The sequence below is a fragment of the Magnolia sinica genome, chromosome 3 (genome assembly GCF_029962835.1).
Source record: "Magnolia sinica isolate HGM2019 chromosome 3, MsV1, whole genome shotgun sequence".
NCBI lineage: Eukaryota > Viridiplantae > Streptophyta > Magnoliopsida > Magnoliales > Magnoliaceae > Magnolia > Magnolia sinica.
In genome coordinates this window covers 109,436,691-109,508,779 of record NC_080575.1, presented here as the reverse complement: position 1 = coordinate 109,508,779, position 72,089 = coordinate 109,436,691, and the positions used below count along the sequence as shown (strand labels likewise).

The following is a 72,089-nucleotide window of genomic DNA, read 5'->3' as shown; positions in this document are numbered from 1 at the left end:
AAGCGTGTAAAACACCCAAGCTCTTGTTGGCGTGAGCTGTAAACAACTCTATTGGTTGTTTACAGCTCACGCCAACACTCCCCCTTAAGTTGATGCAAGACCTCTATGCATCAACTAGAGGGGGAGTGTTGGCGTGAGTTGTTTACAATACTAAAATCTCTCTTGGTTGTTTAGCTCACGCCAACAACCAATATGGTTGTTTACAGCTCACGCCAACACTCCCCCTCAAGTTGATGCATAGAGGTCTTGCTTGCCCAACTTGTCAAGTGAGTTGTAGAAGTCCTTGCTAGATACAGCTTTTGTAAGGATGTCCGTCAACTGATCTTTAGATTTCACAAACGGAAACCTAATTATTTTTGCTTCAAGATTCTTTTTGATGAAATGTCGATCTACCTCCACATGTTTAGTACGATCATGTTGAATAAGATTGTGAGAAATGGCAATTGCACCTTTATTGCTACACAAGAGATCCATCTCAGAAGTGGGGGCAAACCCAATTTTAGTGAGTAGCTTTCTTAGCCACAGGAGTTCATAAAGACCCTTAGCCATTCCCCTAAACTGAACTTCAACACTTGACAAAGCTACCACTTTTTTGTTACTTGCTTCTCCAGGTTACAAGATTTCCCCCAACAAATGTAAAATATCCTGAGGTGGACTTTCTGTCAGTGATATTACCTCCCCAATCTGCATCCGTGTATCCATAAACTATCGACTGACTGTTATGTTTTAAGAACATAAGCCCCTTGCCCGGGGATGACTTCAAGTATCGAAGTATTTGAATCACTGCTTCCATATGACTCTTACTTGAATTATTCGAACTTAAGCCCCTTGTTGGCGTGAGCTAAACAACGAAGAGAGATTTTAGTATTGTAAACAACCAAGAGAGTTATTGGTGTGAGCTAAACAACCAAGAGAGATTTTAGGCATTTGAAATTTGTAACATCCCGTAAATAAAGAAGGTTAGCATGAATGTAGAAGACGAAATTGTATAGCAAAGAGGTTTTATTTCTTTTCTTTTTTAAAATGTATATAACCTATGATTGAATGAAAAAAAAAAGATATGAAAAACAGAATTTCTAACAGCTCCTTGGGGCCTGCCATTTTCTATATATGAAATTCACTCCATCCATTAAGTGCAAAATCACATAAAAATATCTGATAAATAAATAAATAAAACTCATATGAATCACACTAATAGCAATAATGTAAATTTGTGCCCCAAACCATTCAGTGCACTCACATTGTGTGGCCCACCTTATTTTTGGATGAGGCTGGGAGCCACAACTAATGAATGGGTTTGATGAGAAATATACTCCATTGTAGCCCCACATACAAACACATGATTAGGGTATGTCAACATTGTTTCCTTTGGTGTGGCTCATCTAAGGTTTTTTTTTTTTAAATTTATTTATTTATCAAGTTGCTTAAGGCCAAGGCTTGAGATTAAGGACACATCTAATAAATGGAGTTAATATTACGTAGACGACATGGCAGATTCTGTAAGGGCAGTGCTAGGCCGACATGTCCTAATCAACTTGACCTAGGTTTGAATAAGTCAATTTGAGTCACCAAGTCTTTTAGGAATGGTTGGGTCCCACTATAATGTATCTATTCTATCCATGTCATTCATCCATTTTCCAGTTCATTTTTGGGCTAAGGCATATCGAAGTCTCAACTGAACCACACTACAAGAAATTGTGGTGATTGAACGCCTGCCACTTTAATATTTACCTACCATCCAACCTCTTGATTTGGTCTCATAGACTTGAATGAAAGGAAAATATAAATATCGACTTAACCAAAATTGTATAAGCTGATATTTATATATATTTTCCTTTCATTGCAAGCATATGTGACGATGTCAATAGGTTAGATGGTAAGTAAACATTATAATTGGCTCTAGGTAGTTTTTAATTGTGGGTGTCCAATCACTACTATTTCCTAAGTATGGTATACTTGAAATTCAGATCTATCTCATTTTTAAGCCATGCCCTAAAAAAATACATATATCATGGGAGGCTCACAGAACTTTGCCAACAACAACAGTACCAACATAGGTGTTGTGTGCAAGGTTTTAAATATGGTCCAAATTGGTGTCTTTCTTAATATGTACCTAGAGGTGTACACCAGTCCAACCGAGTCGAGTTGAGCACAGCTTGACTCGGCTCAGCCACTTGCTAATCCCAGCTCGAACTTGGCTCGGCTTGGTCCTCGAGCTTGATTAACCGGCTCGGCTCGATTCGATCAGTAACTCCGGCCAATTCGAACCAAGATCGAGCCAAGTTCGGCCATGCAACATTCTCATAAACGCATGGAATGCACCTTCAAAATCTCTGTAACGCCTTGAAAATTGGGGGTCGTGCATACACTCGACTCCCAAGTTCCTGGGTATCACTTATAATCAATTTATTATTTTATGATTAATCAGGTTTAAATGCGCAACATGGAATTACTTGAAACATGAATCACAATTCACAGCTAGTTTACTATAATGGAAAAGGCTAAATGTTTACAAGTCCAAAAATTATAACTATAGGTCGTACAAGGCGTTGCCCAACAAAAGTACAAAAAATGGTATGTCCAAAAGAATGATTCGTCAAGTCCCCTACGTAGCGATCCAAGTCCGCCCACAAAACTAGGGCGAGCCGCCTATCAACTGGAAATAGGACAACTCGTCCTCCTTATTCAGCTTAAGCCGCCATGCTCCTCGTACTCTGCGTCACCTGCAACTACTGGAGAGTCTTGTTGGTGTTTTAAAACACCGTTCCAAAGTGGGAGTGAGTGATCAACTCAGTGTGTGTTATTAGTCTTAAGCTACACAAACACTAATTATATTATGAATTTAATGAAAGGCAATACATTCATAAAATCCTAACTAATCTTGTTAATGCATGTGCATGTATTATGATATGATGCATGCCCTCGCAACAACACTCCCTCGAGCGACTCTATCTGACGATCGTATATAACCAACCACCCTCATTGCGACCTCAACTGCTGAGTCGCCAACCTAACCAATGCGATGTGGTCATGATCGTGTTAGCCGAGTTTTTAATTAAGTCCATTCAAATAGCAGATTAGGAAAACTAGTACACCCCACAATGTAAATGCCCTAAACTGGTTGCTAGGCCAAGGCCCCCCAATATGTGAGGCCAAGACCCCGCGATCCTTGATCCCATCGGGTTCCCCATTCCCGACTTCAAGCACATGGGGAGTGTTGAGCAGAGGGATCACTCGCGGTCACTACGGGGAGGCTCGTCACCCCAGCGTAGGCCGACAGCTCGGACACAGTATCTCATTACACCATGCCCAGCTCTCGAGTCAGTGGCTCAGTTTCAATTGGTTATCAATGGACTTCAATGGTTGAAAGGTGTTCCAGGTTCCATACAGGCGTGAGCAGATAGGGTTAACATACATGGTTGGTCAATGAGTAGACTAGACCGCATGAGTTCAGGCAAGTACGTGACAGATGACATCGGGTACAAGTGACCCATGTAGTTCAACTACTGTCGCCCATGCGCACCCGCCCAATTCCACGGGTTTAGCCTCAAGATAGTCCTACAAATGGGACCACCGTCTCTCACCTCAGATTCCTGACCAACCTAGGGGTTTGATAATATTCAATAACACTTCAACAATCAAGGTTTACCTACTAACGCAAGCGATATCATGCATTCATATTTCCAAACATAAAAATTTAGATTTTTCTATAATGCAAATGCTAACAATATTATGAAATAAAGGTGCATGTGTGTTGTGTGAGTTAATGAGGTAGCCAAGCATTCATATATCTCATAATTCAAAAAAAAACACAACGGTTAATGCATCCAACATGTTATGAGGAAAACATCATACAAGAATCGAGCAATGAATGTACAAGCAATCAGCAAATGCATACCCAATCATGTTGAGAAATATCAAACAATTCATAATCATTCCATATTAATTTGAGGAGGACCTAAAGTATAAAGTCTTGTATAGGTTTTTCTAGATTACCCAAATATATCACCCAACAAGCAAAATCATTAGATTCATAAAAAAATTGGTGCTCAACCATCTAAAAATAATAGTCCATACCTATGGATCGTTGAGTTCTTGAGAGACGACCTAGGAGTGATCGGATTTGGGGTCGATTGGCCGGAATCCCTAAGGCAAAACATTTGCATGTTAGAATTCCATGCAAATCCCTTTTCAACACAAGGGGGTTTCAAGAAAAATGAGGGATTACCTATCCAATTGGTGGAGAGGAGTTCTTCCGGTTGTGGGTGATGGATTCTTTGAGGAAAAGGTGAGGAGTTGCAAGAATTGGACTCATTTGGCCCCACTTGAGCTATGGCCCACCGTGACTCTCCTTCACACTCTCTTTCTCTCTCTTCTCTCTTTACTCTCTTCTTTCTCTCTTGTTTGTTGGAGTAATGGTGGGAGCATGAAAGAAAGAGCCATAGTGCTTTATTTTCTAGGCTTGGGCCAATTGGCCTTAAGTTTCAACAATTGCCCTCAATGACCCTCTAGGACCCTTTTTGGCTTTGGGGCAGCCCTATTGCCCCTCTGGCCCCCACATTTGTTGTGTAATTGTCTCAGGGCTCAATGAGGGGCCGTGCAAAATTTAGGAGCGATCGGATGTGGGGTTTGATCGTAGGGTTCTGATCTATAAATGGCACTGTGGGGTTCATTTGGCTGTTGGGGCGGTTCTAATGGCCCCATGGCTATGAAATTTATAGGATAGGTACTCCATGGCCCGATGAAGGGCCATGTAAAATTTGAAGGCAAACGGACGCGGGATTTTACAATACGTGCCCGATTTGAGATCAACGATCACTGTTTCACGATCGGGTTCCAGATTTTGTGGACGGGCGTAGAAAAATACGTTAGGCCTTCACCGTAAATGTAAAAGAGATCTGACAGCTGTAAAGCTTAGAATCTCAATTTTATTTACAAGTGCAAATTTCAATTCTGGACATTGGGTGAGTTGCGTTTGGCAAGTGCCGTCGGGACGACGTGGATAATTAATTTATGGGTGTCTACTGAGTCCATTGTCCATGATAGACCACAAGCCTAGTGAGATCTGTGGTTCCTCAAGTTTTTAGATTTTTTTAACTTCCCTGGGCCGCTGCATGGCCTGCACGGGCTGTTGCTAAGTGCAAACGGGCTATCTGGCTTGACAGCCCGCACTTGGTCCAATCATAACCAGACTGGTCCAATCTAATAGGCTAATCCTGAGTTAATTTATTTGTAGTACCCACCCGTGAATGGTTTAGGTGAATGGTCCTGCAGCAAATCATACGTGGACGCCTCGGGACACTGTTTTGGTTGGATAGGACATTACAATATCACTGTATATAAAACAACAGCAATGGTTTTACAGGTATTTCTTCAGGTACCTTTTAAGCAACATAAAAATCAAGAAAAAAAAAAGTATTTGTTTCATATACATACCTTCCTCTCCACCAGCTACATTTCGTTGAGTCATTTCATCAAACAATTGGTGATCAACATCAATATCAAAGTAATCGAGCCACTGAACTAGTATGATTCAAGTTGGGTTCGATCCAAGTCGAGTCGAACTCGGGCAAGCTTGAACTCAGTTTGAATTTTTTTTCAGCTCAAAAACTCAGCCCAACTCGGCTCGTACTCAGAGCTAACTCAGTTTGTACAGCCCTATACATACCAGTGTCAATGGGTACCAAAACGATACCCAAAATATTACGAGTCAGACACAGTCGAATCAATGCAATGGCCCTCGGACTTGTTAGTTTAAACATGTGGACCGTTGAGTGGGGCCGTCCATGGTATTTATTCGAGATCCACTCTGTACATAGGGTGCTTTGATAATTATTGGCTCCTAGGTTGAATTAGAGGCCAAAACTAAAGTCAGGTGGGCCACAACAATGAAAACAATAGGGGAGAAGGCCTACCATTAAACAATATCCAATTATGTTTTGGCCCAGCTTTGTGTTTTGCTTATCTACCTATCCAAATTGTTTATAATGTGTCCTATTGGGATTAAGGGGCACATGAAATGTAAGGTGATCCAAAAATTAGATGGGCCACACCACTTGAATTTATACATTTGAGGGGAGTTTTACACCGTTTCCTTTAGTGTAGTCACTGCATATTTTTATCAGCCTGATATTTAGTTTTATTTTTTCATTTTTAGATCCCACTTTGAAATTAAAGGCCCGGATTAGGTGAGTCCGGTGTAATAGATTAGTGGGTGAGTCCCTGACTGTGGGGCCACACCATCCATCCGTCCACACTGTTTCCTGTGGTGTGGTCCACCCGATATTTGGATCTTCTTCATTTTTGGGCCAATGCCCTAAAATGAGTTGGGAAAATGTATGAACGGCGTGGATATACAACAAATACATCAAGGTGGGCCCCACCGTCAGGGACTCACCCGCTGAGCTATTACCCCGGCTCACTTAATCTGCGCCGGAAATCAAGGCGAGATCTTATGTTCTCTTGTAGAGAATGCATGATGTTTTGGTACACAAGATTTTAAAAATTGTACACGTGGCATTTCATGAACTCAAATCAAACAACTAAGCTGTCGATCACACCGTTGTTGAGTTGTAGCCCAAAATCAGATTCGTTGAACCATCCTAACCTCTGATTTATATTTGTTTGTTGTAGTACCATTGGACCACTGTGATGACTCATTCTTCTGCCATGTGGCACTTACATACACCATCCAAGCCGTCTAAATTGTGAGACACGTTGAGCAATTAGCATATATCCGAGGTCACTGTGATCAAGAGATCGTAACCGTCTGATCTGGACGGAATGGAACACCAACGGCCCATATGAGCCTATATGATCCAGTTTCTGCAGTGATAGATGCGGCCTGCAGAAAGTCTCTGTGGAACAAGTGCTAATGGGTTACACGTGTGCGAAATCCGGATCATTCATTCAGGTGGTTGCCATGCCCTGATCATATCTGGAGGCTTGCTCACTCATCATGTGGTCCGAAAATCAGGCCGGACAATGATCCGAATAAATCGAAAGGCTCGAAAGTGGGCCACAAAGAGCCCCTCCCAGGACCGTCCGTTTCTAGCCAGGTCCTGATGGGGTAATGACAAGTCACGTGATTTGGGCTTCGCGTCTTCTAATCTACTCGCCAAACTACAGATGCTCCTTCGCAACTCGCTGTTGGGCAGTGCTTCTGTTCTTATCGCCTGTCATTTGCAGTCCCTCGGGTTTCACTTTGAAAGTGCACTCATCTCAGACGTGGAAGCGAGGACAGACATGTGACATCACAGCCGTTCATCAGACACTTGGTTATCTAGAAAACTGGTCCAACATGATCATCCGGTCGAGACCCACCCGAACAGAACAAGTTAATAATGGTTAGGATGAACTGACAACCAGTTCAAATTTAGTGTACATGTATGGCCCACCTGATGAAACCATTAGGAGGGTCAGAAATCTACTCCATTAATCAGTATTTTATGCCAAAATAAGATATAAGTCCAAAAATTAGACAGATCTAAAACTCAAGTGGACCACGTAATAGTAAACATGGAAAATAAAAACATCGACTGTACCGTAAGGACTTAATTTATATGAAATTCGATTTTGAAAGAAAACATATATGAAGTCCCATATTTATTTTAAAATTGTTATTTTATTACTTATGTTACAAAATTTTGTGAAAAAGCCCAATAATAGTTATAAGGATTTTTTTAATAAATTAAATAATAAAGAATGCCATATCTAGGAAAACTATATACTTTCTCTTGGAATCCATGATTTCAACAGGCTCTTGAGTGATTTCTGAAATGTGCAGGGTGAGGATCACCTGATGATTCACTTACATCTTACAGGCCAAAGTGCACTTGAGCCTCAACCAGATCCAATCAACATCTGCACAGCCAAATACACTGCATGTCCTGTTGGATTATATGATTTCTATTACGCAAAGGGGGCAGGTGCCCATTTGAAATGCTTCAATGGTGCACTTAAGATAGGGTAGCCAATGGATGGTTCAGATCATTCAATCATATTGTTCGTGCTATAAATAGGATATTGGCCATCGATCATGTGGGTCTACTTGTAATTGTTCATCACTCACACAAATCAATTTGATAGGATGATCTTGACCATCACATGTCCCCCCACATTACTTGTATGTGATAGGATGATCTTGACCATCACGTCCCCCCACATTGCTTGTATGTGCATACATGTGTGGCCCACCTGATGAGTGTCCTGGTGGAATCACGCTTGCTACTTGAGGCACCTGAAAACCATTTATCAACAACCAAGAAAAAAATAAAAAATTTGTATTTATATCCCCTATCTTGGACCTAATTAGTTATAAATGGATTTGAGACGAGTTCAAGCCCAAGTACCTGGTTAGTTTTTATTACTTCTATCGAATTTAATTGAATGATGTAAACCATCCATTAGTTCCAAGATAAATTTCATCCAATACCATATAAAAGTATTACCGATCATGCAATCCCAAGCATTCGATCAATGGCCCATAAATGTTTGAGATCACTTGTGAAAAGTAAGCCGAATCAACAATTGAAATCATACATCAGGTCGATTACATGTAGCTTATCAGTCTACGAATCAGTTCCACATACCATCTTAAACATTCTATTCATGGCTTGGAAAATAAATGGTTTAAAATGGTAAGGCTATCCTAACGATGAGTTTTGCAATTGGTTTGATTGATTTTTTTTATTTTACCCTAAGAGGCTACAAAAGTGTGTTGTTCTTAGTGGACCGCCTAGGCCAATCAATTGGATTGCCCAAGTGTTCCTATGCAACTAGAAGCATCAATTATGGGATTTTTTGGGATATTTGAAAATTTTAAAGTTATAAATACTCTACGCTTTTTAAAAAAAAAAAAAAAATTTCACAATTAATCTAATGTTTCGCTTTAAGTGGTAAAGTGTTTACAAGATAGTTATTAAGAAGGGAGTATTCACACCACATAAAGTTGAAAATAATAAATTCCTCCAAAAACTTGAAATCACATAAAAATGTTGGGATTTTGTAGGTCCTTAAAAGAGTATCACAAGAAACACATGATGGACGGGTTAGATTTCAGACACGCATTGCAGTGGAGCCCACAAAAAGTTTGGAAGGATTTTAATGGTGGGTGTCCCCATCTCAAATGTTCTTTTTCATGCTGCCCACCTAATAAATCAATCCGCTTGTTTTTTCACGGCAATAGGAGAGCATCAAGGGACGCACGTGATGGATGGATTAGATGTGTTCACGTCATGATTGGCTTAAAAATAATATTTGTGTGTATCAACAATCATGCTCCAATGCATCATGTATTTATTGTGAGATTTGAAAATCTTGTAATAATATCACGAAAAGTATGCCAAATAATAATATTGTAAGGCCGTTGCGATGTATTAAAAATCTAAGTAAAATTCAAAATTTTGTATTTTACGTCACTATTCTTGCAAAAATTACCCTCAAAAGAACTTATTACATGAATATACATTTAAATGTTAAACTTCTTAAAATTAATTTAGAATAAATATTTTTAATTACTTTCATTTTTCAATGAAATTTTCTCAACAATATCCTAAGAAAAACCCCCAACTACGAAAATCTCTTGCAAAAATTTTGAGCAAGATATTGTCAAGAGCAAGATTTGATAATCATATTTGCATGTGTAAATCAAGAAACATCAAATTTTAAGATATAATAATAATAATATTTACTTATTATAAACATTGTACACTTAAAATTTTCAATCCAAACTTTTTATAACTTGCTCATTTTATAAGCATCCACGTGACCTATCAAAGATAGCTCTCACAGAGAAGAACCATTATATATATATACACACACACACACACACACACACACACACACACACACACACATACACATATACATGTTCAGATATTTTGTTGAATTAAATAAACTATTAAAATTGAAAACCAAAAAAGAAAAGAAAATTTGAGAAAGAGGACTTATTAAATTGAGTTGAGTCGAGTCGAGGCGTGACATGAGTCACTCGGCTTGAAATCAAATTTGCTCCCCTTGGACAGCATCCCAAGTGCAACAGGTTTCTAGAGCAATCGACCTTCAGGATACAACGACTATGACCTGGTCCCAGTGGTGCACTTACTATATGTGAGCTTGAACTACTTGCAGTTTCATCCGAAAGTGCTAAGTTGACTCAACAACAAACTTAACAAAAAATTTTAAACCAAAACCAAAAGAATAGAGAGAGTTTTATAAGAAGAGAGGATAAAGGATTTGTTTGTACTTTGAAACTTGAACAAAAGTTCTTTTATAAACTCCGAAGTGGTGCATTAAGCACCCTTTAGAAAGGGTTAGGTCCGTTGAGTTTAAACCCAACAGGTGCGACCAACTGAAACGGACACATCTTTCCGAAAATTCACTTGCCCCTTGAATGGGGCTCAAGCCCCAAGGCAAAAAGTTTATCTTATATACAAGATATTTTTCTTTGGTAAATTTAATGTGGGACAAAACCCACAACCCAAGACATCAGAAATTTCAAATTTAAATATAAATTTTGAAACAAATACAACAATCCCCAATCTTTCGGGTTAAAGCGTTATAGTTGTGCAATAGTGTCGGTGTCGCCATAAACTTGAAGCGACATTAGAGTAAGCAAGACAGGTCTATAGGAATCAGTAACATCATAATCTTTAACATTAATCCTTTTAGTGTAAATCGCAAGTACATGTTACTCATACAACTCTTCCTCTGCAAGTGATTTTGTAGTTTTGTGCGTTTTGGTTATACACCATTACCTACATTTCATGAGTGCTCTAGAGAATTCGCCTAGATCCTCAAAGGAAGCGGCATTCACCTCCACACCCATATAGGTAAATTCTATCAAGTGTATGCAATAACTGTACATACCACCAAATATATGGCTATAGATTCATTAAGAATTTTAAACAATTCATCCTTCTACGTTGTTACTCGTACTGTACACCATATAAGGGGCTCATGTATCTCAGTACAATCGTGTACCCCGTGTCTTGTTGTTTACCCATTGAACTTATCTCATGGGATCTCTACTTGTATAGGTTGGATTATCGATACTGGCAACTCATATATTAAGCTTAGCTACATTCCCTTCAATGTATCATTAACTAATCTTTTAAATAGTCATTTGGTTAGAAGATTTGTCAGATTCTTTTCTGACCTCACAAAGTCAATAGATATGATTCCACCACGCAACATATGTTTTACTATGTTGTGTCTAAGTCTAATATGTCTGCCTTTTCTATTATATATTTTACTCTTTATTTTCGTTATAGCCGCTTAATAATTATAATGAATAGACACGACCGATACAGGCTTTGGCCACAACGATATATTAGTTAAGAGATTTCTAAGTCATCGACTTTTAATCTATCCATTTCTAAGGCAATAAAATCGGGTTCCATAGTTGACCGAACAATACATGTTTACTTGGTAGACTTCCAATAAACTGCTCCTCCACCCAAAGTGAACACATATCCGCTAGTGGATTTTGTCTCATCTGAATCACTGATCCAGTTAACATCACTGTATCCTTCCAATACAGTGAGATAACTATTATAATGTAAACCATAAGTCATACTGCCTTTTAGGTATTTCAAAATCCTAAACAATGCATTTCAATGCTCTTTTTCAAGGTTATGTGTATATCTACTTAGCCTTTCTACTGTAAAAGCTATGTCTGGTCTAGTGCAGTTTGTTAGATACATGAGGCTATCAATTATTCTGAAATACTCCAATTGAAACATACTACTATATATATTCTTCATGAGAGTCACACTGTAATCATAAGGTGTATTAACAGGTAAACAGTCAAAATGGTCAAATTTTTTCAGTAACTTCTCAATGTAATAAGATTGTGATAATACAATAACACCATCTTTCTTCGTTACTTCAATACTTAATATTACACTAGCCTCTCCTAAGTTTTTCATGTAAAATTTAAATGACAAGAATTTCTTAGTCTCAATAATTAATTTAATATTAGTTTAAAAAATAAGCATGTCATCAACATAAAGGCATATAATAACATAATCATTTTCAGAAATTTTATTATATACACATTTATCTACATCATTTATATGATAATCATTTGATTTTAAAACACTATCAAAATTTTCATGTTATTATTTAGGAACCTGTTTTAAACCATATAATGATTTAATTAGTCTTTACACTTTATTTTCTTTACTTGGTATCTTATAATCATCGGGTTGATCCATATATATTTCTTCTTCTAAGTCTCCATTTAGGAAAGCCGTCTTAACGTCCATCTGGTGTACCACCAGTTTATATATGGAAGTTATCTCTATTAAGACCCTAATAATTGTAATTTTGGTTAGAAGGGAATAGATATCAAAATAATTAATTTCTTCTTTTTGTTTAAAGCTTTTTGCTACTAATCTAGCCTTAAACTCATTAATAGTCTCATATGGTCTTAGTTTCTTTCTAAACATTCATTTACATCCTATTGGTTTGTTTCCAGGTGGTAGGTGTACAAGTTCCCAAGTGTTATTAGATATAATAGATTCCAACTCATCATTTATTGCTTCCTTCCAAAAGATTGCATCTTGAGAGTTAATTGCTTTTATATAGGTTGTAGGATCGTCTTCTACTAAGAAGGTGAAAAACTCATCTCCTAGGTTAGTTTTTCTTCTAACTCTAGTACTTTTTCTTGATTATATCTCTTCTACTACATGCTCGCAAGCACTTTTACTAGTAGACGCGATATCTGATTCATTAATTTCCACTATTCCTATAGATTTAAATTTCATAGAGAATACGTTCTCAAAGAACTCTGCATCCCTAGCTTCTATAATTATATTAAAATATATAATATTATCATTAGTCTTTAAAACTAGAAACCTTTAGGCTACACTGTTTTATGCATACTCTATAAATACACAATTGGTCATTTTAAGGCCTAATTTTCTTTTCTTAGTTTCAGGTAATCTTACTTTAGCAAGACACTCCCACACTTTAATATATTTATAACTAGGAACATGATTCTTCCAAAGTTCATGAGGTATTTATTCAGAAGATTTATAAGGAATTCTATTTAAGATATAACAAGCAGACATAATTGCTTCTTCCCACATATTTGAGGGTAAGCCTGAACTGTTTAATATAACATTCATCATCTCCTTTAGAATTCTATTCTTACGTTCTTCTATTCCATTTTATTATGGTGTATAAGGAGCTATAGTTTCATAAACTATTCCACTCTTTTCACATAATTTTCTAAATTGAGAAGATTCATACCCACCTCCTCTATCTATTCAAAGTCTTTTAATTTTTATATTTAACTGATTTTCAATCTCAGTTTTATACGTAGAAAAAGCATTTAAAGCTTCATCTTTGCTCCTTAACAGATAGACTTTAGTGAACCTAGAGTAGTTATCTACAAAAGTTATATAATACGTTTTCCTCCTCTAGACATGTGATTTCTAAAATCACCTAAGTCATATATAGACTCTAATGAACCTACAGTAGTCATTTACAAAAGTTATGTAATACATTTTCCTCCTCTAGACATGTGATTTCTAAAATCACCTAAGTCAATGTGTATCAACTCTAATAGAACAGAGGATCGTTCTATTCGTTTGAAGGGTTTTCTAATGAATTTTAATTCTATACATGTTTCACATTTATCGAATTCTTTATTAGATATATTAGGTAATAAAGCTAATCTTTTCATTTTCTTCAAAGATACTACATTCACATGACCTAATCTACTATATCATAGATAAAAGGGTTTAACGATATAAACAGAACTGGAGGTCTTCTTATTATTATCATTGGATACATTTACAATGAATAGACCTTCACTACAATATCTCTTACCAACAAAAGTTTCATTTTTAGTCATCATAAGTTTATCTGAATCAAATACTAACTTGATATTTTTAGTCATCACATGTTTCACATTTATCGAATTCTTCATTAGATATATTAGGTAATAAACCTAACATTTTCATTTTCTTCAAAGATACTACATTGACATGATCTAATCTATTATGTTATAAATAAAAGGTTTTAATGATATAAACAAAACTGGAAGTATTTTTATTATTATCATTAGATACATTTAAAATGAATAAACCTTCACTACAATATCCCTTACCAACAAAAGTTTCATTTTTAGTCATCATAAGTTTATCTGAATCAAATACTAACTTGACACCAACCTTATTGAGGAGCAAACAAGAAACCAAGTTTCTTTTAATGTCAGGCACATGTAGGACGTCATTTAACATCAGAGTCTTTTTAGAAGTGAGTTTCAAAAGTACTTTCCTTTTTCCTACAACTGGAGATGTTCCAGCATTACTCATGAACACTTGTTCATCATTTCCTAATAATTAGTAGGAGGTAAACATGTTACGATCCTTGCACACATGCCTAGTTGCACCAGTATCTATTACCTACTCCAAGTTGTTTATAAGAAAGACTTCTGGTACCACAGCTACTACCATATCAGATTCATTGCCTATTTCTGTAAGATTAGCCCGTGGTTTATCTTTGTTTTCTTAAACCTGCAAGTTTTAATTTGATGCACAGGCTTTCCACAATTGTAGCAATTTCTCTTTTTCTTAAATTGATTGTTTGCATTCTTCTTTTTGAGCCTGCATTCATTTACATAATGTCCAGTTAAGAAATTTGTCATTTTTCTTATTGTTTTCCCGACTTGATTTTACAAGATTCGCCTTTGAATTTATCTCATTTCCATTTTCTTTTTAGTCCCTGTTTCTATTAGCCTCCTCTATTCGTATGTGTACGATATAATTTCTAATGAAACGCCGTTTTTTTTAATGTTTCATTTTATTATTATATTTTTTCCAGGAGGGCGGTAGCTTTTCTATTAGCGCTTCTAATAAAAACGCTTCATCCAACTTAATTCTTTTACTCGACAGTTCATGAACTAGATTTTGAAAATCATGAATCTGATTTGTGACAGGTTTATCGTCCGTCATTTCATGATGAATAAAATTAGCGATTGCATGTTTCTTAGCACCTGCATCTTCTAGAACGTACTTCTTTTCTAAAGCAGTCCATATGTCTTTAGCAGACTCGTAAGAAGTATACATGTCATATAGTTCGTTGGACAAAGAGTTTATAATATAATTTTTACAATTATTTTCACATACTATTTCGGTTTGATTTGCTGGATCATAGTAAATGATTTAGACAGAACGTATGAAACTTTAAGGGTGGTCAGTATGAACATCAATTTCTGTTTCCACCGTTTAAAGCACTGTCCAGCAAACGATTCGATTTTGGCTAACTTGGTAGAGGCATTAACTGTTACAGTAGCCATGGTCTATGTAATTCAACAATTCGATTTCAAGATTGTTGGAATATTTGGTTGAATTAAATAGACTATTAAAATCAAGAACTAAAAAAGAAACTAAAATTAGAGAAAGAAGACTTATTGAATTGAGTCGAGGCGTGACGTGAGTCACTCAGCTTGGATTCAAATTTGATCCCCTTGGACAGTGTCCCAAGTGCAACAGGTTTACAGATCAATCGACCTCCAGAATACTACGACTATGACCTGGTCCCAACGGTGCACTCACTGTATGTGGGCTCGAACCACTTGCAGTTTAACCTGAAAGTGCTGAGTTGACTCAGTAACAAACTCAACAAAAATTCTTAAACCAAAACCAGAAGAACAGAGAGAGTTTTATAAGAGGAGAGGAGAAATGATTTGTCTGTACTTTGAAACTGGAATAGAAGTCCTTTTATAAACTCTGAAGTGGTGGGGTTAAATCAGTTGGGTTTATATCCAACAGGTGTAACCAACCGGAACAGACACATCTCTCTAGTTTAAAACGAGAAAGCGCAAGTGTGAGTACACTCTCGCAAATAAAGTCTCATGAGTACACTGGCACCCACGCCCAGCCAACCCATCCCGTCCCGCCGCATCGCCCATGAACTATTGGCATAGCCCCCCACAGGACCAAATTCACATGCCTCCTGAATGGAGCTCAAGCCCCTAGGCGAAAAGTCTATCTTATATACAAAACGTTTTCCTTTGGTAAATCCGATGTGGAACAAAACCCACAACCCAAAACATCAAAAATTTCAAATTTAAATATAAAATTTGAAACAAATACAACAATATATATATATATATAGAGAGAGAGACAGAGAGAGAGAGAGAGAGAGAGAGAGAGAGTAATGGTCTCCTGCGAACCATCCCGCAGGATACCTTGGTGTGGTCCAATTCCCACCGCAAGAGACCCTTGTGCTGGTGCGAATTGGCTACTGACAGGTTGACTAGCGAGACTACTACTGAATTTATGGCCCCACCATGATATATGTTTTGTATCCACGCCGTCCATCCATCTAAAGAGATCATTTTAGGGTGAAATCCAAAGAATGAGTCACATCCAAAGCTCCAGTGGATCCCACTACAGAAAACAGTGGGGAGAGCGATGCCACCATTAAAAACTTCTAAAGGCCACAAAAAAGTTTTCAATCAAGCCTATATTTATATTTTCCCTTCTTTAATGTCTTTGTTAACTTTTGAACAGGTTGGATTTTGAAAAAACATCATGGTGGGCCTTAGAAAGGTTTCAACGGTGGGCATCAATCTTCCCGCTGTTTTTTATAGTGGGGTCCACTAAAGCTTTAGATCTGCCTCATTCTCTTGCTCATGGCTTAAAATAATATCTCCAAATGGATGGATGTTGCGGATACAACACATACATCATAGTGGGGTCCACAGAACTTGGTGACGTCACTTCCGTAGAGTGAGGCCCGGTGTTAGGAAGCGGATTGTGTGGTAAATCACTACGCTTAGCGTACTGAGTAAAATCTGTGAGGTCCACCATGATTATTTATTTTATCCACTTCGTTCATACATTTTAACAGATAATTTTAGTACTTCAACCAAAAAATGAGGTACATCCAATGTTCAAATGGACCACACCACAGGAAACAGTTGAATTGAATGTCTATAGTTGGAAAATACTTAAGAGGGCCACAATAGTTTTGGATCAAGCTTATATTTGTTTTTTTCCCTTCATCTATGTCTGTATGATATTATAAATAGGTTGGATGAAAAATAAACATCACTGTGGGGCCTAAAAAGGATTCAACGGTGGAAATAATTATCCCCACTGTTTTCCAATGGTATGATCCACTTGATCTTTGGATATGCATTAATTTTGGGCTCAACTCCTTAAATTAGATGAAAAAACGAATGGACAGCGTAGATAGACCACATACATTCAACGTTGCCCAACTTTGTTTGCTTAGTACGATGAGAGCCTACTTAGTAACTTAGTATGCAATTTGATTTCCCGTACGGATTGGCGTGGCCGGTGGTCGGTGCTCTATGGGCCCCACCATGATGTATGTGTTTCATACACTCTGTTCATCCATTTTTAAAGAAGGGAAAATATAAATATAAGCTTGATTGAAAACTTTTTATGGCCTTTAGAAGTTTTTAACGGTGGCGTCACTTTCCCCACTATTTTCTATAGTGGGGTCCACTGGAGCTTTGGATGTCACTCATTCTTTGGATTTCACCCTAAAATGATCTCTCCATATGGATGGACGGTGTGGATACAAAACATATATCATAGTGGGGCCACAAATTCAATAGTAGCTAGCCAATCCTCGCCCATCCTCACCCACACAAGGGTGTCTTGGGGCGGGAATCGGACCGCACCAAGGTTTTTTGCGGGATGGTTCGCAGGAGACCATTAGTCTCTCTCTCTATATATATATATATTATCTAAGCGGTTGGCATGCCACCCCATGTTAGCTAACAAATGGGACATGTGAAAGATCCGGAGGTTATGATAGCATAGATTAACGTGGGTTATGGTCAACTCACACCCCAATCGACCCAACCTGAGTTTGAGTCAGGTTGTCTTGTCCAGATCTTCCCGTTGGATTTGGGTGAAAAACGCCATCTCTTTATTAAATCGAGCTGGGTACCAGTTGAGGAAATTCGAGTCAGGTTAGAAATAATCACATGTATTTAGGGTAAGTTGGGTCAAATACAGAGGATTTTGGGTTGAAAATCAGGATGTATTGGTGGGTTGACCCTAACCCCAAACCAAACCCAACGCGCCCTAGTTGCATCTCTAGTCTAGAAGCGTTTACCTGACCCGGACGCAACTGGTGGGATCCGAAACAGACTAGATACCGACAGAAAGCAACCCTCTCCCCTCCTTTCAGACATAAAATCCCAAGTCTCTTACCAAGCCCACTCTCCTGGTTTTCCGAAAATGCAGCAACTTCCTCCATCTTCGGCGGCTTCTTCAGCATCTCCTCCGCCTCCACCTCTAAATCTACATCCCTCTAAAGAAGCGAAATCCCTCTACTGCCTCATCGCCACAATCCTCGTCTCCCTCATTTTCATCCTCTCTTTCTCCCACAGCTCCTCCTCCGGCAGCCCCTCCCTCGTCCGCCCCGCCCCCAAGCTCCTCCTCCTCAACCCTTCCTCCACTCCTTCTCCTCCCTCCATCGCATACCTCCTATCCGCCTCATCCGGCGGCTCCGACCGCCTCCTCCGCCTCCTCTCCTCCGTCTACCACCCCTCTAACCAGTACCTCCTCCACCTCGACCTCTCCGCTCCTCAGCATCAGCGCCACAGCCTCGCCCTCGCTGTCCAGTCCGTCCCTGTCTTCCAAGCTGCCCGCAATGTCCACGTCCTCGGCAAGGCCGACTTCGCCGCCGATCCGCGCTCTCCCTCCACCCTCGCTTCCACCCTCCATGCTGCCGCTATCCTTCTCCGTGTCGCTTCCCGCTGGGACTGGTTCATCAATCTCTCCGCCAACGATTACCCCCTCGTCCCGCAGGACGGTATACCTTCTCCTCTCGTCCCGCATGTTTCAAATAATTGTGGTGGGGCACACCCTGTTGTATGCATGTCATCCACTCCCCATTGTGAAAATTGGATGGCCCAAAAATCATGCTGATCAAATCATCGCGTGGCCCACCTGATGGTTGGATCGACTTGTTGTTTTGGGGCTATATATTTTCATTATGGGGCAACCATATTAGACCAGTTGGATTCTATGCATACACCTTAGTGGGCCCTACACCCGAACTAGTTACAATTATATTTGTATAATACAGGCACATTCTCAAAGAAATTACATATGTTGAGGAATTGAGGGCCTTGATTTGAATTTTGATGGTCTGCAGACCTTCTCCACGTGCTGTCGTTCATGCCAAGGGATTTCAACTTTGTTCAGCATAGCAGTCATATCGGTCGGAGAGAGTATGCACATTCCAATTTTACTTTTCTTTGGCTTTAGTGGTTTCTTTCCTTAGCATAATTATTCAATTAATGAGGTTAGCTAAGCCATCATGCGTGTTTAGTGCTGATTTTTCACATGCAAGCACACATGTGCAAGATCCGAGGTTTCTGTCAGATGCAACACACTGATTATATCTTCTACCTAAAAAGTCTGGCTGTTTAACTCCTCAGGAGGGCCACAAAGTACAAAACAAATGGTTGTTACCATCACTCAGCCTGATTTTTAGGTGGGAAGAAAAAAATAATGTGACCCAGCTGATGCAGAGCTTGGATCTCGCACACATGTGGCATGTTTTGTATTTATTGGCACACATTCTTACGTGTGGATGGCAGGGCTTTACTTGCATGTGGACTCAGCAAACCTCTAATATCATAGATGTTAACGCTGGATTTATCACTATGATGGCGTTGCAGATTGCGTAAAATAAAGCCAATTATTGTGGATCCTGGCCTCTATCTTTCATCGCAGAGTGAAGTATTTTATGCGACGCAAAAGCGCGAGTTGCCAAATGCCTACAGGCTGTTCACAGGTTAGTATTTGTGATGTGTATCATCTGAATGCTTCCCTTACTCAATTGATTGTCAGTTATTACGCTCATATGGTGCCTTAACTACTACCCATGAAAACATAAAACACTCTTAATTTCCATTGCTTTAATTAAACCGAAAGAATGGACTCATAAACTATTTAATTCATGGAAATCAATGTTCGAGATATTGGAATGTATCGTACATATCAAGAGTATCGTGATGAATTCATCCAGCAATATGATACAATGTCCACATCACGATTCAGGAGCCTAGATAGGTGAGGTCCTCAGATTGGAGAAGTTTGGTTGAGGAGCCTAGTTCTCGACTTGGCTTCTGCTCGTTGGATGCTTGTATTTTATTGATTTTGCTTTATGGCTTTTATGGGATATTTCCCGTGGTTGATGTTCTCTTGTTTCATGAGTGACGAGAGGATCAGTCAATCTTGTATTCAACTATATCTTTAATATGTTGTTTGTCTTCTCAAGAAAATATTTAAGGGTCAAGGAATGGGATGGGTACAAGTTCATGGAAAGGATGCAAGTTATCAAAAAAAGATTAAAAAGTGGAGCGCCCATTGTACCAAAAAAGAAACATGCAAGATTTGAATAAATTGGCAAAGAATAAATTTGAATAAATTGATCTTGAAAACAGCAATAGGAAGGAGAGCATGGGAGGAGAGAAGAAAGAGTGCGGAGTTGAGGAAAGATTTAATTGAAGTATTTAGGCAAGAGGAGATTGTTTAAAGGTAGAGAGACCTAGAGCGTTATGGCTCAACAAGGATGATCTAAGTACGGCCTATTTCATCACGTTCTCAAGACAACCGTAAAATATTATAATCCCTAAATTTATACCCAAAACCCTAAATTCCAGCCTGAACTCATAAAAGAAACCCTCCAACCTAAGGCTCAAGTATAGTTTCAGTGAAGGAATCGGCTTTATGGTTAGAAATGGGGAGAGAATTGGCCTTATGGGAGGATGTGTGGGTTGGGGAGACTCCTCTCCTAATAGCCTTCCCGAGAGTGGCGCATTTAGAGTTGGAAAAGGAAATTATGGTATCTAAGTACTATGATATCAGGTCTGAAGTGGTGTGGAATCCCCATTGTTGAAAGAATATGCTTGATGAGGAAATTGAAGAGTTCGTGAGGCTCCTCGATTGTCTTCAATCTCAAATGCTGATCAAAGATGAAGGGGACAATGGTGTGGTTAAAAGATAAGTCGGTTCGCTTCTTGGTTCAGTCTGACCCTCTGGCAGAATGAGAGTGATAGCATGTGAGAGCACACAACATATGTTTGGTACCATGGGGCCTCTTCAAAAGTAGCAACTTTTGGGTGGCTTGTTGGTAGAGAGAAGGTTCTCACCATCGATAATCTTCAAAAGAGGTTTGTGATTCTTCTAAATGTGTCATGTGTATGGCGAATGCCAAGTCTATCAGTCATCTTTATATTCATTATTTGTTCACAAGTTGGGTATGAAGCTCTCCTAGATCTTTTTGGTATATCCTGGGTTATGCTGGAATCAATTAGGGAGCTCATCTTGCTTTGTCATGGTGTTTGACTTAAGAGGAAAGCTTGGGATCTTTGGAGGTTGGCTTTGTTAGCTACTTTATGGTCTATATGGAGAATGGAAGGTATTTTCAGAACAAGTCTGTTATAATGGAGGATGTTGCCTCCAAAGTTAAGGGTCTAGTAGTGGAATGGGCTTCTTGTATAAAATCTTTACAAGATTGTAAATTTTTATTTTTTAGTAGTAATTTTTGCTCTTCCTCGGTGCTTTTCTAATAAATAGATCTGTTAGACTGTTACTAAACAAAAAATAAAAAATAAGACAACTATGGCCTAGATCCACATTCCAAACCTTTAGTCAGTCCCTAACCAAAACTTATACCCATAAGCAAACCCGTGCCCTTACAGTCCCTAAAACCTAAAATTCACATCCAAAATGGTGTAACAACATTTTTGTTGAAGTATATCGAATATATTACAAAGTTATGAAGTCCATAGTTCCAGACATAGTATATACTTAACAAACAAAAGGTGTAACAACATTATTGTTGACCAATACCCAAAATAACGTCGTAATACCCAAAGCTATCTCCTGGAATGAGATTAATCTAGAAGGATGGGAATTAAATAACAGAGAAAAGCTGACTTCTCAAACTAATAATGAAGTAGAATCAATTATAGAGTATCCAGATGGAAAAGCTGAAATCAATTTTAATCCAAAATTAAGGGAACCTTCTATAAGGCATTCTACCTCCTCAATCCCAACTACTCCTTCTCAAAAGTCTTTTTCACAACCCCAAAGACATTCTACTCAAATGCCCCCCAATAAAATCGCTTATCCAGTCTATCCATCTGAAACCAAACCTACATCTCATGAATCTTATAATCCCACAAAAAAGATTTTGAAAAAAGGTATCAGATTAATATGATATCCTTCTCAGAATTCCAATCTACTAATTTTCAAATTGATAAAAAAAAATAATAATAATAAATCTCTCATACAAAACCTCAAAGCTCATCCTCTAAAAAACTGGTTTTTCAAAAACTTCACCGAAGAAGAGCGTGCAAATATGAAATCCTTATGGTTTCAAGAATTGCAAAATCAAGAAAAGAATATTTTCTTCTTCACTTAGTCTTCCCGATATCATCCAAAAACAAACTCATAAATGGGAAAAACCCCTAGAGGAGAAACAGTAACACAACCCCTACTTCCTCTTCGATTAATCAAAGTAATGGAAATGACCGCAACTCCAATTAAACAAGAATCCCCATTTGAAGATGACAGACCTGCAACGTATAAAGATTTGTCACACATAATTGAACAAAATAATTATACAAATATTTACTCACATTCATTAGGAAAACAAATAAGTTGAAAGTATCCCAAATGATAAATCATCTACTTCATCAGAACTTCGCCCAAAAATTCCCATAAATATACAAACAATGTTCACTCTATAAGCATGTTTGCAAGTGGAGGGATATAATCAATTATGAATTCTTCGTACTTTGTTTTGTGTGATTCCTATGTGGTGCCCACGTGGCGCAATGCATGATTGTCTAAAGATCCTTGGATAAGAAGCACATGACCTGAGAAATAATCATGTTTGGATGACCACAATGATATGGTTAAAGGGCACGCAAAATGGTTGTGAGGGTAAATTGGTCTTACCATTCATTTGCAGGCCCTTGAATAGCCGTGGTTATCCGGTCGAGAAGGTAGGCCATGTGCAATCCACAATGCACCCCTCGTATCCAATGGTGATTGTAGCTAGGCTCTCACTTGGAACCTAAAGATATGAATTCACACACATTGAAATGAGAAGAACACAACGGAACCTTATGCTACAAGTGTATAGTAGTATATAGATCTACGTCTGTAAGTGTATGAGATGTAGAAATGTGACTAAGAATGCACATGCATGAAAACATGTAAGTAGTTTATAGATAAATGCTGCTAAAACAAAATAATTAGACAAAGTAAGAGATGCTCCAGTGCTCTTAAAGCTCTACAAGTTTTTTTTTTTTTGAAGAGTCACAAAAATTATATTAAAAGAAGAGAGATACACAGAAGAGCGGGGCCGCTAAGGAAGCGAACCACCTAAGCTCCAAGGAAAATAAAATTACAGCCCTTGAGGTTATCTACATTAGTAGCCCATTCTAAGATAAATTGTTTTGCTCTGCGCACTAAAGACTCCACCGATTTTGAATCGTTTCTAAAACATCTTCCATTTCTTTCTTCCCAAACGGCCTACCAAACAGCCAAAAGCGCTATTCTCCAAATTGGAGTTCTTTGCTTTCCTAGGCTGACACCATGCCACGCCTTAACAGCCGACCTGTTGTGTCGGTAGAGCACCATTTAATTCCGAAGGGGCATAATATTTCTGGCCAAATCTGATTAATATATGAACAATGAACGAACAAATGATCAGCCGTCTCTTCTTCAGCCATGTAGCATAGACACACATTAGTAAGGATCATCCCCCTCTTCCTTAAATTGTCGACCGTAAGCACCTTATTCTTTCCAACCAACCACCCGAAAAAGCTATCTTAGGAGGAACCGAGTAGTACCAAATCCGGTTTGTCATTGTTTGTTCATCGGGGAAGGGATTGCTATCCAGAGTTTTGTACAAAGACTTAACCGAAAATAAACCAGATTTATCAACCCTCCATATTAGCTTATCTTCAGACAAAAGATTTGGCTTGCTTTTTGAAATTCGATCGTGGGTCGCATACTCTGCAATCTCCCAGTCCTGTAAATTTCTTCTGCATTCCAGATTCCATTCCAAATTCCTCCAAATAAAGAAAGACACTTTGCTACTGATATGGCTTGGTTTGGAGCAATGCGGAATATGTTTAGAAAGTCCACTTTAAGGGCTACTTCTCCCACCCATATATCTTCTCAGAAACGAACGTTTTCTCCGTTTCCAATGTCGAAACCAATGCCTTTGAGGACCTCATTTTTCATGGCTAGGACACCCCTCCAAATGGCCGAGACCCTGTAAGAAGAATAGTCCTTGGTCCACCACCAACCTGTTGAGCTACCATACTTGCTTTTGATTAACTTGTTCCATAGATTCCCCTTTTAACCCCTAGCCTCCAAACCCACTTGCCTAAAAGAGCCCTATTCATTGTCTTGAGAACTTTTATCCCAGTTGCTTCTCCTTGAATGTGCTTGCACACCTCCTTCCATTCTAACAAGTGAAATTTCCTTTTCTCCTCTTTCCTGTGCCAAAAAAAGTTGCGTCTAGATTTTTCTAGGATAGCTAGGACTAAGGTAGGACATCTGAACAATACATAAAGTATAACGAGAGATTCGATAAAGCCGACTTAATTAGGGGGACACCCCCCCCCCCCCCCCCAAAAAAAATAAATAAATAAAAAAAATAAAATAGACATCTGCATTTCCATCTAGCAAGGTATTTGTTGAATCTATCTATGACCTTGTCCCAGAGGGATTTCAGAGGCTTTCCAATGCACGATGGAAGGCCCACAAAGGAGGTCGGGAAGCTGCCTGCGGAACAGTTAAAGAACTCTGCGAAAGAATTGATCTCTTCCTGTTCTATGTTCACCCCAAACATCTTGGTTTTTGCCATGTTAACTCTCAAACCGGATACCGCCTCAAAACATCGGATCGTTGTGCGCAGATTTCTCACTCTCTCCTAATTTGCTTCATTGAATAGTAACGTGTCCTCTGCGAACTGGATATGAGAGATTGGATTGTCCATACCCTTCACTCTGATGCCGCTAAGAATACCTTCTTCATGACCTTTGGTTAACATTCTGGATAGAGCCTCCCCGACTATAAGGAAAAGGAAAGGCAACAATGGGTCCCCTTGTCGTAACCCCCTGGAGCTTTTGAAAAAACCTTTTTTTTTTTTGGGGGGGGGGGGGGGGGGGGGTTTAGAAGAACAGAGAAGTGTGCCGACCCCATGCACTCCCCTATCCACCCTTTCCATTTCTCACCGAAACCCATACGAGATAACATATATTGAAGGAACCCCCAATCCACATGGTCGCATGTCTTCTCAAGGTCAAGCTTGAATAGGATACCCTTTGATTTAGATCTGTGGCTGGAATCTAAACATTCATATGCTATTAAGGCACCGTCGATGATTTGTCTGCCCGGAATGAAAGCGCTTTGGTATCCAGATATCACATTCTCTACCACCTTCTTTAAGCGAGATTCCATAACTTTAGCAAGGATCTTGTATGGGCCTCCAATTAGACTTATTGGTCTAAAGTCTTTGAAGCAAGTTGCACCCGAAAATTTGGGGATTAATGCAATGAAAGAGGCTCCAAGCCCTTTAGAGAGACGCCCTCTTTCGTAGAATTCGCTGAAGAAGTCCATAACATCACTCCGAAGTTCTTCCCAGAACATCTGAAAGAATATGATTGGGAAGCCATCAGGCCCAGGAGCCTTGTCTCCTCCCAAGTCATCCTCCGTTGCCTTGACTTCTTCCGGCGAGAAGGGGACCTCAAGATTTTTGACGTCAACTTCCGGTAACCTATCTACCTGCAGGAAATCTAGATCAGGCCTATTCCAGTCTTCTCCTAGGATCAAGTTGCTAAAAAACCTAATTGCCTCTTCCGCAATTTGATCTTTATCTTCAATGCGTATGTCGGTCACCTCTATGCTATTGATCCTGTTGTATCTGAGATGTGCGCTGGCTACACCGTGAAAGAACTTCGTGTTTTTCTCCCCCTCTCCGATCCATTCAGATCGCGAGCGTTGCTTCTAAGTAATTTCATCTTCTAACACTCTAGCTGAAACATTTTGAATAAATTGGGTTCTATTTGTCAACTGTTTTATTGACATGGAACCTCCTTCTGCACTAATGTCAATTTTGTGCAGGTCTAACAGCAGCAAATCTATTTCCCTTGCCCTTATACACAAATCCTTCGCTCTCCACTGTTTAATCTTCTCCTTCACGAGTTTCAGTTTACTGCTCAACCTGCAGCTAGCGAGCCTTCCACTACAAAACTAGACCACCATTCTTTAATAAGTTGCGGGAAACTTGCTATCTTCAACCATGAAATTTCGAACCTGAAGGGTTTTGGGCCCCAACTCTGATCTTCGGCTATGAGGATCACCGGGCAGTGATTTGATGTGATTCTCGGAAGGACCGACTAGGACACTAAAGGGAATAACTCGATCCAATCGGTGGATACCAAAAATTTGTCCAGTCTGGAGAGTCGGTTTCAATCTCCTGTTGGTCCAGGTAAATCTAGAGCCTAGTAGGGGAAGCTCCACTAGCTCCTGATTGTTGATCCAAGAAGAAAAATTCCGCATTGCTGGAGAAACCTTGGTACCGTGGGATTTTTCTTCCGCATATCTTGTAATATTGAAATCCCCGCATAAGAACCAAGGGCCGTCGAATCTGCCCCTTGTAGCACTAAGTTCCACCCAGAAGTCGTGTCTGCTATCTTCCAATATAGGACCATAGACTGAGGTAATTTAATGCAGGGGCATTTTCACACCGGGTTCGAGTGGGGCTGCTTGTGGGATGATAGGGGCACACTCGGGGTGGGTGCGGCCCACAGAGGAGGTCTCGTGTTCGAGACTCCTCACCGGGGGTGATTAATGCGCATTTCACACCTGGCTCGAGTGGGGTAGCCCATGGGATGCAGGGATGCACTCGGGGTGGGCGGCCCATGTGATTTGGGGCCCACGAAGGGGGTTCGGCCAAGGTCCTTACCCATGCAATGTGGGGCCTGGGCTATGAGATAAATAGATTAATTTGCCATACTCTAACAGTTCGAGCTTTTAGAGCAAGTGGTTAATTGTCCTGTATCAAATTGGTATCAGAGCAGGAGGTCTCGTGTTCGAGACTCCTCAATGGGGGTGATTAATGCAGGGGCATTTTCACACCGGGCTTGAGTTGGTCGCTTGTGGGATGCAGGGGCACACTCGGGGTGGGTGTGGTTCGAGCTTTTAGAGCAAGTGGTTAATTGTCCTGCATCATAATTAGACAGAGGAAATCAGAGGAGTTGTTTTTTAGGATAACCGATAGAGAAAAATCTCCCTTCCAGCTATTCTTCAGGGACCAAACAGATGATTTCCACGCCACTAGAATACCTCCTGCACTACCAGATGCAACCAACACTGCCCATTTTGCATCTTGGACCTTCCAGAGAGAGCCCATCAGTTGGTCGAAGAACTTTTGAACCTTCGTCTCCTGGTTGTGTTGGTCCGTAACACATTCAATGGAACTACAAGGCAAAAATCACACTGATCAGAGGAGCCAATGCATCCTTGATTTGGCCTTATTTTCTATTAGCCAATCCCTTTTCCAAGCCATGGATGGAATGGTTACAATTGCCAAAAAAGAAAAGAAAAAAGATTTTTTGTAATCATAACTCATAAGCAACACATAATGGGCCCAAACACGGAGATAGATCAAATTGTTGGTTGGACCTACTTTTGTGTAAACAATCATGACCATCGAAATTAAAAGCCATTGATCAAATGGTTAATATTTGTCAGGTTGATGTGATGTTTGCATGATAGCTTATGAAATGTGCCTTGGACCTAATGAACAGTCTGGATCAATGATTTGAACTGTCCAAGTGTCCCAATGCTACCAGGATCACTGTAACTGATAGTGCGTGAGCAGTGGAGTGTTTCTAAATGTAAAATTTTTGCCTGATAGATGTGTCCATACATGTTTGTTACAGTTGTGAGAATGTCCCTGTTTTATTCATTCTAGATCTTGTTTCCTTCTTTTTTCACACACACACACACACACACACCACATGGGCACTTAGAACCCATGATCTCAAATGTTGAAACACAGCTGGTCTACCATTGAGCCATTGAATCGGACCCCATTCAAGATCTTTTTATGACCAATTAACATCTTGAATGAGTGTGTATAGAGAATTGTTACAATAAAAGCATAAGCCTTGTATTCTTCATTAAGAACTGAATCTGTTATAGGTAGGGTTGTACACGAACCAAGTTAGCTCGCTCGACTCGACTCGACTCGAAAAAGCTCGATTCGAAGCTGAGTTCGAGCTGATTTTTTGAGCTTGAAAAAATTTCGAACCGAGTTCAAGCTTGCACGAGCTCAACTCGACTCAGATCGAACCCCAACTCGAATTGAACTCGGATTGAACTAGTTTGGCGACTCGGTTACTTTGATATTGATGTTGCTCACCAATTGTTTGATGAAATGAATTAATGAAGTGTCGGCTAGTGGCAAGGAAGGTATGTATATGAAATAAATATTATTTTTCCTTGATTTTGATGTTGCCTATAAGGTGTTTGATGAAATACTTGTAAACAGCTGCTATTGTTTTACATACAGTGAGAAATTGAAAGTGCACTGCATGTGTTTGTGAAAATGCCGCAGAGGCTTTATTTTGGCTTGAACTTGGCTCGAACTGGCCCGAGCTGCTGACTGAACTGAGCCAAGTTCGAGCTGGGGTCACCTAGTGGTTGAGCCGAGGCCAGCTCGACTCGGTGTACACCCCTAGTTATAGGTTGCTGCCAAGCTATTCCATCTGTGCTTCTGTATAGAGTTGCTGTCTTCAATCGACTCAGTATTCTGTTAAATGGAAACCAGAAAGGATCAAACACTCAGGACCATGACTTTCTCCCATGCAGGCTCACCCTCTGTTATATTGAGTCGAAAGTTTATCGAGTTCTGCATCTTGGGCACGGACAATTTACCAAGGACTCTTCTAATGTACTATGCGAACACGCATTCATCGCAATCAAACTACTTCCACACTGTTGTCTGCAATTCTAGGGACTTCAATAAGACTACTGTCAACTACAACATGCACTATGTATTGTGGGACGAACCCCCCAAACGGGAGCCACGCACGCTCAGCATGAATGACTTCGAAAAGATGGTTGAGAGTGGGGCAGCCTTTGGGACACAGTTCCGCAGGGATGACCCAGTTCTTGAACGTATTGACCGGGAGCTCCTGAAGCGTGGCCAGGGCATGGTCGTGCCTGGTGGCTGGTGTTTAGGTGGAGATGACAGTGAAGATCCATGTACTGTTTGGGGCGATGCTGATGTTCTGAGACCTGGTCCAGGAGCTGAAAGGCTCTCGAAGACTTTAGTACAACTTCTCTCCAACGGCACTTTCCAGTCCCATCAGTGTATATCTGAATGACACACAACATTGAGAAAGCTCAGGTGATTGCCAGGCTTGCAATTTTTGTTATTTGTAATTGGTTTGGGTTGTGGGTCAATTTTGTATCGATTTAATTTACAATGGGAAGGGGTTGTATTATTGCTGGAAATGTTGTAATGCAATTGCATGCTATTGATGATGTGGCAATGGTTTGGTTCCAGTGGGCCCTGGTTACATATCCCCCTGATCATGGATGTATGTAGCTGCCCAGGAGGTATTATGCATTGCTGGTTTTCTGTTTGTCAAGATAGGATCTGTGGTCACAGTGATTCAAACAGCTGATATTACGTGCTATTGTGGATGGCCAATGCTCTAGAAATCTCCAAGGTATGGAACAATCTGACCTTCTATTGGTGATCTGCACTAGAAATAAAAATGCCAGGGTTGCAATTGCAAATATCTAGGATCAGTTGGGTTGAGACGAGTTCCACAATTAGGATTCTGGTTCAGCCCAAACTCAAAACGGTTGGTGTATAGCCAAATAAGGTCGGGTCTGGGTCGGGTCTGGACTGATACAGTCTAGATCCAGGTCGATATATTTGAGCGGGTCTGCTGGGTCAGAGGGGTTGGCCTAATTTCTAAGACCCTATTTAATTTTTTTCCCTTCCCTTTGAAGCACCCAACTGCATGCTTTCTTTTGGGAGGTCACACGCTAGTTATGTGCTGATGGTATCCTCCAACCAGCACAGAAGGGCCCGTTTGCATACCACCAGATAAGTTGCTTTTTTCTACTTACAGCAGTAGTTTCAGATAAGTAATTTTGGTTTATGATTAGTTATAAGTAACTTTTTTACCTAATCACTTCAGTTAATTTTTGTCTATATCTTTTCAACTTTTCATCAATTGCAGAAGAGGCATCAAGAGAGACTAAAGAGGAGTAGCTGATAAGTATGTTGTTTACCAAATATACTTATTTACTTAGTAAATAGAAACTAAGATAATCTACTTCAAGCATAAGTAGCTCATCTGTAACTTACAATCCAAATGACCTAAATGTCGAACTTGTTATTTTCATGACATCCAACCCGTCCAATAGGTTGATCCCAATGTTACACAATGCAAAAAAAAAATTGCTCGTCCACTCATCATGCAGGTCACACCTAGAAAAAAAAATGGTGAACCATCAATCAAGTCCAACGTACATGTGCGGGCCCACTTAACATGGGTCAGCCTGATATTTGCCTCAGTCCTCCATGGTAGTATCAAGCTGTTGGATGCATTTGATATCATATGCAAATGACAAGTTGACACTAGTTTGATGATAACATTCCCAAATTAATTCACTTGGGAGGGATTCATGTAGCCCTTTTCCGGGTCATGAAAGTAGCAGTACTCTGGTTATCCATGTAGCCCTTTCCACTTGACAGCTGCACTCTAATTGCTTAGGTAGTCCTTTCAACCGCATGGTGGCTTTCACTATAGTCTAGGTTGCCCTTTTCACAAGTTGCCCCTTCCGCGCTCGAATGGAAGACATGGTGTTGGCTCTAATATCAATTGTTAAGAACCTAACCAATACACCAAAAGCCCTAGGAATGATGGAAGGCGTCAAGCTAGGCTTGTTAAACAATTGGGATCATAACATTATCATGAATACATAAATTATGATTGACAAAAATGATGAGCCCATTTTCACTTGTCTACCAAACAAGCCCTAAGCTTCTACTTCTTCTTTTTTCTTTTTTGACGATTGAATGAGAGAGGAGCCTTCCCTGAATCAGGATCTATATTCTATTCAACATGCTCAAATGTACGGCGGGGTTATATGAGGTGGATAGGCATTCCCCCCAAATTCCTTGGGCAATTTACATGCTTGCTCCTTTGATCCATGGAAGCTATATTTTATATACAATGGAAGGGCTTGGCATCTCTGATCAAGTTGAATGATTGCAGGCAATTTTTGGTTCGCTCAACAAAACTTGCTCATATTACAAAAGTGCGTCACGGATCAAACGTGCCATCACCCGTGAAGATAACCGACCAAGCACCTCAGGAAGCACCCGTGCTGTGATGCCTGGTAATACCGGAAGAAGCTCTTGGATGACCTGGGCCAAATCTCCATCCTGCCAATGGCCACAATAAACATGTCACACATCATTTCCATGATGAGAAAATATGATACTATAGAGCTGAAATTTACTCCAGTAGATGGCATTCACATTCCAATTTATTTTAAAACAAACTGATCTTCCTTACCCTTTGGTTTGATGATTGAACTGGGAAAGTTCATCAAAGAGATTCAAGAGACCCAACTTGAGTAAAATGAATTACCAATGACGGGTGAGAATGAACCAAAAAAATTTTAAAAAAGAAAAAGAAAAAGAGCACAGAAAGCATACAATAAAAACACAACTGTAGTGAATTAAATGGGCTAGATACAAAGGACCATCGATGTACAGTGATGCAGCTCCTTTAATCTGAAAATTTCCGACATAAAACTATCCAGCAATGCAAGCCTAAGAAAAAGCAAATAACCCCTGATGTACTCTGACACAAGGACTAGTTCTCATGGAAGGTGCAGGCAAAGCTCAAGAAACACTTACTGGAAATCTCATAAGCATATAGAGTATAGACTAATTATCAATGCCTTAAGAGAAGTTCATTGAGAGGCTCGTCTGACGAAGAAACAAACAGTTTCCCAACATTTAGATCAAACGGAAGTCCACAACAGTGATCTGGTAGCTTCTGAACAAATTGCCGATAGCTTAATTGGTATTATGCTGATTTTTTATTTTTTTTTCCACGACTGCATCCATAGAAAATACTTCAAGTTTGTTCTCTTCTAAGTGATGGCTCCACCAATTCTTTGGGGACATAAATCCAACTCACTTGTATCATCTCAAAGCAAAAACACGATGGAAAGTTTTGAGGTGAGCAGATGGTCCTGTTTTAAAAGGTAACAGAGTATGTTAAGTGAATCATCACCATCCTCATAGCCTTCTTCCGGATTTTTGGGTCAGCTTTGTAGATCCTACTTTCCCAATCAAAAACGAACTAGGAATCTTATGATTGCTTGTCAAAAGTTTTACAAGCAGCTGCCCACCTGACATCAACCCTCATTCTCCACCCGTGGTTGAGGAGTTTTTCCTTGCACAAATTGATAGGGACTTTGGATTTGAGAAATCCCTTATCAATTGACAAGTTGACAAACTGTGGCTGATGCATCACTTCCAGGTGGAGTTCCCAGAATATTCCACATTTAAGAATACACTTCAAGGAAACTAGCTTAAAGAAGAGGTGCAACTCTGGAATTCTTAGTAAAGATGCATTACAGCACTAAACTACAAAGTTCCCAAAAGACTAGGTTTAAACTTGAAAATGAAATTAAGAAGTCTAAAATTGGTATGCACTGAACTAAATAAATCCTCATCTGTAATTTCTGACATCAAGCCATACATGTAAAATCACTTCAGTATATTTTTAGTGCTGTGTGATGGAACTGCATTTTAAACATGAATTACTTGTATCAAGTAATGCATTTACAGGCATAAACCAATACGTTCTTTGTAGCAGTTAGGCATGGAACCAGCATGGCCAACTCTTTAGATGATGTTCTTGCTAAAGAGGGGCTTGCTGCATGGACCATTATCACAGAGGTGGAACCCCGTATCATCTTAATGGGTAGTGGTTCACTCTCTTTAATAAAATAAGCAATATCAATAAAAAGTGTATTAAATTAATGCAAGTTACAGAGGTAACATCCACACCTGATATGCCCCAAAGTACACTCACAAGTAGCAAATTATAAAACTATACTACTTACAAGCAGCTTTGCTAAGCCCTCGAGTGTGCAAAAATCCAATCCATCATCAGAACAGCCCCATTATACTGATTCCCAGTCCCAAGAATCAGGTTGATCCACTGGTCGGGTGGGTCATAGTTTGCAAAGCAAATCTACAGCTCTGGAAAACTTAGCCCAGATGCTGCTTGGACCAGATTTTATTTGGGGAAAGCATGTAAAAGGTCGGGCCAACCTGATGGATGGATTAGATCTGGCACTAATGCATGCTGGCAAGTGTGGGGCGTACACGACCTTCATTGTGCACGTGTGTGAACTTAGCAAAGTTCATTTACCAGATATTCAAGCATAAACGCACATTATCAATATACCTGAGTTCTTGATTTTGAACTTCCAGCAGTGAGGAATTCAACAACTTTCCGAACATTGTTCAATATAACCCTGTCCTCCTCTGTGACATAAGGCAGGAAACCTGCAGGCTTTAGAGCTCCAAAGACAGGAACCATGCTAAAAACTGGGGCTGAGTTTCCAATTCCTAAGGCTGCAGTTATCTGAACCAACTGTTCTCTTGACACTGCATCAATAGCTTTTACAATCTGTTTCACATGCAAAGGAAACAGTTACAAATGAAACATTCCAAATCTGATTTTCTGGCCACACTAGGCACCAACCAATGATACATCTAAATCTGATTCATAGTATTTGTACTACAATTGTATGCTAGTTTTTTTTTTTTTTTTTTTTTTTTACACACGCACACACACCCCCACACACTCACGCCAGTGGAATTTCACCACCTATGGATACTCGAACCCTTGACTGGGTGTTGAAACTCCTGAGAGTCTACCACCCGAGCAAGAGTAAGGATCCGAATTGTATGCTAGTTATCATATGTAACAGCTGCCAGAATTGTGTGGCCTGAAAAGCAACATCTAGGCTCTCAACAGCTTGGATGTAATACCAAATGGTGTTTTAGTGCCACTGGGTGGCCATCAAAAGCAACATCTTCTTCAAATGTCATACCAAATGGTGTTTTAGTGCCATTGGGCAGCCATCAAAAGCAACATCTTCTTTTTCCTAAGGCAAAATACAGTGGATCATCCAAACGCAGAAGGTGACCCTATAATCAGTCAAGCTTTAGCAAAAGTAACAACAATAATATAACCCTGGACCAAATCCAAAGAGAAGGCTAAATCAGAGCTAGACAACCACTGAATGACCATCCAATCCAGAATGTAAGCGAAAAAGCAGAATTCCTTCAAATTCAGGAGGGACGCCCATACAAAAGACAAGGAGACAATTGAACACTTGATAGAATCAATAGATGATTCTTTGCCATCAAAGATTTCCAGACCCCACAGAATGGCAAGTGGGAACAACTTCCATATTAATCTTACCCCAAGGGCCTGTTTGGTAAGTGGAAATCCATGGAAAAAGAAAGTAAAACCATAATCATTATTCTCTTGTATGATTTTCAAAGGGAATCATGGATTCCTAATGGAATCACTACACATTACCATTTCAACATTTCTCAAACACAGGACCCAAGGTGACCCTTGTGAAATGAAGTGGAGATTTCCACTTAGAGATCAAACATCCCGCTTAAAAAGGAAATCCCTTGGAATCCTTTCCTCAATAGTACCTTGGGAGATAATGATTACAAATTCCTTTGTTTTCCCATGGGTTGCTGCATATCGAACAGGCCCTAACGAAAAAAGGTCCATCTTATCTGACCAATCAGCGACCACATCAAAAACTGACCTGATGATCCAACAAACCTCGATGACCAGCGTATGTTCAGTTCAAGTCAGTAGAATATGATTCACAAAATCTTGGCAAGAAGAAAATGAGCAATACAGTAAAACGAAGCATAGGGACTCATCGGACTTCTTGGATCCTTACTGAAAGAGCCAAGATATATGACAAAAGACTGAGGAGAAATGTCCATAATAATTTCCAGCAGGAAAGAATCCTAAGTACACCATGCATTATTGTTACCAAGCCACAAAATCATGAATTGCCTGTATTTGATGCTTAAGGATGATGAAGTTACTAATTTTCTGGATGAGACCCATTGTAACACTGTAGAATAACAATATAGTTCCCTAGAATTACCTCATCTAGAATGAATTCCCTGAAAAAGTTTCCCTTGTCAGATAATAAAAAAGCTAAGGCTGCCCTTGTTTCAACGGGCTGCTCTGGCTGAGATGCACTTGATGGAAATCCTGGAAAAAAATACTGAGTTTGACCCTGTAAAATGCCAAGTTCAGCCATTTCTCCATTGAGGTCTTCCCCACCTCCACTTTTAGCTGCAGTTATGAAATTCTCAAATGCTTGCATGACATCAATGAATTTTTCAGCATCAAAGACACCAGATTTTCCATATATTGTATACCGCAAAGCGTCTCTCAACCTTGGGGATTCATCTGTCAGGAGTCTCTGTCATAAATTAAAAAATAAAAATAAAAAGAGGAAAAGAACATCAGCAATCAATTTAACATGAAGCAACATGGAATAAATATAAAATGGGATCACAATGATAGCTTTCAATAGAGTTTCAAATGATAGAAAGCAATTGGGCTTCAGATAGCGATGGACATTTTGGTCCAATTAGTCGTTTACACCATTGTAGCGATGGACATTTTTACACCACAATTAGTCATTTAAAGATATGGAAAAATAAAAAATAAAAAAAATTCATGTCTTTGGCCCTTCAACTGGGGGTATTTCCACTATTTTCTCTTTTATGCAAGTAGCACACACCCTTTCTCCTCTCCTTGTGTGTAGCCAGCACATGATGCAAATCCTTAGAAAACCCATCCAACAAAAAACTGTGGGGCACATTGTGATGTCTATGTAACATCCACATTGTCTATAAGTTGTATTGGCTTGGGTTAGGATGTATGCCAAAAAAAGAAACAGATCTACAACTTAAGCTACAACACCGGAAAAAGTGGGGACAGGATGACACGCATACAAACAGACATATGTGTGTATCCACACACACACACACACACACACACACACACACACACACGTGACATCAACATTGAAGAAATGACCCAAAGAGATTAGCTTAACTCAAATAAATTGTACCTGTGCGATATATGGATATGCTTCATCTACGATGGCAAAATCAGGGTTTCCAACTAAAGCTATGCCTTCCAGTACACCAATTGCTCTAATTATGAGAGCAAAATAAGGGGGTATTCTAAATGGATAATCAAATGTTATTTGAGCCAAATCTGATGCCAACTCCTGAAAGTTAATGTTTTTGGCTCCCCCTCCTTCGAGTGCCTGATCAAAAACTTTGGCTAGAACCGGCAAGATCGGGTCCAAATTCACCCCCTCTGGAATGAAATCAAGCTTGACAAAGTCCTTTACTATAGCATCGTAATCCCGATGAATAAGATGGGCTATGGCTTCAATCATTCCATACTTTTGATCATCTGTTAATCTTGTCACCAGGCCTGTGACAGCAATAGCTTGCATTAGAAATGTTAGTACTAAACAATGTAAGGTAATACAGTTCAACAAGGTCCTTGTGCATGGAAACATTTCTATGAACCTCAAATTCTGGCATCAGCGACTATATAAAACAATAACATGCTCAACCAGTACTGACAAATTCCTCCGAGAGAGCAAAGACAGAAACCAAACCCTATCTGATTTACAATAACTTCATAAAGAATCTTCCCTGCGTCATTCAAAGGATTGTTTTTAAAAATAAAAAATAAAAATACACAATTTAATATAGAAAGAAAGTTCAACCAGTACTGACAAATTCCTCCTAGAGAGCAAAGACAGAAACCAACCCCTATCTGATTTACAATAACTTCACAAAGAATCTTCCCTGCGTCATTCAAAGGATTGTTTATTTTTATTTTTTTAAAATACACAATTTAATATAGAAAGAAAGTCCACACTAATGAAACGTTTTGGACAGCTTCAATTTAAGTGTGCTACAGGAAGCTCCAACATCACTAAACTTCCGCATTGCTCAACATCCTCCGTCTGCTCATCCTGGGGTTGTGCCAAGCTTACTGCTGGTTAGACAAACAGCTTGAGCATCGCCTAAAAACTTCTGATTGCTATGGTTCTAAATAACAACAGTTTTTAGAGTTCACAAAAGCTCAAGTTGCTGGTGCTTATGGTCTAAAAGGTGAACTTACTATCCTCCAATAAAATTCTTCTATAAGTGCAAGATTCTTGGTGGAGCAGATACAGCTGGTGATACAGTACATGCATCTGTACATGCAGTCTTTACTATTCACGGAAAGCTCTTGAAGTTGAGGATTAAATTCGCTGTACATCTTCTTAACTTAATCTACCCAGTTAACAGCTCTAGTCAAGGATTTGTTTTACTGCTCCAAGCCAAAACACATCAAATGGTCTGTGCTTCCAAGAAAAATATCTAAAAACCATAGATGTTAGCAGGAATGGAAACAAAGGTAACTCTTAACTTTAACACATTCTCATGTTGATAGATACAAAGCCCTATTTTAAAATATGCGAATCTGATGCCAGAGGCATTTGAGCATGCAACATAATATTGAATTTTCCTCAAGCACTTGATAATGATTCAATGTGTTGCCAGGAATGACATGTTTACTTTAGGAGAGAGACTTTCCTTGATGTATATGCCCCTGACAGGTTTTCATTATGGATTACATGGTATTATCACCTGATGCTTATGCCAAACTTATGTAGTTAGTCTAGCTTCCTGTTTGGCCCGTTGAATTTTCTAAACCAAAAATATCAAAGGTTGTCATGAAGTTTCACAAGGAACTTAAAAATGTGTCTACTTTTAGAAATTATCTCCATAAAAAATTGCATATATGATGCTGCTAACCATGTGGAATGATGATCTTTCACCATGTACTCTTATGGAGTGGATTGTTACCAAAGTCAAGTATAGCCAACTTCCCATCTGGGGTGCGAATCATATTCCCTGGGTGTGGATCAGCATGAAAAAAGCCAGTATCAAGTAACTGCAAAGACAGTAGCAACAAGTTAGAAACAATGCCTGACCTATCAGAGTATGTAATTAACTTCTTTCTAGAAGTTAAAATAAAAAGAAACTTTGTAACACAGATATTGTTATGTAAAAAGTAATACAAGCTGAAACCTTCATGTATTATCTCTAAGTTAGCTGTCCACTATCATGTATTCTATTAATGGTATAGAAACTATTTATTGTCCATGATGTCTTAATATGTGCATCTATTAATGACAATGTATCACACATGATGACATGCAAGTGGCTTGATTATTGTTGACATCCTATTTGATAAGCATAAAGTCCACGTGCAATAATGGACTAACACAAATTAGGACATCATGCAGGATAAACATTTTGTATAATACAGAAATTCATGACAAGGGACAGCAAACTTTGACATAATATATGAAGATTTTAGTGAAGAATTGATCCTCTTTTACTTATGGTTGGAAATGCAGCAAAAACACGACATAAATAGCAACAAAATTTTTTCGAACAAAATGACCAAATGGATATTTTAACTAATAACAACTTAAGGAAATTTTGATCTAGGTCCGAACAACAGTTAACAACTATTATGGGTAAAAATGGACTGACCAGATGAACATACTCGAAGACTACAGATTGCTTTAGGGCCGAAAAATCACCCCGACCTCGGACTCAGGTACCAACCTCAACCTCGGAGGTCGGCCTCGACCAAAGAAATCGGCCTCGGGAACCATTTTTGGAGGTCGGCCTCAGGATAAAAATACACTTACAATATGTAAAGATAGGATTATCTTCCAAGATATTCGCTATAAAGATAAGATTATCTTCCGAGATATTCGCCGAGAGTATAAGGAAATCAATCACGACACATCCGGAGGAAGATCTCTTCCGCAATACCCATCCATCATAGAGAGGCATTGCTATATACGCCACCGCCCCCAAAAGGCTATAAATAAGGACTCCGCCTACGGTGAAAGATACGTAAAATCTCTCACCTAAAACCCTTCGATACTACCAAACCCAGATTCCTAGACTGTCTTTGGCATCGAAGGGTCCCCTGCTTTAGCCAGGGTTTCCTTTGTCTTCTTCCTGTACAGGTACTCAAAGGTCTAAAGAGGGTGAACCAGATTTTTGCATCAACAGTTTGGCGTCATCTGTGGGAACGACATCAAAGTCATTCCTGCTTTACCAGAAAATCACAATGGCGAAAGGAAGAAAGAGAGCTTTGGCCACCATTAATGCAATTGCTCCTGCACCAACGGAACAGTCCGCAGACTAAGGAGATCCACCTTCCTAACTCCAAGCTGATTCTACGCTTGCAAGCCTTGCGCAGCGGTCTTGAAATCGAGGAGGTCGGCTCGTCTCTTTAGAATATCAAGTCGAAGCATTGACCGGTAACATTAACCGGATAATGCAGATTTTGAAGAAACAAAACCTACCTCTCGACCAGGGGATAGATGCACGGTCAGCCACCGAGGTCTCTGCACCACCTCAAGCATCAGTCGACTTGCAGAGAACCAAGCAACATCCTGGGCAGCCAAGCCATGCGACCTCCCACGTCTCGGGAATTGCCACGCCCACCGACTCCAACTTGCGTCACATGTTAGAGAAGATAAGGCGTGGAAAGGCTCCCAAGGCGATAGCCAAGAACGAGAGCCACTGGAAGGCAGTTCTCAAGAAACTGCGAGCTCAGGTCGGTGATATCCGTCAAGCCTACCGTGCCTAAATACCGACCTCCGTTGAAGCTATGCTGGAGGAGATCGAGCCACCATTTACCGACGACATTATGGGAGCCCAACTCCCGCCCAAATTCCAAATGCCGCAAATCGCCCCTACTCCAGGTCTGACGACCCGGCCGGGCATTTGGAATCATTCAAGGCATGGATGGAGCTCCACGGTGCGTCAAGCTCGGTTATGTGCCGAGCCCTCTCCCTGACTTTGTCGAGGACTGCACGAAAGTGGTCTAGGCAGCTAAAGTCGAGATCCATCAACTCATTCACACAACTCGACAAATCTTTCATCACTCACTTTATCGATGGGAAAGATAGGAGAAAGTCATCGACTCACCTCCTCACCATCATCCAGAAAGAAGATGAGCTGTTGAAAGACTACATCAAACACTTCAACCTAGAGGCGATGTAAATAGAGGATTCTTTAGATCAAATAGCCTTGGCCGCCATAGTGGCTGGCCTTAAACGAGGAAAGTTCCTCTTCTATATTAGTAAGAACCCCCCCAGCTACCCTCGTCGACCTACTTAACCGAGCTAAAAAATATTCCAATGCCGAATTCTTTAGTTCACAGAGAGCTACTTGAGAAGGAAACAATTCGGCTAAGGATGGAAGTGAAGGGAAGAAGGGGAGCCCTCTACTGTTAATACCAAAAGAAAGAAAGAGAACAACCAAGACCGAGGCCAACGTACCTCGACATCAGATACTGAGGAGCGCGTCGACTGACTAACCTACTCAACTAAGAGCAACCTCCCTTTTTAAAAGAGAAAAATGTGCTCATGATTCTGCTATTGTGTTTTCTACTGCTTTATGCGCTTCTATAAGAAAAGAACTTCCCCAGGTTAGGGGAAGAAAATTCTTTTAAATGATTTCTCAACTATTTGAACTAAACGGTCTACTAAGGACTTTCTTTAGTGCAAGGGAAAAACAGTCCTCAACCAGTCATCCGACCCTTAGAGAAGAGGTCGGACCACTAATTGACAACGCTACTCGGACTACACAGTTGACTACGAGGGCTTCCCTTAGTGCAAGAGAAGAAAGTCCTCCACTGTGAATTCTACTATAAAAGAACCTCCCCAGGTCAGGAGAATTTCTTTCAATTCCTTACTATCCGACCTTACGATCGACTATGAAGTCTTCCCTTAGTATAAGGGAATAAAGTCCTTTTACCGAGTGCTCGGCTTACCATTATGGGAACGAATGAGACTTCTCTCAGCTGAATGGAAGAGAAGTCCCTCTTATTAATTCTACTGTACGTGATCTATCACTAAACAATCGACTTATCAATCTTATCCCTACTCCGTCCGACCTCTCGACCTCCCCACCTCTTCGGCGCAAGTCATCACACAGTGTCAGTTCACACTAACTTACTTCCCAAGCTCTTGAAGAACGCTCAAAAGTAGGGGGCTACTATTATGGGTAAAAATGGACTGACCAGATGAACAGACTCGAAGACTATGGATTGCTTTAGGGCTGAAAAATCACCCCGACCTTGACCTCGGGTACCAACATCGGCCTTGGAGATCGGCCTCGACCAAAGAACTCGGCTTTGGGAACTGACTTTAGCCTCAGGATAAAAATACACTTACAATATATAAAGATAGGATTATCTTCCAAGATATTCGCGAAGGGTATAAGGAAATCAATCACGACACGTCCGGAGGAATATCTCTTCCGCAATATGCATCCACCATAGAGAGGCATTGACATATACGCCATCGCCCCTAAAAGGCTATAAATAAGGACTCCGCTTACGGTGAAAGGTATGTGGAATCTCTCACCCAAAACCTCTCGATACTACCAGACCTAGATTCCTAGCCTGACTTTGGCATCGGAGGGTCCCTTGCTTTAACCAGGGTCTCTTTTGTCTTCTTCCTATGCAGGTAGTCAAAGGTCTAAAGAGGGTGGACTAAATTTTTGCATCAACAACAACTATTAATATAAAACAATTTAACATGGAAGAAAATAATGGAATTGATGATTTCTCATAGTGTCTAATCCATTATAATCACAACAGATATTAAAATACTCTTAAAGGTTTATGCATGAAAGCATCTCCCTTTCAAAGAATCCTAGTAAAGCCAGCAAGATTTAGATTTCCGAATTTCTCTAAAAAGGGCTTTCAAATGAATCCCTATTGTAACCCTCCATATCCAACTTGAACATAGATCTCTTTCTTGTTCACTGGTTCTAATGTTGCATAATAAACATTTAATCTGCTGGAAGAAACAAATATGCACGTGCACAACCCCATACCCCCCACACATGTACCATCATCATCATTACATCATAGCCTTGTTCCAGCTATTTGGGGTGTATGTGTGAGCATACATACATCTATGTATGTGTTTGTGTGTCATGTAAATGTGCATGCATATATGTATACTCATTGTTCATAGTATCGGTATCGTTACATGTATCACTAGCTGGGGATACGGAAACATGTATCAATATTGCTAATACCCAGAAATGTATCACTGACTGAGGGAAAAATATATATTTGCATATTTACGAATCAAAAAATTGCAAAAAAAAAAAAAAAAACATACATTATAAGTTTCTCTTTAATAGGAGCCTAAAAGCATGTAATGCTTACTCAGGAAAACATTGGGGAAACATGGGGAAAACGTTGGAATTTTTCAACGATACTTCAGGAGATGTTAAAATACACATATTTGCATATTTAAGAATCAAATAATAGCAAAAAAGACACATTTGCATATTTAGGAATCAAATAATAAGTTTCCTTTTAATGGGGGCCTAAAAGCATGTATCGTTGACTCAAGGAAACATGGAGAAAATGGTGGATCCATCCATCCATACATACAAGAATCCAATGCAATTTAAAGATATTGAATGCAACTCAAGATGACTTTCACTTGATGCATATCCATCCATGCATGCACACACATATATAAAAACAAACACGCATGCATGATCCATCCATCCATCAATCCACACACACACACACACACCCATCCATCCATCCATGCATAAATACATACATACATCCACGATCCATCCATCCATTCACGTATGCATACATATACACACATACAAACATGCATTTCATCATATAACCATACACCAATAAAAAAATTTGTGATGGGAATTTTTTAATAAACAGATTTTTGGTGATATCGATGCATTGGCGATATTATCAAAATATCGCTGACAAATTGGTGATACAAGCGATACCTGGAATTTACACAGTAAAAAACATTGGCGATATTGATACATTGGCAATACCTAGCAATATATCGCCCATACCTGGAATTTCTTATACTACCAGCATTATTGGTATCGCCGAGCTGGAGATAGGGATAACATTGAGGATATTATCGATAATATCAGGGATACTCAGAACAATGTGTATATTCATACAATAGACCCTATAACAAATTATATTCTTTGCAGAATCACAAAACAAATCAGATGGATTAATCGCGGCTCTCTAGTGAGTTAAAATTCCGTACTATAAGTTAAACTGCCTTCACTAGGGGTCAGGGAAACCATTCGCTGATATGAACAGCAATGAAGCACAACACAAGCCTATACCATTGAGCATACGAGAAGAGGATGCAATTAAAGACGTTGAATGCAACTCAATTTGACTTTCATTTGATGCATATTCAAAATTTTCTTATAAACTCTACAAACCAAAATTAACTTGACGTTTTATAACACTTTGCATAAATAAGATGCTGAAATTTACTGTCAATTGAATTGCATGTACCAAACCCATCAATGTTTTAGCTGCCTCACCTCTAAAAGCACTAATCTCTCACCTTAGGTGAGTGCAATGTCAATAAATAACAATTGTTTTTAGGATGAAACAAAAGATTGCTCTATTAGTGATGTGCAGAGGTGTCATTATATAAACATGGCAAAAAGGTTACACATAAAGGGACTACCTTTTAAAATGAATCCCACAAGCATAAGCCATGCATCAAGAGCCTTATTTTCATGGAAAAACAATTCAATGGACAGGACAAAACAACAAAAGCATAACAGATACATGGATAAAATTTATATCCAATATGTTTGCATCAGCAATGTACGTATGTTCAACCTGCTTTAGGTAGCATATGACTCCAACATTGACCAGTTCTCCAACATCACTTTCAGTACTTTGGGATAACTTCTCTCCATCTACCCATTGTGTGGTAAGAACCTTTCTTGATGTGTATTTTTGGTATGTCATTGGTACGACAACCTGAAATATCAGAATTGACCAGAAGAATCACATAACATAACCACACAATATAAATGCCTCGAAATACACTACAGAAGTAAAGGAAATTGGTGATTCAAATAAACATCATTGAACAAAACATTTAGTCATTAAGTTGCCACAAAGACCTAAGGTCTTAAGTTATGGCTCTTGAATCTTGATAGAGTGGAATGGCGGAACAGGATTCATGTAGCCGAAATTAATTGGGATAAGGCTTAGAGAATGATGATGATGAAGTTGCCACACACACACACACACACACACACACAAAAAAAAGAAAAAAAGAAAAAAGAATGCAATAGGAAAACGCTGATCCACTGCCTGAATAACCTTCATAGTATGAGAAATTCTAGGTGTAGGTAAAAAAATGCGGCAGACCATCTTGAAACATCTATGCAATTGGCCTGACCATGGATTGCTGATCAATTTAAAGCACTTTGGATAGATGATGCTAACCATCCAATCTATTGATTGTAAAAAACAGAAGTATAACAAAATGACCAACATCAAAAGGTTAGGGTCATCCTATCAGCGTCACTTTCACCATGGCCTGCAAGTGGCGGCATGGAACAAACAACAATCTAAAAATCAACAATTGGCTGTCCGACATGTCAATTAAAATGGTAGGGGCTGATACTATTTTGCATACATACACATACATACAGATGCACATGTATGGGTGTGTGGCGTGTGCATCATTTCATAGTCAATGGCACTTCAGCGAAGTGCATATGTGTCACTGTTGTCACCTTCATCTTCATAACACCACCACACCACTACCACCAGATCGCCATCATTGCTGTCACCATTGTCATCCTCATCCTGATCGTCAATTCGTCATTGTCCTTGTTGCCATCCTCATCCTCCTTTTCACCACTACCACCATCATAACATTATTCCCATGGTTGTGAATATCCACCTTAGATAGGCCGATATGCCCATATCGTGTTTGTATCGGCTGGGTCCAATATGCAATATAGGCCCAAAATGGGCTAGCCCAAAAATTGGAGGCTGCATTAACCCTTATTATATCAGTTGCAGGTCTATGCGCCTATATAATTATTCATAGCAATATGTTGAATTAAGTTACGGTTACATGTATTGTTCATTACATTACATTCATGATATTTGTGATTGCAATCTAATTATAGATATTTTAGTTCTAGATAATTTGTGGTGATTTCCATGATGTTCGGTTAAATACTTAAAATATGTAATGAAACCCATTACGACGACCAAACAAAGAACTCCTATTTCCCCAATGTTTTAACACCAGATGTAGAAGTCAAAGGCTAAAACTTTCAACAAGTCAGCCTGACAGACACATTCTTACCAAAGAATGGTACAATACATCATTGAATGCATGCCCAAAACCCAAAAAAGGATAGATTCTTTTATTTGCCTCTGCTTCTTTTTCTAATATTTTTCAAAACATTTGGGAAAAATCAGCCCATGTGGGCTGATACATGCTATACCGGTGATATATGGCCTGTATAATATGGGTTTTGGGCAAGGTATTCCATAATGATAACGGTGGCTATAACGGCTACCGTTGTTACTGTTGCGATATGGGTTGTTACAGCCCTCTTTTTTCTGGGAAAAAAAAAAAAACTGTATCTGCCCCATCAGAGGCCATTAGAGGACCACTACGGGCCAATTTTTCCATAACGGCTGTGCAGCTCTGTAACACATAACAGATGCCACCGTTAACATTACACAACAGCCGTTACAGCACAACATGGTTTTGAGCCTGGCAGATACAGCCCCTATAACCAATATTTAGAACCTTGCTTATCCAAGCTCTTTTGGGTTTGCACTAAATAGAATGCTGACTTGACTTAACAAGAGATGTGTAGCCAGCCAATATCGATAATCCATGACCGGGGTAACATTGATGATCCATGCTAAATTTTCACATATTTCAGTTGTTTATCTGTGCTCAATATGATTTTTTATTTACTTTTTGTATGAAAGCAATCAATTTCCAACTCGTGTCTTGGCTCCTAAGAAATTATCTCATTAACAATGTCAGGGTAGAAATTTATATATAATCTCCACAGTTCGTGCAAATCTGAAAGTGTTTAAGGGACAATATTTACGATGTATTCAGTTAAAGTGATTGGGAGCACCTGAGGGAGGTCCTTTCTCATCATTTCAGCAAAGCGTGTTCCATTTTCACCCTCATTAATATAATCAAGCTCCTCAAAAAAGCGAGCAGCCCATTCATCTACCAATCCAACAACGTCAACGGAGATCTGGAAAGAATGAAGGAAAGAAAACCACAGTTACAACTAAGAACTATTTGTTTGCAAGAAATAAGAGAAAAAACTACCTGACTGTGGGTAAAGGTTTTAGATAAATTACCTGAGGGAACCTCCGGAGCACCAATCCCAGGTTCCGAATGATAAACAAATCAACTGTTACAGTCTCAAGCACAAAAGGGCGTTGTACTTTAACTGCCACCAGATCCCCGTTTTCTTTTAGGCGCCCCTTGTATACTTGTCCCAAAGATGCTGCAAAAAGGTCATCCATCTGTCAGATATTAAAATGGTAAATTGTTTGGTATACATGTAAAATATCATAATGATATGCATTGGAGATAAAATCTTGAGAAATCATCATCACTATCACCATCATCATCATCTTAGCCTTCTCCCACCAATTTGGTGTCACATTTTAGAAGGTAGATGTTGCAAAAGTTTTATGATTGGATGCACACCAGAGATCAATCCTCTTCTACCTGGGCTCTCGGAAACCGGTCATGGTAGAGGCCCACATTTATAACACTCAACACAGTCTCTCACCAGAACCAACCCCACCACCATTACATACACACCACAAAGGGGTCATGAAGGGTAGTTGCCCAATATATATTCAGTCACACACACACAGGCACACACGTGCAAACACACAAACACTCCTGAAGAGTCATGCTTGAATACATGCTCAAGTGGTTGGCTGCACAAAATAGCAAGGAGCCAACCAATCTATGTACACCAAACACCACGTACACACCAAACAGTGAGGCCCCATGTATCATGTTAGCACAACTACTACATGCTACCCATAAAGTGGGAATTTATGAACAAGTAGGATCTAGAATGAGCAATATCAAAGAGGCTGACTAAACACAATTAATGGAAAAAGAGATGTGACTAAAAAATGACATTCAAAACAAATAGAAAGAAGAAAATTGCTATAATTAGTATGCAGCAAGTAGGAGTACCAGCAGCAATGGGAGAGGAGGTAAGTTCAGAATAGATATTTTGCCAAGGCTGACCAAGCTCCTCTTCAATAAGGGCCATTGCTACATCATCTGGGAATGAAGGAACCTTCAAATACCATCAAGAAAAGGCCAATCAGCTAGGTAAAACAAGAAAGAAAGGGGGGAAAAAACCATTGAAGTGATGAGATCAACCCACACAAATAGACCTTGAAAATTGAGAGACACATGAAATGCCACAGCAGCTAAAATTTTCCAGGATTCTTTGACAGAAGGACTACTTACAACTTCCTTTAGGGTTGGTTTGGCTAAAGTGAAAATTGCAATTTAACCAGTGTTTTCTAAAATTTCATTTTAAACAAGATGCATTTGGTTTTCATGGGAAATCTTTGCAAAATTGCAAGTTCCCTACCAAAATCAAAATGAGAACTTCAGAAAAAAAAGTAAATTATTCATAACTATGCTTATAAAATTATAATTCTCTCTTTGTGAGTCATCTTTTGGGAGGAGTGGATGGGCAGTCTGAGGTGGGCCCATATATTGCATTGTTCAAATCAATGATTGGACAAAGTGATTTCTAAGAGAGACAATCAAATGTGGGGCCCATGTGATGGGCAGTCCAAATCAATTCTATTACAATCAATATCAATTGTCCATTTTATTAGCCATTAATTGGATTGTTAGGATCATCCACTCAAAATGATCATCGGGAGGGATAACCACTAAAAGGTGGGCCCACATGATGGAAGATCAATGATCAAGCCTTCCATTATCTTACCCATTGATCAGTTGGCTACGATCATCAGATCAAAGTGACTTTTAAGGGGAACAAGCAATCAAAGGTGGGCCCCACATAATGGACTATCCAAATCAATGAATGGACCTTCTCTTGCGGCCTGTTTGGTTTTCCAATTTCCTATGAAATGCTAAATAAATGAGCCATCATTATCATTTACATGTATTTGTTTAAATAAGAATTATGGCTCCTAAATCAAGAGTCAAATACACTTGTAAAGGAAATAGGTAAAGTAAATTGTAATCATTACATTTTCACATTATAAAACTATGATTTTTACAGTAATTTCTGGTGAAACAAACAATGTAGCAAAATCATATTGCAGTCAAATGTAAGTGATGTCACCACACAAGTACAAGAGTAAATAATCACTAGCCATTTACGGCCATTTACCGTTGTAACTGGAAAACTAAACATGCCCTTATATCGAGTACACAGGTGTTATATAGACATGCGTCAGTTCAGCCAATCTCAAAGTTAAAACCACAAGAAACTGCCATGTATCTTCACATGAAGATTTATAAGAATGCCACAACATTACTACTGGACCCAAATGCGGTGGTTCAACACATCTGGTACTCTGGACAACATAAAAGGTACGTAAAACCAGAATCCACTTTAATGGTGAAACCAAAAGGAGTCCCATGATGGTTAACTTATGATATGATTCAAGGATGGTGCAAGAAACCAGTCCCAGCTAATTTTAATAAACCTTTAGTTCAGTTCCTTTAACTTCTCTAGAATCGAATAGTAATATGTAAATTATATGCTTCCCTGAGCATAAATTATCATGAGCTTAGTCAGATGTGAACACCACATTGACAAAGCACCTTAAACATTATTTTCTTAGCCTTGAAGAAACTTGACATCCATGATAGTGCTTATGGACGTTCCTAGATTTCAACCATACCAATAATTAAGCAATAGTGAATTTTCACAAAAGCATGAGATGCCAATACCTAAGCAAGAGTAGCGAATTTTTGACAAAAGCATGAAAAGGCTCACAACAAATAAATAAATAAAATGAAAAAAAAATGTTCACTTCCACTAAGACTCGTGTAATGATTGCACCAAAGTATCATCTCAAAACAGATTGGTCAACAGTGATACCGTTCCTTGTGTTTGTACAATAGCATTGGAGATGCGAATTTGATGTTTGTCCGGCTAAACCTGAAACATAAAAATTCAAACTTGGAACACAATGGACCTAGAACTACAGCTCCCCTTGCAAAAGCTATGCATCTAGGTCTTGTACTACAAATCTATAATACCTAGGGGTGTACATCGAGTCGAACTGAGTCGAGCTGCCCTCAGCTCAACTCGGCTCAGCCACTGGCTGACCTCAGCTTGAACTCGGCTCGGCTTGGTCCTCGAGCCTGACTGGCCAGCTTGGTTCGGTTCGGTCAGCAGCTCGGGCCAGCTCGGGCCGAGTTCGCCATTGAGGCATTTCCACAAACACCTGAACTGCAACTTCAAAATCCCACTGTTTTACACAGACTGTCTTCTTCCATCAGCAGCAGCTGTGACTTTCTCAAGAGGTGCTTCACCACATCCAAGTGTCCACGACTACAAGCCACATAGAGCATGCTCTGGTTCTCACTGTTGAGTTTATAAGCTGCCTGAGGATCAGCAGACAGCAGCCAGTAATAGCATCGACATCTCAACGTGCCCTTCATGACATGTGACGTGCAGTGGAGTCCCTCCAGCGTCGTTCTTTGCTGCCACCATCTGAGGCCGTAATTTGATCATTTCCGCTGCTAATTTGATATGCCCACGCCTCGATACAATGGCAAAGTAACCGAGTCACCGAACTGGTTCGATCCGAGTCGAGTCGAGCTGGGGCCTGCTTGAACTCATTTTCGAGCTCAAAGAATCAGATCTACTCAGCTCGAACTCAGCTTCGAACTCAGCTTTTTCGAGTCGAGTCAAGCGAGCTAGCCGAGCTAGCTCGGTTTGTGTACACATTAATACCACGACAAAACCAAATATAATTCACGTGCACTCATCCCACATGCATGCACTCACACACACGTGCATGTACACACATGCATGCACGCACCCGAACGCATCCACACATGTCAATACATGGACATGCACACCCAACACCCACATGCACACACGCAGCATTTGGATGAGAAATGACAGATGTCCTCCACTAGCACAAATGTAGGAAATAAGATATGAATATCAACTTGTCTCTCAACTTCCCACACGCCTCTTAACCAAAGTTCTGCTTGTGATACCATCCATTTACTTGGAAATGTAAACCACCTTACAAGGGGACCTGCTTAGTTTACCTTATCGCAAAGTTTTTGTAGCTCTGTCATTGCTGCAGGAGACAATATATCTGGTCGAATGCTTAGTGCTTGCCCAAGCTTTATATATGCGGGACCCAAAGAGGTTACAATCTCCCGCAATTCAATGGCTCGTGCAACTTCATTCTAAAACAAAACAAACAGAAAACAAATAAATAATTGCTGTGCAAAGATTGCCGCAAAGAAGATGTTAGGGGATGAATGATCAAATCACATAGTGAAAAAGAAGACTAGCACCATAATAAGATAGTACGGAAGGCAAAAACATCATGATCAATTACATCTCACTGATTTGTCAGTCTAAAAATTATATTATCACCAACAAAAAAAACCCATATATCTTTGCATTTTTTGTTGGGCATATGATTAGCTACTGGTGATAACAAAACATTATCAGATTTTGGTATTAAAAAAAAAAAAAAACAGACGTTGTGCCATACGAACAAGTTTCTTCCCATATCATGCTGACAATCAACAATTCAAGTAACTGCTTAAAGGAAACATGTTGCCAATAACAGACCTAAAATATCTCAACTTCAGAGTTTAAGAAGTTGGAACACATGGCATGGTCAATGGTAACTGGAAGATGATTAATCGGGTATCCGGTGACATTATAAATTAGTGAACTCTCACATTCAGCTGGCTATCAGAGTATATGAGCTCAAGCACAATCCAGCTGGATAATGGAATGAAATAATAGTATCTGACAGATTGATTGCAAAGAGTTTGAAATGAGAAACATAACTTTCCTAGTTAAAAATTTACTTATCAACAGTAGATCCAAAGTTTTAAGAACCACTCAAAATGTGACACATTGCCAACTTTATATACTTTGCACTACGGACCACTCAAAATGTGACACATTGCCAACTTGCTATACTTCGCACTATGGACCACTCAAAATGTGACACATTGCCAACTTGCTATACTTCATATGGACCATCCAAATCCCAGAAATGCCTGATGTCAATAATTCATGAAGAGTATTTAGTAAAACCTAAAGACATCAAAAGATATGATCTCTAGCACAATCCAACTGGGATAGAATGGAATCATATTACCCAACAAAATTGGATGCGAAGAGTTTGAACAAGAAGAAGAGTTTTCCTAAGGAAAAAATTTGCTAAGCAACAACAGGTCAAAATATTAAAAACCACTTCATGTAGGGTGGGTGAGAAAGAAGAAAATAATAAGGAGAATAACAGATTTTTGTTCAAACTCTCCCTCTTCAAGAGAATGTTTTCTCCCTAATGCGTGTTTGATTTTTCAATTTCATTTGAAATGCAAAGGAGCCATCATTACCATTTCCAAGTGTTTGTTTAAACATAAATTGTGGCTCGTATATCGAGAGTCAATTACACTTGCAAAGGATGGAGGTAAAGTAAAATATAATCATTACATTTTCACACTATAAAACCACCATTTCAACCATGATTTGTGGGTGAAACAAACAATGCAACAAAATCGTCATTACAGTCAAATGCAAGTGATGTGAATTATGTGACCAATGTTGTCAAAATCGTTATCGTATCGCAAATCGTAGTAGGGGTTGAATGGATCCTTATTCTTGCTTGGGTGGTAGACTCTCAGGTGTTTCAATACCCGGTGAAGGGTTCGAGTATCCATAGGTGGTGAAATTCCACTACAGCATGAGTGTGTGGGGGTGTGTGCGTGTAAAAAAAAAAAAAAGTAGTAGGGGTTGAATTGTATCGAATTACAAATCTTATCGTAAATCATAAGTTTTTTTTACAATTTTCTTAAAATTTTGAAAAAATATGAAAAATATAAATAAATCAGAATTTTTTTTAGAACTCGTCAATTTTCTTTTGCCATCAATGTGCACCAAGTAATACGATGTCACGATAGTGTTAAAGGGTTCTTATTCCTTTATTTTTTTGTCTTTCGAGAAATTTCCCTTAAAAAACATACAAGGGCCTTTTAATAATTTATGTACTTGTTACCTTTCTTGAATGTAGAATCACAGTGGAAAAGCGGCCTTTGATACTGTAGACCAACAAAAAAGAAGAAGAAGAAGAAGATATTTTGATTTTGAAACATCATTCATAATACATATAAGTTGGCATGATCGTAACCATCCATAAAAACATTACAGGTACGTCATACATCAATTTGGTGTTTTGACCAGTTAAGAAGTAAGAAATCACAAAAAAAAAGTTACATGATTTAACATTGAAGAGAATATATATCATTTAATCTCTTACAAAGAACACATAAAATAAATTACCTTTTCTAAATGATTCTTAAAGCCCCCACCAATTTAAAAACATAAAATGAAAGCCAAGTGAAGCTTAAAATAGAAGGCAACAAGTATAATTTGAATCGTAAATCGTAGGATTCAAATCATGGAATCGTATGATTCATATAAAAAGGGATTCAAGGTTGGGATTCAAATCGTTTTGCTTAAGATTCGACTAAAATCGTATTATCATAAATAGTAGGATTTTGACAACACTAGATGTGACCACAAAGTTACAAAAGTAAATAATCATAACCCATTTACAACTATTTACCATTGTAATTGGAAAATCAAACAGGCCCAAAACTCTTTTTTTTTTTTTTCCAAACTCATTCATCAACTCCACTAATACGCATGGCCTAGAGGTCTCGATAGAAATACAAAAGATACAGAACCAAAGAGGTCTTACAAATCTGGACTTCACTAATTTTCTATCTAAATCATATCCTAAAGATTGACATCTAAATTTCACATTGAAAAAGGAAAATAACACCAACAACTGAATATTAATTCTTCCCAAAATAGAAAACTAAAAATGACACTTACAATCCTATTAAAGATTCAATGAGACACAAATATCCCAAATAGGAAACTAATATTGACTTGATGACACACAAGATCCTATTAAAGATCCTCATAGAATCTTTACAAAAAAAAAAAAACTCAGCAAATCAAGCCCATTCATACATGGAATCTATGTCTATTAAATAAAAACTCTAAATACAACTCCAAGAGTGGGGCCCACCGAATGGGTCGGGCTACTTGTAAATTAGGTTTTTGGGACCCACATCTTCATCACACACTACTCGCAATCACTCTTGCTTCCATTACAGCTCAAAATGCAACACATTGCCAACTCGCTACATGTTTCACTTCTGGACCAGCCAAATCCTAGATATGCCTGATGTGAATAATTCAATCAGGGTAATATCTACAGACATAAGCATATTACAAGCATGTGGTTATAGAGTAATAGTTTTACCTCTTTTACTTTCTTGTTTATCACATCCCAGGCTAACTGTGAAAGAAAGCCACCAGCAACAGAGAGTAGTTGTATAATGCGTGTTGCAACAGCTTGAGGACGCTTCCCCCAATATGATGAGATGATAGCAGGATCATACACCAAAGGCAAACTCTCACCGCTTTCAGCTACCTGCAGAGGTAAATGCCAAGAGTGACAACATGGCCAACAACACAATCATGAACAGAAAACTTCAGTTTGTATTTGCAAGCTAACATATGATGTCGATCTTTGCATGCAGTGGAAGCACAAAATGGGCCTGGAATTGGAAAAAGAAAAAAGAAAAGAAAACTCACAAGTGATACATGCAATCTTCCATATCAAGTAGTTTATGTCTCAAAGCTTTCTGAAATAGTAATTTCAGATCTTATGACATCTCAACGATCTCATATATTTCCCATTTAATTGATGACCTCCTCTTGAACAAAAGTTGACTAGTACTTTATTAAAAATTTAAATGATCCAATGATTAATGAACATCCTCATACATGCTATGAGTCGGTACTAAGAAAACTGAACTAACCTCGCAGCAAAATTATGGTCCGAAATCTTACTGAATCAAGCTCTGAACTTCCTACGTCAGAAGGTCTGCCTCTTCATAACCATGATATGCTATACTCAATGAAAGAGTACTTTCTTGGTAATTGGAACCAGTAGACATCTATCCCTCACAAGCAAGTTCAAGACAAAAAAATATATATATATCTGGAAGGAAAACACCTTAATCCTATGGCAAAAGATAACACCCCCACCATTGGATCATATTGCTTCTCTTCCTAATTTATTTTTCAAGAGAGGAATGCATTTAGCTATAACCCAAAAGACCTTTCTAACATACAAAAATCCTTTCGGGCTCAATTGGCAGTGTGGATTTTGCAACCTGTGGAATCCAGTGGATCTTGCAAATCAGCTTTGAGGTGGGAATGCAAAAAAAAAAAAAAAAAAGGCTCTTTTGAAGGACTTTGATTCCTCTGAAATCCAAACCCCTCAAAATCCTTGCCACAAACCGACCCAAAAAAGTTAAAATTCCCACAAATCCCTCTAAATCCATGCTGCTAAATGAGCACTTATTTTGACTGGAGAGAGAAATACAAAGTGTTCAGATCTTTTAGGATGCATTTGGATGCACAAAGATATTGAATTGTGAACACTCAGTTTAATCAATATGAGGAAATGACAAAAACTAATGACATTGCCTAGTATTTCTAGTGAGGAAGCAGCCCTGAAGTTTCAGTTATGTTTCTTTTGAGTGTGAGTAGAAAGTAACCCAATTGCAAGGAAGGTAAGTATGATTTGGTCAGTTCCATTCTATCAATGTACTTATTTCAATACAATTCAATAGTGCATGCAAATGCAGCCTTCAAGAACAACACAAGAAATTGCATCTACGAACATATGAGAAACACTCAGACAAACCTCAACTAGGCGAAGCTGAATATTGTTGTCGGCGAACTGAGAATCCGACAGATTCTGCCCTCGAAGACCTCTCATGAGTATCGACAGCTGTTCATCTTCTTCCATCTGCGCTCTAACTTTCTTAATCTCCTCCGACACATTCCCAAACCTCTATCGATTCGAAAACAAAAAGAAAATGAAACACGGAAACCGTGGATTTGATTTTCATCCTTTATATTTTCAGCTGGAATTTCAACATTTCAACTCAATTACCGTAGAGGTCCCGTTGACGGGCTTCAGAGGCAGGCTTCTGGGAGGCCCGGATCCGGGCTTGGGTTCGGTCGTGACCGAAACTACCACGCTCCTCCGTCTCCGTACTCTGTCTCTTGTGAGAGGGAACGAGCCCGTTCTCCGCTTGGAAGAACCGAAACCCTCGTCCAGTGATAACGTGCGCCGGAGGGGATTGATCCCGCAGCAAAGGTGATGAGTTGCAGCGTCCATGGCGGCAATTCTCGATCTCCTCGATTCGAGATTTTCTCTTTAATTTATCGCGATAAATTGGCTGAAATGCAGTGAGTCGAGAGAGAGAGTAGGAAGTCGGCAACGATTTTCGTTTCTCCTCTCCTCCTTGGCTTCCGGCTATTTTGGTGGGAAGGGGTTTGGACAGTGGAACGACACGTGGCTGCTTGTGGTGCGATGGAAGAGGGTCCGAGCTGCTTTCTTCTCAACCGTCGGTGCGTTCGCAACTTCTCCACCACGCTTTTCTCGGGACGAGCAAATGAGTTTTGATAGGGTACGGTGCCACCGTAACACATTACCGTAGCAAGCAAATAGAAATGATCTGAACTGTTCATTTCTCATTTCTACATCTAAAAGCTATACTGTTATTATTATGCTTCATTGATGATCCGATCCTGACCTTTGATCTTGGATTTGAATATGAACCATTAAATTTTTATCTTTATGAATAACTACCCGTCCAAAAAATCATTGTCATGATGACCAGGGTAGCATAGATTCCAGAACGGGAATGGTTCAGATCGTCATTTAAGATGTACACGGGGGTGGAAAACTAGCTCCTTATTACCGATGTATGGCGGACCGTTGTCTAGCAGAACCACGAGCCAATATTGCGTTTCCAACGGGCTGGGAAAAGGACACGAATGATGCTAGGTGCACCTCCACGCATACGCGTTTGGTCGCCTGAGACGTACACGAGTCAAACCGAGTCGAGCTTGGCTCGAGTCTGCAAGTGGCTAACCCCAGCTTGAACTCGGCTCAACTAGGTCCTCAAGGCTGACAAGCTCAGCTCAAGTCAGCTCAAGCTAAGTTTTCTCAAACACGTATCATGCATCTTTGAATTTTCATAAAATGCAAATCAATATTAACACTTTACAAGTATTTCACCAAACACTCCGTGAGTAACATCAAAATTAATATATGAAAATAGTCACACTTCATTAAGGCATTTCATCAAACACTCAATGAGAAACATCAATATCAAAATAACCGAGTCAATGAACCGGTTTGATGCGAGTCGATCCAAGTTGAGGTCCGATTCTCGAGTTAAGTTTGGGCAAGCTCAAACTTGGCTTGAAATTTTTTCAAGCTCCAAAAACCGGCTCAACTCAGTTTGAATCCAATTTAGAGCCGGGGCGAGTTGAGTCGAGCAAGCTGACCGTGCTAACTCGACTTGTGTATAGCTCCTGGGTGTAGGGGTGTCAATGGGCCAAGCTTGGGATTAAAAAATAAGATTTTTAAATAGAGCCGGCTCGGCAGCCCCATCTCGAAAATGTTCAAAATTCAGGCCGAGACCTACCCAGGCCTGGCCCGTTGACGGCCCTAGTTGCATGGCACTTTCGACGACAGAACACTTTCGATAGTCCACTAGGCTATCGAAGGGAAATAGTTTGCAGATCTCTTCGGACCAAGCACGCGCAACACAAATTCCCAGGGAGAGGGTGATAACTGATAAAAATGTCAGCTGGCCTTGCCATGTTATGGGGTTGTTTGGAGCCTAAGAGGATGATAACTGGTAAGCTACTCAGGCTTCAAGTTGCTTATCTTAGTTTCTACTAATTATGCTAAAGTCATTAAGGCCTATTTTTTAAATTTGAAGCTAATTTGAATGGGTAGATGAATTTGAAGTCTAAAAATATATTTAATAACGGCATGAAAATAAAAATGCTGAAGTCTGAAAATTAAGTATAGAATCTAAAACAACCAATTTGTTAACAAAAGCATAAAATGTTTGAAATCAACTATTTTGACACGTTTGCTCCTATTTTTTGTTTAGAGATGTGGGAGGGGATCCATAACCGTGAAACTTACCATGATGTATGTGCCTTATATCCACGCCTACATCCACTTAAAAAGCCCATTTTAGGGTATGATCCCAAAAATGAAGCAGATCCAAATCTCAGGTGGACCATAATATAGGAAACTGTGGTAATCAATTATTAAAAATTTCTCATAAGCCACAAAAGTTTTGGATCAAGCTAATATTTGTGTGGCCTCTTCATCCAAGTCTTTGTGACCCTATAAACAGGTAGGATGGCTAATAAAACATTCTAGTGGCCACTAAGGTGTTACAGGGTAACACCTAATCAGCTCCAACATCATCGCAATCTTCCTTGAATACGAGATCCGCGGATGCCACACCCATGCCTAGTTAGATAAGGAAGATCCTATCAGGGCCTCTATAGGGCCTATTATAATGTATTTGTTTTATCCACTATCCATTCAATTTTTTCGTATTAATTTAGGGCATGATATTAAAAAAAACAAGGCAATTCTAAGGCTTAAGTGGGCCACACTATAGGAAACAGTGAGATTTGGGTGGCTACTGTTGAAAACTTCTTGGACCCACGAAAGGCTTTGAAGAAGCCGATATCCATGTTTTCCCTTCATCCAGGTCTATGTGACCTAATCAACTGGTTAGATGGTAAATAAACATTACAGTGGGCCATAGGAAGTTTTTAATGCTGAGTCGTTCAATCACCCTTGTTTTCTTGTGGTGTGGTTCACTTGAGATTTTGATCCGTCTCTTTATCTCTCTCCCGCACAAAAATGATCTCACAAAAATGGATGGACAGTTTTTATATAATACATCCACCATAGTGGGGCCCACATAAATTGGTAGCGTCCGGTTAGTAGTGTGTGGCACACCATGCAATCCTCTTCCACTACTCATGTAATCAGGATTTCCTGCTAAAGCTTTTCGCATAAACTTCTTGCACTGGGATGCTAGGTGAAGCCGACCGTGATGTTTGTGGCAAATCTACCATGTCCATTTGTTTTGCAAACTCATTTTAAGTCAATAAATAAAAAAATAAGGTAGATCCAAAACTCAAGTGGGCCACACTATAGAAACAGTGGGAATTGAGCGCTTACCGTTGAAAACTTCTTGAGGCCACAAAAGGCTCCGAAGAAGTTGATATTTGTGTTTTCCCTTCATCCCGGTTTGTATGACCTTATGAAGAGGTTAGATGGTGAATAAACCTCACAATGGACCCTAGCAAGGTTTCAACGGTAGTCATTCAATCCTCGCTGCTTTCGGTGGTGTGGTCCACTTGAGCTTTGGATGTGCCTCATTTTTAAGGCTCATGCTCTAGAATGATCTGAAAAAGTTGATGGACAGTGCAGATCTAAAACACAAATCATGGTGGGGCCAAAAAAGTTACACAAGTTATAAATTGGGTTCTGTATTATGCAATTTATTCCAGAAAGAAAAAATTTATTTCGCAACGTGCCTAAGGATAAATTTGAAAGCAATTTTTTAAAAAAGAAGCTTTAAAAATATTTTACAAAAAGGATTCATGGCGTGCATTTCGTATTTCAACATTAAGCCAGACCTCCTTCACCGAAGAGAGTATGGTCTCCATTAGCGAGACCTCCCTCGCCAAAAAAATATATAAAAAAATCACAAAGCCCACGGAGCACTTTGTGAGTTTTGCATTCCATGATTTTTTTCAATATTAATAAACAAGCTCAAAGTCACTTTAAGTGAAAAAGGAGTTACTTATAATTGATTGTAAACCAAACTTAATTATCTCAAATAAGTTAATATCTACTGTTGTCAGTAGAAAAGGTAACTTATTTGGTGGTATTCAAATGGGCAGTAAAAGACTCGGCAATTTGGATTGGCTAGTTCAATCTTGGGTTGAATTGGGTCTCAACCGAATTGGATTGATTTTTGGTATTAAAATGAATAGGATTGGATGCAAAATCCTATATAACGTTAATAGGAATTATTAAAAAAACGTTATGTACGTATGTCAAAAATGAGTTTACAATGCATAGCGTTTACAATTGATCCTATCAAAGTTACTAGAGATTCCCGTAACTAAGGCGTTTCATGTCGGATAGGAGTGCGAGCTGACCATAGGCTGCACAGCTTTGGTTCATCTTAGTCTAGCCTCGTGCCTAGGTGCCTTGCCCTTTCACGGGAGTAAACTGATTGACAATCTAGACAGCTCGGATCAAGCTGTGTGGCTACCTGCATGGCTATGATAGTAATTATGCATATTGGTAGCATGAATCTGGATCCAATACAAAGCTGTAAACGTGTGCAGTGTGGTGTTTAAGTGCATCTTGGTTGGTGAGATCTAATTACACTTGCTTGTCAATGAACTAATAAGAGCATATGAACATTTTAATCAGATTGGGCCAAGGCCCCACTTTGGGTCCCCCTATGAGTGACATGCAAGCAATCTCAAGAAACCCCATTAGGTTAGAACCCATGGTTTAGTGGTATACTGAGTGCATTTCAACACTGAGGTCATTGGCTCGAGTGCCCATGTAGCACGCTAGCATGGTAGAATGCACATCGTCTGATCATTTGATCTACATGATCATTTCTGGCCGGCGGTCATTCTTTCATCTACTTGACGACACATACATTTCCACTGTTCTACGTCCCACAATCTTCACCATACACATGCCACAAGTTCTGATCCAGAACATTGATTCAGTGATGTGGATGGGGCGCAGCCAACAATTCATGGCGACTGGCCCACCTAATCAATAATCACGAAAAAAGTTTCAAAAAGGTCAGAACCCATTCTACAGCAAAACCAGATGAAATGTAGTGACCTGTTCTTCAGAAAGATTCAATGCACCATATGCACCAAGCAAATGATTGACCCAATAATACAAGAAAAGACAGGAAACGCTACCTCCAATACAAATCAATGCAATAGAGAGAACTGGTGTAAACATTCATCCAAAGAATGCGCACACAATGTAGAATGTTCTTGTCTTGTCGGTTAGAATCATTCCCAAATTTACATCACCGCCATCCATTTCATCAGGCTTTCCCAAGTCTAGAATTTACCGGGATGGGCCATCAACTTCCCTGAGCATGACATTTTCTCCCACGCCAAAGTCCAGACCAGGGCACCGAAATGTTTCATCTAATTCAATCTGGTTTCTTCATGGGAAGTTAGTTGTATGATGCAATCAGTCCAAACTCCTTTTGCAAATCCGATGGTCTGATTTTCCACAAATTTCATTGATTGTGACCTCTTGCCCTCCTCGTTTTGCTCTTGTTCTTGCTCTCTTGCATCTTCTTTTTCTTTGCTTCGACCGTTACCCATGTATAATCCGGCGGTATTATGAATGGGTCTTGAATATCTTCTACGCGACTGCTGGGGCCCGTCATCACGGACGAGCTTTGACGGTAAGGGGCCTTTATCCACTGAAGCCATGAACTCGAAGATGGTAAACCTGGGCTTTCTCGGCCTGCCGAACGATGGTGGCCTGGGCTTGAAGGAGGAGTGCAGAACTCTTCCAATGGCTGTAACTCTTCAAACTTTGTGAATGTAACAATCACTCTAATGGTAGGGACTACTGGAATAGCAACCTGAAAACAGCTACAGATTATTTTCAATGACTATAAACAGAAACGGGTACATAGATGGAACAAAATCAAATCTTGTTAAGACGGTGCATTAATTTAGACCATCCAAAATAGGTCATATCCAAGCGATATAAAATCCATCACACTTTGGCCAGATAAAACAGATGAGAATGTACAAAAAACAAGTGCTTGAAGCATGCAGCTCAGGTTAGAACAGCCAGATAGTAGAAATGAGTGTCTGATGCAGGTAGCCCCCACACCTCTGAGCACCATCTGATAGAAACAGATGGCGCTCGATTTGGGTTTTGATGACATGAAATATTTTTGCTCTTGAACTATTCCTTTTGTTCTTGTGGATAAATATGTGAAAATCCCTTTTCCAAAAGAAACTGTATTAAAAAAGAAAAAAATGGATGGATCGGAACAGAAAAAATAAAATGAGGGTCTTATGAAAGTGTCAAGCTTCCAATGGCAGGAAGATCCTGCAGTAACCTCTTTTACAACAATGGTCTATAACAAATCATCATAGATGCCTATTGGCCTCCGTGCATACTTGGAACCCGAATCCTTTAGGATTCAGACAGGTTCCGACGACCTGGGGCCCCTGGCTCCATATCACCACGTTCCCTGTCATTTTGAGGGACAGAACCAATGATTCCGATTGTATTTGGTTTTGGATTGGAGCCAGAAGGAAACTGATGTTCCTTGCAGGGTTCTTCCTGCAAAATGACACAGAAAAATGATATGGAGCCCTGGTCAGAGACTATCAGTAACTGAAATGGATCCAAATCTCCTTGGACGTACATAGCTGAAGAGTCAAACTCACAGGTGAGTCAAAGAAAAACAACATGGATGCATGAGTGCCAGGGGGTGTGTGCAAATGAGTCTTGTACTTGCAAGATGAAGGGAAAACCCCAATGAGTTGCAAATAGGTTTTCCTGGTAAGCAAGTAATAGCAAAGTCAGATATGACAGTCGACTGCTTTGAGATTCTTCTAACACACCAAGGATCACCCTGAGCGCTATGAACAGAACCAAGTTCCAAGGCATAAACTGATCTATTAGGACTGAGCCACTAGGCCCATAAAACACAGGCAAAAACCAAAATATAAAAAATCTGATTGAAACCAAGAACTGGCATTTAATTGCCTTTAACAAAGATACTTGGGTCTCGATGGAGAATAAAGCTTCCTTCTGCCCACCCTGTGGCCACCCCTCACAACCGTATCTATATTAACCCACTCACATATTCACAAAATTTTCATGGCCCCCTCGGCCAAAGGATTGCAGTCCAAATTACCCAACCTTCAAAACACTGCATAAAACAATCTTCATTGGGAAACAATAGAATTGTCTCTCGTCGCCGAGCTCTAATAGCCTCTTTCCTTCCATCTTACAGTACTTAATAGTTAATATCCAACCTATTGGCCAAGTCCAAGCCACCTCAACCAGAAATAGGGAAAGCCCATAACCCAAACTCTTTGTTTTTTTTTTTTCTTTTTCTTTTTCTTTTTTAGTAAACACCCCCAATCCTCATTGGCCACCTTGGGGAAACTATCCAACCATGTAGAGGTGGGTGCTCCCACTTCTTCATTTCGCTCTGAGATTGCAATGAAGCAACAAATGGCAGAAATGTCTTTGACTTCCAATGAAATGTTAAAAGTACACAGAACCTAGGGACATTCCCCTTCTGCCTTTATTACCTCCACTCTCACACTTCATACAACACCCTTCAGAGAAACTGCTCTTATGATCTATAAAAAACAAAAAGAAAAAAAAACAAACAAAACTGCTCTTATGTGTCCTGAGAGATAAAATGGCAGCTTCAGCTAACGATCTGAGCAAACTCTAATGAAACAATCTTTATCCACTAGCTCCAAATCCGAAGGATAGACTTCCTGAATTCACCGCCACATCAACCGATCCCTAGAAAAAAACACTCTCAAACAAAATGAAGCCCAAGCTCAATGGAATGGACACCTATTTAATTCTAAGATTGTTGAGGCTCCATCTCACCCACAATATCTGGGTGAGAATGGATTGTAGTGAGATTGATGAACTCCTAGAAGTGGGTCATCATCAGGGATCAGCAACAGGCCATTACCTTTTGCACTTGTTATAGATGAATTAACCGCTCATGTCCAGGCCGCAGTTCCTAGGTGAATGCCATTTGCCGATGACTTAGCGTTGGTCAACGAGATGGAGAGGGAGCAAATGCTAAATTGGAGGTTCAGAGAAGGCACTGGAGCCTAGAGGCTAGCTCAAAAATTAGCAAAACGAAAACGGACTATTGGAATGCAATTTTAGCATGAAATTATAGTGGCAAGGCTTTAGCTAAAATTGACGGTCAAGAACTTCCTCAAAGCAATTTGTTTTGTTACCTTGCCTCCACTAAAGGATGGGGAAATCGATGAGGATATTTCCGATAGAACCTAGGGAATGAAGTGGAGATGTGCCTCTAGAGTGTTACATGATTGCTGTGTGCCTATAAACTTAAGGGTAAATTTTATCACCATTATCTTCATCTAAGCCTTATTCCAACTAACTGACAGTCAAGAACTTCCTCAAAGCGATTTGTTTTGTTACCTTGGCTCCACTAAAGGATGGGGAAATCGATGAGGATATTTCCGAGATGTGCCTCTAGAGTGTTACATGATTGCTGTGTGCCTAAAAACTTAAGGGTAAATTTTGTCATCATTATCTTCATCTAAGCCTTATTCCAACTAACTGGGGTTAGCTACATGAATCATGTTCCGCCATTCCACTCTATCATGGACCATATCCTCAGTTAAACCATAGGTCCTCATGCGTTTTCTTACTATCTCCACCCACATCCCTTGGGTGCTCCCCTTACCCTGTTAGAGCCTTCAAATTGAACCAACTCACTCCTCCTAACCAGTGTAGTTTTTGGTCTCCATTGCACATGGCCAAACCATCCAAAGTCCACTTTCCCTCATATTATTACCTATTCGTTTTACTCGTAAGTTTCCTCTGTTGCATTTGTTTCTAATTCTATCCATCCTCATCTTGGTACTCATCCATCTCAACATCTTCATTTCAGACACACATGAACATGTTGTTCCAAGATTCTGTACCACAAAAGCATGGCTGCTGCAGCTGGTCTTATATCTATCCTATAAAATTCCCCCTTCAGTTTGATTTGTACGTGACAATCACATAAAACTCCAGAGGCACATCTCCACTTCTCAATCTCACAGATCTCATATATTATTGACAACCCAAAATATAAAAAATGGTAGTTTTGGAGTACTTCTTGGTCAGCAATCTAACTACTTCCTCATTTTTAATCCTACTGTTGCTAAAATTGCATTCCGCATGCTTGAGGGTAAATTTTATAAGGCGAAAATTCAACTGTCTATGTTATATGACGCGGTGTTGGGCAACTAGAAAGAAACATGAACAGAGATTTGAGTTTAAAAAGATGACAGGACTAGGAAGGACAGAAATTAAGGATAAGTTCATCCAAAGCGAACCATAAGTCATCCCAATAAGAGAGAATGATGGAAAAGTGTCTTGAGATGGTTCAATCATACACAATATGGACTAGGATGGATCTAGTAAGGAGGTGAACATTCATTACAGTTGAAGGACTTGAAAAAAGAACATGAAGAAGACCAAAATGGAGTTGGATAGAGGTGCTGAGAAGGGATATGGGGCCTCAAGGACTGGGCCTTGGATAAGGATTGATTGGCGAAACAAGATTGTCAAAGACAATCAAAATTAGTTGGGACAAGACAATGATTGTTGTGGTGGTGCTGATGATGATCCAATTTCCCATAGAAGAAAAGATGCCTTTGAACCATTAGCCAACCAGGCCATCTGGACAACTCCATCAAGGGCACTAAAAATGTTTTTGTGCTTCAACAAGTCAGGGTGATATTGCAAACAATCAACTCCCTATGATACCCCTAATACTATTTTAATCAGTATCAAAACCTCTAAATTCAAGGTACACTAAACATGGCGCTTGATTTACAAAATGCCCTTGAGATCGTCGGAATGATAATCAAAACAACTCCTTTACCCCTTGAACTATTGGTTTGGCTGTTGATCATGCCACGTCCCTTTCCATACTACATGCTGCATGGAAGTGATTTTAAAAGTCATTTTGAAGACCTTAACTCTCTGGCCCTTAGGCCCATTCCAACAATGCCACCTAGCATCAAGGCCAACCTCATGTACCACAGGCTTTTGTACCCCCAAAAATACTTCAAAGCTTTGTGACCCAGGCTTGGGTGTCATACTCATGAGTGATTATGTCAGCTGTAAGTGAAAACGTGGTAGTCTTGATGTTCCCATGACATACTTGGGAAATGCAACTTTTCATAATGAACTGTCAATTTATAAAAGGGACGTATAACCAACCACCTATCATTTAGTGCATCTCCCAAAAACCGCCTACCTACAAAGTTTTTACAAATAAATGCATACCTTTTAGGCATACAGTCGAAAAAGTAGCAAGTTTGATTTTTACTGACGGCAAGTTAACAAAAAGAACAGATAGCAATGTAACTAAAGGATTTGCCCCCTTTTGAGCTCATGTAACCCAAACTATGGTGGGACTCATTGCAATGTCCTTGTCACATCCACTCCGTCCATCAGTTTCGCTAGTTCATGGTAGGACGTGAGATTATAAAAAGTAAATAAAATAAATAAATAAATAAACTAGACATATTCAAAATCATGTGGGTCACACCACAGGAAACAGTGAGGATTGAACACCCACCATTAAAACTTTATCGGGGCCCACAGAAGTTTCAGATGAGGCTGATATTTGTGTTTTTCCTTCATCCTTATGGGCAACATCTTATGAATGGGTTGGATGGAACATAAATATGATGACGGGTCGTCCCATAAAGGTTTCAACGGTGAGCATTTCCATCCCCCACTGTTTCCTATAGTGTGATCCACCTGAGTTTTGGATCAACCTAGTTTTGAGGCTCACGTCCTACCATGATCTAGCAAAACTAATGGATAGAGTGGATGTCACAACGACATCATTGCGGGCCCCACATAGCTGGGTAGGCGGGTTAATTAAAGGCTTTTTAACTATGGGATTTTTGGTCCCCTAGAAAATATGGTATTCTATACATATAGATTTCTCAAAAATAGGCGATTATTTGGAAATACATTAGAAGTATGTGGTTTTTTGGAAGATGCACTAAAGGATAGGAATTTATCTGGAAAATATCTCTTTAAAAAAAAAGGTGCAATTTCTTACCCTCAAGGACACATAATTAACAACCCTACCCCTCCTATGCTAAGCGTTTCCACTAGCACACTCAACGATATCACAGGAACTAAATCAATGCCTCCCATGCAGATAACGCAAAGCAAACATGCAAAAGGACTCTTGTCTTCCACAACTAATCAGCCATCAAGGACCCATCTAAGGTGATGGGAAGAACAATCAAAAGCTACTTTGACCATTATACAAAAGTTCTAAATTCCTAACATATCCACCATAATTCATGCAAAAATAAAGCCTTCATTGAGGATGGAATAAATGCTCACATCAAGAACGTATGCTCAATGTTCCTTAATTGATTTTTTTATTTTTTTTCCTTTTCTTTTTCTTTTTCCTGAGAGATGTAGCATTTCACAATTGATGTGGATCATTTCCTGAAATGAAGGTGAGAAAGAACCTACTAGGTAGTAGCAAGGAATGCAATTAACAAATGAACACAATCGCATGTTCTAAACTAGTGAGGAACATGTCCTAAAAAGAAGGTCGGCAGAACTTAGTCGATAGTAACGATGTATGTTACTAACAGGTAAACACATGCAAAATGTGAAAATGCTTAGTGATTAGAGCAAAGGGTTGTGTGGGTGTGACTAGAGGAATCAACAAGAAAGGGAGAGAGAACTGAGGCATGAGATGATGAGAGTTGCTTACCTCTCTTCCTTAATAGCTGTATTATAACCATGTGATAACAAGATAACTACAATTAAAATATATCATGTCAAAAAAGAAACCAAAAGATAACAAAAAGGATATACATCTGTTATTGTACACACAGGGCTGTGTAACTTCATCAGTATGGTGCTCTGTACACACACACACACATGGCTGTGAACTCTAACAGGTTGAAACATTCAGATCACAAGTTCAAACCTAGCTGGCACTACCATTTTTTTAAAAAAGAGCGCTGGCACTACCAATAAAAAAGAAAAAGGAAAAAAAGAAGAAGAAGAGAATATTGATAAAGGTAACGTCCGAGGTTATAACTTTTTTAAAAAGGCAAACTTCTATTCAGATAATAACTTTGGGCAAAATGCTCAAACCGCATACTTATCTACCCACAAAAGAAACAACCGTATCTAGACTTGATTAAAATAAAACACGTCACGCTAAGAGAAAATAAATGAGGTAATGAATGCATGCAGATGCTACAGACAACAGTTTGTTATCTAGCAAACCTCATAAGAGGGTGTGTTTGGATTACGGATTATATCCGTAATGTAATGTAAAAATGTAATGATTACAAATTACAATACCTGTCAGATGGAAACCGGGTAATTTGACTGTCATTTCTTGTGTTTGGATAGGCATGGTAAACTTATAATGATGATACTTTTACATTACAGTAATGTCACAACAAGAAAAAATGTCAAATCAACAGGTAAAATATACTGTTGTGTGGTTGGATAGGGGATTTCCACCTCAATATGATGTAAAATTGTAATTATTACAAATTCTTTTTCCTGTCTTATATTACATCTGCATTTGACTACCTAATTACATGCCGAATTACGTGGATAAACAAACATCAGAAAACTCTAATGATGATACTTTTACATTACATTTTGGTTGTAATCTGTAATCCAAACATGCTCTAAATAGATAGTGAAGACCTCAAGGTTATGTCTGATCATATATTCCGTCACAGCAGCAATTTCCAACTGTTTAATCTTAACATGCTAAGAACAATCTAGAAGTTGAAGAAAGAGATTTGTTTTCTTTTTTTCTTTTGAAAACATAGTAATTCTGCTATGGTGATGCAGTTTCTCCAGAGGTGGGTTTTCCTAAGCAGTTTCTCCAGAGGCGGTTTTCCTGAGCAGTTTCTCCAGAGGTTGTTTTTCCTAAGTAGTAATTTGCTCCCTCCCTAAATCCTCCCTACATTTGGCATGGATATCATCAAATCGATTGTAGATCAAATAAAATGAATCTTGACTGCCAACTTCTTCCCTCAGCAACATGTTAAGCCGAGACGATCCCAACTAATTTCATTGCGTTTAGTTCATAACATCAACATTCATAGAAACATTTGCAGCTTTACGTCCTACCCTACAGGAAACCATGAAAAGGATTAAAAGATTTTTTATTTTTTTTTCAAGGATTACAGTAATTATATGGCAGATCCAAGATCTACATACAAGTTGCAGAGAAGGGTTAATGCTAGAACAGCAAGAAAAGAATATTTACGTGCAGTTGTCATGATGGATGTAACAATTTCAAATGCATCAGCATGCAAAGCGAATATCAGAACAAGGAACAAAGAAAAACCAAGCATTTGAAGTGCACATCATATACTAAAATTACCATACAATAACTTTCAAGCGTTATATAGTTAGGTCACAGACCTTGACTGGAAACGTTCCTGGAGGAAGCTTTGTGGTAAGAAGTTCTCTCAAACGACGGATTGCCTTAACCTTGTTGGCAAGTATATCAAGCATTGGGAGGAGTTCATCAGTATGGAGCGGGAAGTTTGGAGAAAGCCAGAGGATAGGCCTCAATCCTTTCCTGTACTCGCTGTCAGAGCCAGTGTCCCTGCGTCGATGTCCACTTTCGGAACTCACAGCAGATCTTTTTGAATCTCTGTCCCTTCCCCTCCGATGATCCTCCCCAATCACAGGACTCTCTACAGAATGCCTTCCTGGTTTGCTCTGGAACCTAGATGGAGATTCACCAAGGAGATTGCTTACCTTCTCGTCAATGCAAAGCGAGCTTCTTGGCGGAGCGATCTTCTTCGATCCCTCATATTTGGAACCCCTCTTTCCCCAGCTGCTGAACCACCCCTTCTTCTCCTGCTTGGCCATGCCATTGCTGCAACTATGCAAGTCTTCAATAGGGATATCCCTTGGCTCATAGCAACTGTGCCGGTGAGCAATTAAAACATCGGATAGACCGTCATCAGTAATCTCCGAAGAATCCATTTTAAGCGCAACCTCCAATTGCCTCTTCTCATCCTCCGTCAAGAGGTCCTCGTACTCCTCACTCCCGGTGTCATTCTCATTGCAAGATGAGAAGAACTCGTCATCCGTCATAGCTCCAGGGACCCGCCTGGACTTGACGCTCACAACCACATGGTGCATATCATACACCTTGGCTTTCCACGGGCCGACCATATCTGTCCTCTCCTGCCTTCTCCATGTTAACTGTGGCAAGAGCACCGCCTGAGTTACATCGATCCCAGGCCTGAAAATATTAGTCTGAGACATCGCAGCAACTTCCTGTTGAATCTCGCTTTCAGTTGCCTGAGAACCAGCACCGTCCAATGCATTCATCACCTCCTTATCCTTATGCGAAATCATGCACAGGGACCCAGGTGGGACCCTCCTGTCTTCCGATCCGTCCCCGAGAAACAAAACACTCTGATCTGATCGCTGAATCCTGAAACCATCGAAACCAGCCAACGTCATATCTGCCCTCAAATTCGACCCCCTCTTCCAAATCTTGTATGTGTCCGATGGCGCAATCCGTGATATGAAAGGAATTACAGAGCTCTCGAAATGGAACGTGATCTCCATATAGAAGTCCCTCATCCTCTTCATTGTCCCAATCAGACGAGGCAGCCTCCGGCACCATTTTGCCCATGCCAGCAGCTGGTAATGCCTGACTATAATCATCGCGATCCCTTCCTCCCTCATGCAAATCGCTTCTTGGAGAGAGCTCCAGCCCTGATCATTCTGCAAGCTCCAGTCTGCACCCGCAACCATCAGCATCTCGGTGGCAGTCGCATCCCCAAGCTTGACGGCAAGATGAAGCGGTGTCTCCCGGTTGGGGACATCCCGGCGGTCAATCACGGCAGAGATCAAGTCTGCCTTCTCCTCCTCAGCCAATGAAGCTGCCTCAGTGCAAATCTCATCTGGATTGCAGGGCCGTGGGAGATTGGAAAGTATGCGCTTGAGAGAGGCATAATCCTTCATTGCTATGGCCTTATGAACAGGGCTGTGACCATATTTGGAGATGTCGATTCCTGCCATCCCTCAGGACTCAGGAGATCAAAATCAATCTAGAATGGCAAATGCAATCAGACCCAATTCACAATTACCCGCACAAACAACACGCACCTCTCAATTCTCGACAGGTACAATCAGACCCAACTCAAAACCACCTTAGAAAGCATAACTCCACCAAATTAATCTTTACAAGAACAGATAAATCAAGCCCAATTCACAACCTCTTCCCCCCAAACAGATCAGAGATAACGGAAAAACCCAACCCAATTCAAATGCGTCCATAACCATCTCCCAATCCAATCCCGAAATACGAAAAGAATGAGACCCAGTTCAAATCTCCCACCGAAAAGGAAAACCCAGGTCTGAAATCTCACCTCCTGTCACCACAAGATCCAATTTCACCCAAAAAGTAAATGGAGAAACACATCCACCAAAAGGCTCAAAGGTCCCGCCTCTCCCCCCTTCCCTCTTTCAAAAGCAGATAAAACAACGGATCCTTGTGGTTTAATCCAGACTAGACAAAACCAGGAACATGCATGTGAGAGAAAAAAAAAAGGTGGGAATCTGATAAAGAAATGTAAAGATGCAGAATCAAGAAAGGAATGCAAGAAAAGAACAAAACCCCACCATCCACAGCAATGAAGAGAGAGAAAGAAGCCCCAATAGCAGTAGAATAAAAGAAGGAAAATCACTTTAGAGAGAGAAAGACCTACTGCAGGAGAGGAAAAAAAAATAAAAATGAAATGGGTCATGCAATCTCTGCTGGAAGCTGCACGAAATGAGTGGATAGTCTGTTTTGAAGGAAGAGAGAGAAAGAGAGACCGTTGTCTAAAGACGGAAGGATCATATGGGGAAGAACTTTCCTTCTATTCTCTTCTTACGCATCGGCCTTTATAATACGCACCGCTGTATAACGCGCGTCCATGGTTTCGGCTGGATGTTCGCTGCAATACATCCCGATATGTCGTGAAATTAGCTTTTTGATTTGGGATCATCTTTCAATGATCCAAACCGTTTATTTGATGGGCCTCATCTTTTATGCACGATAATAAAAAAGTTTTATATTTGAATTCTCCTTTCCTTTCAATGCGGACAGTCTCATTCACATTGAATAATCAAATAATTGAAGTTTTTGAATCTAGTAATTGTTTGGGATTTCTTCATCCACGTTGGTTTCCCATCATATAAACGGTTTAGATCATCGAAAAAGTACCCATATCCAATGGATGACGCCCCGACGCTTCATTTTTTAATACGACAGGATGTATTATAGCTAACATCTTGCGATAAATCGGAAGCGGATTGCCTGTGACCCCGGGCACAGAGATATACCTATGCCCGGGGTCCATGAAAACTCGAATCAGTCCATCTGTTTTTAAAGACTACAATAGAACAGGATTATAAAAATCAGAAAAATTAAAAAACTCAGGTGGGCCACACCAACAAAAATGGGAACAACAAATCCACCGTTGAAAACCTCTTGGAACTGACCATGATGCTTATATAGCATCCAAACCGTTCATAGAATTATTAACACTCAGATAAACTATATGAAGAAATATCTTCCTGATACAAAACTTCTGTTACCGCAAAGGGTCAAATCTCCACTGTTTAATGTGGTATAGACTACATGAGTTTTGGATCTGCTTGATTTTTAAAATCCTATACTAATGTGGCCTTTCAAAACAGATGTAGGGAATGGATTTGTCACGGACATCTCAATAGGCCCCACACAGCCTCGGGAACAGAGATGTCTCTGTGCCCGGGGTCACAGGCAATCCGCTTCCCAGTAAATCGCTGTCGTTATAAAGTAGGGATAGATACTTAGATAGGGTGTGTATATCATGCATACATGCGTACCATAGGATTTACCGTA

The 72,089-nt window shown here is 39.6% G+C and overlaps 3 protein-coding genes across 5 annotated transcripts; 1 reads left to right on the top strand and 2 right to left on the bottom strand.

Moving 5' to 3' along the window:
- The first annotated feature begins 17,958 nt into the window (after positions 1-17,958).
- LOC131240666 (beta-glucuronosyltransferase GlcAT14A) lies at positions 17,959-29,613 on the top strand. Its single transcript, XM_058239052.1, has 4 exons — positions 17,959-18,813; positions 19,159-19,234; positions 19,688-19,803; positions 28,917-29,613. The coding sequence occupies exons 1-4, from the start codon at positions 18,237-18,239 to the stop codon at positions 29,432-29,434; spliced, it is 1,287 nt and encodes a 428-aa protein (XP_058095035.1). The 5' UTR covers positions 17,959-18,236; the 3' UTR covers positions 29,435-29,613.
- A 1,547-nt stretch (positions 29,614-31,160) lies between these two features.
- On the bottom strand, positions 31,161-55,796 carry LOC131240665 (uncharacterized). Its single transcript, XM_058239051.1, has 13 exons — positions 55,424-55,796; positions 55,172-55,321; positions 53,717-53,887; positions 50,460-50,603; positions 47,370-47,475; positions 46,508-46,656; positions 46,273-46,398; positions 43,982-44,125; positions 38,095-38,182; positions 36,288-36,661; positions 35,307-35,630; positions 33,563-33,787; positions 31,161-31,515 (listed from the first exon to the last, which is right to left on the bottom strand). The coding sequence occupies exons 1-13, from the start codon at positions 55,649-55,651 to the stop codon at positions 31,381-31,383; spliced, it is 2,364 nt and encodes a 787-aa protein (XP_058095034.1). The 5' UTR covers positions 55,652-55,796; the 3' UTR covers positions 31,161-31,380.
- Positions 55,797-60,230: 4,434 nt separating this feature from the next.
- LOC131240664 (uncharacterized) lies at positions 60,231-71,104 on the bottom strand. 3 transcript variants are annotated; one of them, XM_058239049.1, is made up of 3 exons: positions 70,841-71,091; positions 68,615-70,727; positions 60,231-61,013 (listed from the first exon to the last, which is right to left on the bottom strand). In XM_058239049.1, exons 2-3 carry the CDS (start codon positions 70,235-70,237, stop codon positions 60,660-60,662), a joined length of 1,977 nt encoding a protein of 658 aa, XP_058095032.1. In that variant the 5' UTR covers positions 70,238-70,727; positions 70,841-71,091; the 3' UTR covers positions 60,231-60,659. The 3 variants fall into 3 exon arrangements, with proteins under 3 accessions (XP_058095032.1, XP_058095031.1, XP_058095033.1); XM_058239048.1 differs by having other exon boundaries at positions 68,615-71,091; XM_058239050.1 differs by lacking the exon at positions 60,231-61,013 and adding an exon at positions 65,674-68,318 and having other exon boundaries at positions 68,615-71,104.
- Between the last annotated feature and the right edge of the window lie 985 nt (positions 71,105-72,089).

Excerpts from the sequence above, each read along its gene's own strand:
- LOC131240666 (XM_058239052.1), top strand. The coding sequence starts at position 18,237 with ATGCAGCAACTTCCTCCATCTTCGGCGGCTTCTTCAGCATCTCCTCCG. Across the intron at positions 18,814-19,158 it reads CCCCCTCGTCCCGCAGGACG|ACCTTCTCCACGTGCTGTCG; the intron begins GTATACCTTCTC and ends GATGGTCTGCAG. Across the intron at positions 19,235-19,687 it reads AGTCATATCGGTCGGAGAGA|ATTGCGTAAAATAAAGCCAA; the intron begins GTATGCACATTC and ends ATGGCGTTGCAG.
- LOC131240665 (XM_058239051.1), bottom strand. The coding sequence starts at position 55,651 with ATGGACGCTGCAACTCATCACCTTTGCTGCGGGATCAATCCCCTCCGG. Across the intron at positions 46,399-46,507 it reads TGCTCCGGAGGTTCCCTCAG|ATCTCCGTTGACGTTGTTGG; the intron begins GTAATTTATCTA and ends CATTCTTTCCAG. Across the intron at positions 33,788-35,306 it reads GGGAATTCATTCTAGATGAG|ATTGTAAAAGCTATTGATGC; the intron begins GTAATTCTAGGG and ends CATGTGAAACAG.
- LOC131240664 (XM_058239048.1), bottom strand. The coding sequence starts at position 70,237 with ATGGCAGGAATCGACATCTCCAAATATGGTCACAGCCCTGTTCATAAG. Across the intron at positions 61,014-68,614 it reads CAGGAACGTTTCCAGTCAAG|GTTGCTATTCCAGTAGTCCC; the intron begins GTCTGTGACCTA and ends AGCTGTTTTCAG.